This window comes from Vidua macroura, chromosome 1 (assembly GCF_024509145.1).
Source record: "Vidua macroura isolate BioBank_ID:100142 chromosome 1, ASM2450914v1, whole genome shotgun sequence".
Lineage (NCBI taxonomy): Eukaryota > Metazoa > Chordata > Aves > Passeriformes > Viduidae > Vidua > Vidua macroura.
This window is the reverse complement of record NC_071571.1, coordinates 133,585,987-133,655,716: the sequence shown is the minus strand read 5'-3', so window position 1 is coordinate 133,655,716 and position 69,730 is coordinate 133,585,987. Positions and strand designations below refer to the sequence as shown.

The 69,730-nt window shown below is 43.7% G+C and overlaps 1 protein-coding gene across 2 annotated transcripts; it reads left to right on the top strand.

The window, feature by feature from the left end:
- The first annotated feature begins 19,673 nt into the window (after positions 1 to 19,673).
- NCALD (neurocalcin delta) lies at positions 19,674 to 69,397 on the top strand. 2 transcript variants are annotated; one of them, XM_053974964.1, is made up of 4 exons: positions 19,674 to 19,773; positions 60,525 to 60,921; positions 67,160 to 67,265; positions 67,480 to 69,397. In XM_053974964.1, exons 2-4 carry the CDS (start codon positions 60,544 to 60,546, stop codon positions 67,575 to 67,577), a joined length of 582 nt encoding a protein of 193 aa, XP_053830939.1. In that variant the 5' UTR covers positions 19,674 to 19,773; positions 60,525 to 60,543; the 3' UTR covers positions 67,578 to 69,397. The 2 variants fall into 2 exon arrangements, with proteins under 2 accessions (XP_053830939.1, XP_053830942.1); XM_053974967.1 differs by lacking the exon at positions 19,674 to 19,773 and adding an exon at positions 26,743 to 26,777.
- Positions 69,398 to 69,730: the final 333 nt, after the last annotated feature.

Below are 69,730 nucleotides of genomic sequence, written 5' to 3'. Positions count from 1 at the left end.
AGAAGGAGTCTGGTTTGGATCATTGCTGTGACAAAGCCTACAGAAAAGGACTGATATTGTGCTTGAGGACAAAATACAATAAACCCCTGTTTGTCTGCCTCTGCAGAGCATGGAGAGGGAGTGGGAGCTGGGCTGCTGCCCAGGCCCAGCATGCCCCAGCATAGCCTTTATTCAGACCCAGATCATCCTGGAGAGGACAAGAACTTTCCCATCCACTCAGGGTGGTGCCCATGCCAATGCACCCCAAGGAACATAGCAGCCCTGGCAGGGCAATCAGGACAGTGGGGCAGTCATCCAGGGAAGAGAGCTTCTGGTTTTCTCAATTTTTGTGTAGGTTGTGAGGGACTATTAATGTCTATCCAACTTGTCCTTTCCATTGTGAGACCTCTGTTCCTTGCTGGAGGAGCACTCCTCCTGTGCCCTGCTGCCAGTGCACGCCAGGCACTGCAGCTTTGCAGTGGCAGCCTGACCCCAGCAGCAGCTGCACTCCCTGGCCAGGGGCCCCTTCTGCTAGCACAGGGTTGGTGCCCACGGGGCTGTGCAGGGACATTGTGCCCCTTCACTCAATATATGTTTTCCAGAGCAGCTTTATTTATAAGAGGAGATGCAGAAAGGAGGAAGATGAGCATTTCTGGTAGTATTGGGCTGGTGGTTGCCTGCTGAGACATTCTCCTATACTTTGGTGCTCATTTTTGTTTGATATATTGCCCTTCTGTGTTTATTTTACAGGTGTTTATTTTGGATAGGGCTCTGTTTACATTTCTGTTTTTACGTGGAGTCACATATGTTGATATTTGCTTTGCTGGGACTTGGCATTCCTCCTCCTCCCTTCCACTCAGCCCTCACTTTGGACAAGCCACCGGTCATGGCCAGTAACTTAAAGGCTCCTTTTGCTTTCAGCCCACTTTCCACTCACCAGCCCTTGGGCTCCTCACTGAGTCAGCTTTGACAAAGCACGTTCATGCTTTAAAATCCTTCAGAGCATGGCCAACATCAGCAGTCCCCATCCCCTCCACCTCTCGGTGCGCCAGAGGAGGACAGATGTGACATTCTTCACATGTAGGGCATCTGAATTACACCACTGCAAAAGGCCATTCTGCCTTTTCTCTCCTCGCAGTGACCTGGGCTCAGCGGGAACTTCACATCCCCCTGGGCAAAATCTGCACAAACCCCACTGCAGTTTTCCACTGATTTGTGCTGAGGTGGTGGAAAAGCTGATGAATCAGATCTTTCCTGTCCAACCCGTGAAGTTAGGTAGGTGGAGCTTAACTATTTCTTCAGAGGGAAGGAAGCCACTGAATACCTTGTACATGAGGTTTCCCCCTCTGTGCCAGCTAAAAAGGCAGAATGAGGATGTGCTACACACTAACCGAGCTCTCACTTACATTGTCTCTCTTACCAAAAACCACAGCTAAAGTTTCTAGGAGACAGGGAATAACATTCACTCAGCCTTCACTTGTGGATGAGCTCGCTCCTTTTCTCCAATTTCTTTTTGCAGCAAGCTCCTGTCACTGTTTTGCTGGCAGCTGCTTTGCCTCTCTTTTGTTAGAAGTTTTGGATTCTCGGCCTCTTGCCAGATGTGTGGGCTTTGCTCTGTGGTCCCCCTCTGGCACCATTCCTGCCATTTTACAGCAGCCCTTACCAGGTTCACTAGAGCTCCAATGATGGGAAATCCAGCCTGGTCGCTTGAGGGCATTGCAGACCTCTTCAGAGCAAGCCCTTGAAGTGATGCTGAGGAGGGGCTTTCTGAAGTTTGCAGCACAACAGATGAATACACTGTGACTCTTCTGGAAGAAAATCCATGACACTTTTATGACTCTTACAGGTGATTGCTGAAATGTGACAATTAAAAACTTGTGACCTCTTGCCTATTTTTGTGTTTTTATGTAATCCACGGGCAAGAGCTGTGTATGTGTTACATGCACTCAAAAAGTCATCCAACTGAACATGCATCTGTCCTACAAGTAGTGTTACATGCCTTTTACACCACCTGAGCTAGCAAAGTATTAATCCCATTTGAGCCTTTTCCTCTGTAACACAGCTGATTAACAAAAGAATGAAAATCTGATGGGAGAACTCTCTTCTGCCATGAACTGATGGCCAGACAGGACAGTGCCACAGACCTCAGATCTGTACTGACCCTACAGCTTCTCACAATGATGGTGGCAGGTGACATCACTTGCCTCCTAAGAGGTAACTCCTATGAGTGACTTCCTATCCTTCAGGTGCCACAGGAATAGCTCTGGTCAAAAAAATTGTGTTTCCAAGCAGAGTAAGACAGAGGAACAAATATAAACACTCTGGTCTGTCCTTGAGGATGACAGCACTGCTCTAGCTCTTCCAGAGACACCTTTCCTCAATTCTTTTCACATCTTTTGGATGCCTGCAAACAGGAGACTCATGAAAGGCAAGAGGTGAGGAGCCATTGTGGAGTTCTTGCAAGAGACAAGGATGAACCTGGGTGAGACTTTCTGGATATGGAAGTACCTATAGCATGAGGCCAAGGTTTGGGTTTTTGTGCTTTAGGGACATGCAGGAATGACAAACTGAGGACTGGTGGATTCACCCTGGGGACAGGGAGAGCCTTGGAGCATAGAGCAGGCAGCCTCAATCCCTGCCTCAGCAACATTATCTTCCTTACACTCTCTCTAAGGCAGAATCTCTTTTATTAAAACCAAGGTCCAAACCCATGAAAATAATTAGACATTTGAAGTAGTCCCTAGCTGGGAAGTGGGCACCTGAATCCACAGTTTAGGTTCTCCAGACTTCTCTTGGGCTGCCCCAGTCTGGAAGATGCTGGAGGTACACCAGCATCTGAGATTTTGCATTTACACTGCCAATTGTGCCAGGTGAACGTGCATTGCCAGAGGCCTCACAGACCCCTGGGGGCCCCACTGAACATCTGGCACTCAGAGAACATGGGCTCATCTCCATGAAAGGCTTCAGTCTTGTTCTTGTCCTGACAGCCACTCCATCGAGGTGGGCAGAGGCTGACTGCAGAAAAGTGGAGGTCCTGGAACTTCTGTCTGCCCAGTTTGGTCCATCTCTGTCTGAGAGCACACAGGTACTGGGACCTCCTGGCTCAGGAGCTGTCACACAAACCCTTCTTCTCTTCTGGGCCTGCTCCACTTTTCCTGGCTCTCTCAGAGCTCTGCTGGTACAGGAGCAGCTCAAAGGCCTGCAAAAACTGGTGGGTGGGGCTTGCACTTATGAACCTTCATCACCAATCCCAGGAAATGAATAAAATATATATTGACTAAACTATATATATAATTTATGTATTTTATGCCCAGTTGATCTTTAAATACTCCAGGGTCATAGAAATCCTTAGAATTGGCTATTTATAGAGATCTGACTGTTTGTTGGCCAGCACAATAAAATTCTTTGTTTAATTTTGCCACTGAGCTCATGAAAAAAAAAAAAAAAAAACAGGAGGAAATTTGTATTTATCTCCCTCCTGTCTTTGTCTGCTCAGAAGAAGTACAGGGATGCCTACTTCTAGGAAATACAAGAGTAACAAGTTTAGGATTTGAAAACTATGTGAGAGTTCATAGGGGAGAGTTCCTGATGTCCTCATGCAGCAGCTTCACACAGTGTTACAGTGGTCTCATTTTCTTGGGGAAGGCTCATAGGTCTCTGCTGCCTGGTGAGGCTGCCTGCTGCCTGCTGGTAACCTGATGCTGCAGGACTGCCCACAGTGTAAGTCAGAGCCCTAAAAATGGTCTCCAGAGTCCTTCAAACTGTAGTCAGTGCAGAAACAAAGCAGGGATTGCTCTCAAATACAGAAGACGTGGTGCCTGTTCAATCATAAAGACCCAGTGAAAACACAACCATGTTCTATGATGTTTTATGAAAACACATAGATTAGAAAAATTGCCATTTCCTTAGGAAGCATGAAGTCCAGTGCAAAGATATGTAGTCTGTTGCTCCTTCATGTGGTGCTGTGACATCCTGCTAGAGCAGGGGTTCCTCTGCCAAACCTGAAGCCCCTGCAGCCCCTGCAGCCCCAAGAGGAGCCCTCAGCTTCTGCTGGTCCAGCCACTGCCCTGCCACTCAGCACCAATGCCATTAGGGAGGACATCCCTGTCTCCTGGGAGACCCTGCATCTTGGGAATCCTGCCAGGCCTCAGCAATTCACGGATGACATCTCCTTTGTCACAGCCATCATCTCCCCTGCAGCCACCAGACCCTGGATTGGGTTCCCAGCAGCAGACAGATGGCTGTGCTCATTGCAGGGGACAGGGGGCATTCTGAAAGCCCTGGTGACCTCATATGGGTTTCCTTGTTTCTTGTGGCATACTTACTTAGGGCACCAATTAAGTCAAAATGCTTTTAACTTCACTGGAAAGGGACAAACCACTCCCTGCAGGCACCTTTCTCTCCTCTGTGACTGTACCAGGGGCTGAGGCACCTTGCTTCGCTGTGATTAAGCATATTGTATATAGTTACAGGGTTATATACTCATATAATTAAAACTAATTTCAGGCTATTATTGGGGAGCTCTGACACTTGAAGGTCTTGGAAAAAAATATCTAAGTTATGGTGGTTCTAGACTGAAGGGATTTCAAATTGAGGATTTTTAATAGGATTTCTCATTACACATTCTCTGACTTTGTACAGCCTCTCTTATGTTCACAACAATTGATTTCTTTTTATTTGAATGTATTTGCAGAAATGAGGCAGAAACTTCTTTCCTTTCCTCTGCATGCCTCACCTGCATTCAGATAAAATTTTCTGGCTCATAAATGGGACAGTTTTGGTTTTCTACTACAGACCCAGCATGTTTGCAAAACACTTAGTGACAATAGACATATTTTAAAGTTAATTACTGAATAGAGATTGAATAGGGGTTCTCTTCATATTGCTGCAAATATGCCCCACGCCTCTATTTCAAATATTGTACTTGTTAGTCACTTAGGCCCTTGTCCAACAACTTTTAATATCACTGGAAAGACTGACGCTGGTTGCAGGGATTGCCGGATTAGGCATCACAGTGCAACAGTTCTGACACTTGCAAGATTTTAAAGCTGTTTTTACTCATATTATTGTGAGGTGTGAGGCTGGTTGTGTTCCCAGCTCCATGGATAAGGGGGGAGGGGTAGGTCTGCGGGGAGCCCTGGCACCATGCTCCTCATTGCCATCCAGTTTCCTAGCTTCTCACTTTATGATAATTAAGAGGTTTGGTCCTCATTGCTCAATTAGGAGCTGTTCCCAGCCTGCTAAATGATATAAAATAAGCAGACAAGAGACTGGGCATCTTGCAGGGCAGCTGGCAGCAGCTGGAAAACCTTTGCAAAGACTCCTGCCACTCCCATCCCAAGCACTGCTGTAAGTCAGTGATTAAGTGCTCAGACAGCAGATTAAGGGAGGCTGCTGGGGACAGCTCTCCTGAGCCGCACTGGCAGCACCAGCAGAAGTGTGAACAGGCACAAGTAGCAGGATGTGTCTCTTGAAGGGCTGCAAATACGTGAAACCAGGTTCTCAAATCATGGTGTCAGTGCCTGCATGCACCAGAAGTGTTTTTGTGTGGCAACACAGGCTGAGTGAGAAGAAAAGTGCTTCCACATCTTGAGCCAGCTTTTGAAAACCACCCCCAACCAGGCACTGTCTCTGACACCACGATCCCTGCTGGAGCAGGACTTTCCTTAGCAAACTTGGATCACCCTCCTTCTTTGCTTTTTCCTCCTCCTGCTTCTTCTGGCTGCTCATCCTGGGCATCTCACCTTCCAGTTCTCTGCCACAGCCCAGCTCTCCATCCCCATCCTCACAGTCAGCTGATATTGGCAGTATGTGCCTGCTCCTGATAGGTATTAATCTGATATAAATTTATAAAATATTTCTAGAATTTAACCAAAATCTTGACATTTCATATTTAAAGAGGAAACACTGTACTGCAAAGCAGCTAAAGGTTGTGCAGGACCCTTTCACACAGAGGCTGATCCAGGATATAGGACCTCCCCAGGGTGCAGTAGGCCATTCTTCATATTTGAGTACTGGCCTCTGGGTGAAGGAATAGACTGGTCAGAGGTGTAGGCAGGGGGACTCACTCATTTCCCATCACTGATGCAATGAGGTTGAGTGCTGGGCCAGGCTGGGCACTCGTGTCCCACACACCCCTCGGCTGCACAGGCTCCAGGTGTGTGGGTTATTTGTCATCCTTCCTGCCCTCCTGCTCCTGTGACAGCTGCTGGCACCTTTTCTTCCTGGGATATATTGTTCAGGGCTTGCTTCTTGTTGGAAAGGATACAGGTCCACTTCTGATTTGTACTCAAAATAATAGCAAGGCAGTGTTTTAAAAGGTATGTTGGGATGATTAGAAATAGGAAAAAAAAGAGAAATAGAAATAGAAATAGAAATAGAAATAGAAATAGAAATAGAAATAGAAATAGAAAAAGAAGGAAATAGATATTCAGTGCTTTGCAGTGTAGGTAAACTTTCAGTAGGGCCAAGGCCACTGGGAGAGGGATGCCAGACCTGCCTGGCCCCGTATGTCTGTGATGTCTGCAGTGCTGGTCACACACCTGCTGAAAACAACTCCCAGTCTCCTGAGCTTGTTTAGTGTATCAGCACAGCGGAGTTGGCCTGAAACATTTGTAACAATCTGACTCTGGATACATTTCCACACTTCTCGGTCCAAAATCTGTCTCTAACTAGGATGAACTAAGCAGTATGTGTCTGAAAAAAACCAAATAGTTTCCAAATGTTTCAGGCTTGTTCATGTAAAGAAGTGTCTCATAAATATCGCTGAGACCTTACTACTAACCTCTGATATAATTCATTTTCTGAAATCAGGGTCTGACTTGTAGGATCTGTACTCTGAACCATCTCTTCCAGATGTCTTCATCTCTTGTCTCACTGTGACCCCAAGCAGCTTTTGAAACCACTGCCCAATTCCAGTCAGACTGGCAGAAGTGTCCTTCTGGGGAAATCTTCCCTGAAAATACAAGTTCCACTGTATTTTATGAAAACTAATAGCTTATTAAAATAAATCAAAATTAACAATCTTCCACTCAATGATATCTGGGGACATTTCAGGCCTTTATGCAGTTTAATCAGTTCAGACATCCTGCTAAACCAGCCGTGCAGCACGTGACAAAACCTACCCTTACTACCATTATCCATGTCCATGTCCAAAGCCACCAATGTGGAGTAGCAGGAGGCTAAGGCACAGCATGGCTGGCCTATGGACACTGGGGGTGAGCTGAGTGCCCCACAGAGGTAGCTCACAAACAAAGTGGAAGAACTGGAAGGATTCTGGAGCTGTCTGCAGATGTGAAGGAGGCTTGGGACCCTTGCAGTGAAGAATCATAGAGCAGGTCTGGGGTCACTGTGGTAGGGAGCATAGGGGCCATAAGCACAACTCTAGAGGAAACTAGTTATTCCCTTTTCTCCTTCACAGAAAAATAGATTTATTTCAACCAGTAGTAGGAATCAGTTCCTGCTTATCCTAGGAGCTTCCACTGTTGCCTTTCCTAGCATTATTTTAATTTTAGATGTATTTCTACTGGCTTATTTTGCTTGCTGTTTCAAAAATGAAAGGGAATGCTCATGATAAGACAAGGCAATAACTTTTCCACTTCATTTTGGCCTACTCCCTTTCTTTTGGTCAGCCACCTTGATCTAGTCCTGTCCTGTCAGTGTCATGGCAGTACTTTCTCTGTTGTGTAAATGCCATTTACTGTGCACCCTCAGTTTAACTGCTTTATGTTCATTGTTGCTAATCCACCAAAGACCTTAAAATCCTCTAAAAATTACCCTTTGGCAATGTGAAAATCTCCCTCATCCAATTCATTTTCCAACAGAGAATTTCCAAGAGATAAATCCAGGCTTGTTTTATATTGTTTTTGTTTTTGCATTGCCTAGTTATGAAAAGTTGTGTGACAACAGTTCAAAGCGGTGACTAACTACCAGCATAGTGGAAGTTGGGTTTTTTTGCCTTTTAGGAATGACTTGTGCCTTTTTTTCCAGAACAGATGTACCTTTTGGTAAAACAATTCAAAAGAGATGTAGACAAATATGCAGATAGCTAAAAGAAATAAAATGCTTGAACTGTGTCTCCCTTTTATTGTGGACTGTAGTTTCAAGGAGTCACTGCTCTTTGCCAAACACATATCTTGAAAAGGAACGTTTTGAGTCAAATCTAACCAACCCAGCAGTAGGGTAAAAGGGGAAATACATCATTGCCTCCCTTGTGTCCTCAGGGAAGTGTCCGTGGGATAAGCAGGATGTGCTTGGAAACAGTGATGGCCAGTGCTCCATACCCTCCATACCTTTTTACAAAATGTTTTTTAGCTCATCCAGTCTGACCAGAGCTGAAGGGATCAGAGCTGAGAACTAGCTTTGTTTCCTCTAGCCAGGTAGCTTCCCATTCCTCAAGCATCTCTGCCCCTTCCTAGTTTGAGTTTGTCTGTCCATCCTCTGCCACTGTGATCATCTTGCATCACCATATTTCATCACCATATTTCACCAGCAAAAACATTGCTTTTTATGCTATTATAAATTAGAGCACTCCCAGGCTCCGCCCTTGAGGAGCTCTGCCATCAGCCACCTGCCAGCCTGCTCCAGGTTCAGGAAGTTGTTGTCCACTAACCAGTTCCTCCTCACCTTGCAGTTCTTGCAGCTTGCATAATCTGTTTTCTCTAATACTTACCCATATTGTACCATGTTGGATGGTGTAGCAGAGTCTAGGTAAATAACATTTCCTTTGGCCAGTAAAATCCTTTTATCAAAAGCAGATATTGGCTAAGCTGAATGCATCTGCTCCATAAAGATATGGGCTTGTATTCTCTTCCTCTTTGTTCCTCCCTTAAAATCTGACTTTATGTTTTTTATGCTACATAGACCAGATAAAGGGACCCATATTTGTAAGCAGTCCTTTGATTAGAGACAGCCTGAACTCAAAATATGTTAGAAACACTTGCTGCCAGACTTACTGTTTAATTTACCAGCTCTTTCATTATTATTTGATTCTTAGATACAGATCATCTGGTCTTTTGATTCAAACAGATTAGAAGTCTTCAAATGTTATTCCATTGGTAATATTCATCCCCATCTTCTAAGTCTGATTAGCTACCCTATCTTTGCCCCTCTGTTCATTGTCCTGTTGTACCACAGATTGAGATGAAAGATTAAATTTCTTTTGGGACTATACCCAGATCATCTTTAACTTGGATGTCACCCTTTCTCCATTTAGTAACTCCTCTCTGTCTTTGTTCTTGTCTTGCTGGGCTGGCTTGCAGCACTTAAGTACTTGGGTGAGTTTCATTTGCAAAGTCAACATTGTTTTGGGGCAGTTCTTATTCAGTACATTTCAAAAATTTCAAAAATCTCTTTTTCACCAGTTTCAGGTAACATTTCATCAAGTTCACCATTAATAAAATTTCACTCTCCTGTTTGAAACTTCCTGAAGCAGATAAAACATGCAGCTGTAACAGCTTGCGCAGCCCTGGAGAGCACAGGGCTGTGCTCTCCAGCCCCATGATGAGTCTCCAGGGACCAGGCAGGGAAGAAGAAGGACTGTGAAGGAGCAAACAGGTACTACTTAATCCCTGGGAGGGTCTGTGACCACCTGGGAGAGGAGGCTGAGCAGGCCTGGATGATGGCAGTGCTCAGACTCAGTGAGTCAGGAGCAGAGATTCTTGCACCTACCTGTATTTGTCTTGTCTTTGCATCTTCTTAAAAAGTTAATGCATTTGTAGCCTAGAAGCCATCCTCAAACCTGGGTGGCATTCACCTCCCAAAGAAAAAAACAGGGTACACCAGCTGGAAAATGCTGCTCTTGACAACAGTGATGAGGGGATGAAGACAAGGCTGGATCTGCAGCATCCAGCCGTGGCTTGTCATCTGGCTTACTGGAGTTATGTCCTTCTCATGTCAGTGACAGCTTCACTTTTGCTCTGGTTTATTTTGTTTTGATGAGTTTAGTTGCTGGGATTTAACACAACTGGGCAACTGTCCCATTCAGAGATAATGTGGGAAAGCAGCCATAGTTTTCACTCTCTATGAGGAGTCCAGGGACATCTGTTGTGCCTTGATAGGGTCATCTCCACCAGGAACAGGAAGGTACTTCATGCAATGAGGTCTTTAACTCAAAGGACAACATAGTTCTTTGTTCCTGGTAAAGACACATAGGAGCCAAAAATGCAGCAGTATTGGTAACTGGATCTTACAGAGTTTGGCTGTTCCTAGGTTAGCTTTTTTTAATTATTGGGGTATTTCTACATGTTTCTGGCAGGCAGTTGTCAGCTCCGTCTTACTTGTGCTCTGCAACAACCAAATATTGTCTAAGTGTGGCTGACTTCTTTGCTTGGTTTTGGTGGATTTTTTTTCCATGTAAACCACACTCATGTGGTTTCCAGTCAATTGAAACCAGGGCAGAGTGAGCTCATACCTGCCTGCAAAAAACCATGTGTGCATGCATACCCATGGTGTCAACTAAGTCAATGGAAAGACTGATTGAGTTGATTTGTGGGAATGCCTTTAGATTCCAGTTCACATAAACCACTGTTGGTCTCAGAGCATGTCTGCCTGTTTGTCTGTGGGGTCCAGCCATGGAGCTGTCTTACACACAAGATTGCTTTTACATGGGGACATCAGGTCTGGTTTCAGGAGAGACACAAAACACCAACTGGAGACTGGAAAGGTCTCAAACATTTGGCTTAGTGTCCAGAGTCCTAATATGCTCCATGTTTGTCATCACCTGTGGGGAAGGAGTGGAAGATGATTAGAGAGAAGGTATTCTGCTATCGTCTGCCCAGAGACCGACAGCTTTTGGTTTTGTTGCTGCCACAGATGCCTGGCCATGGAGTAATCACTCCTGCTGCTCTGTGCCTTTTTCTTGTTGCAGTGCCAGGCTGCAGAACCTGTGGTATAAAAATTCATGTGTTTGCCTTTGGGCAATTGCTGTGACCTTCCACTGCAGATATGTACCTAACTGGTGTCCACACATCCATCCTGCTCACAGCAGGGCCAGGGACACAGGCAGGCACCAGCAGCAGGTGCTGGAAAAGGCAAAATTGAGAAATGGGATGTCAGAAGGATGGAGTTGGCCACTGCTGTTGGAGTTGTTGGTCATGCACGGCTAGGTCCTTCCTCTCAGCTTGGACAAAGTGGGTGCTGAAATGGTAGGGATGGTCTGTGTCCCAGCATGATAGCTTCTCTGGCTCCTACTCCTGTGTTTAGGAAATGTATAACAAATTTATCACCACTTACCTTTTGGATATCAAGAGGAGAAAGGGGAAATGTGTATGTGATCAAGGAAAGGGCAAAGACACTTGGCGTAAGCCAGAAAACAGATGCCAAAAATGTTTTCATTCCTATCTCTTCAGCAGCTACTGACACTAGGAAACCTTTCCATATTATCTGTGGAGGAAGAAGTCAAGGAAGCGCCTGCCAGAGACGCTGTATAACAATGTGTACAAGGACAGCGAGTTGCATTCCGAAGAGCAAAACTCCAGAGCATGCTGAACTGACCTTTTGTTCCATTCTGACCCTTGCCTGTCCACTGATAAAAAGCCAGGCAAAGCTGGCAACTTAGACTTTACCCATCTAGCACTGAGGAGTAGAGATTAGCTGCTGGGGAGGTGCTGGGTAACTGGGAGGGACACAGAAATGTCCCGGTCAGGACTGGCAGAGAATTGAAGCAGAATGAGTTGTTATTGTGTCCCAGTTCAACCCAGGGGAGATTTTCCTCGTGGCTAGATAGTGTCTGGGTGGCAGCTTGGGGCTGGATGAGGAAGAGGCTGGCAGTGACCAGCGCAGCCCAAAGGCCCTACATCCCCCAGGTTCTTCTGGGGAAGATGTGTGGGCAGAAGCCTTCTTTGCAAGGGTGTACACAGGCACCATCTGTGCTCCTGGGAGTGGGCTGCAAAACACCACCATCCTCTGGAGAGGAAAACAGCTTTCCAGTGCCAAGGGCTGATATGACCTTGAGGGCTTCAGAGCCATGGGAAGCGCTGGTACCACTGTGTCTCCATGAAGGAAGGATAACATACTGCTCTCAATTCTGAGGGTGGGCAGTGAAACATTGTGTCAAAGGTGTGCTGAAATTCACTGTTTTATAAACTGGGCTATTCACCAACGGGTATATTTAACAGAAGTGTGATACAGTATTTCCACGTGGAACTGCAGGCTGGTGCCTGGTGATTTGCTATTACAAATTAAATAGTAGCAGCTACTCAGATAAGATTACACAGAAATGGACATCAGCAACTCAGTGAAAGGGGAAGAAAGAGAGGGAGTGAAAGCACAGGAAAAGAAAACTAAGAAAAAACCAAAAACATTTGAAATTTGCCAGATGTGATTAACACTGCAAAGAATATTTTTAAAACTGGAGAGGTTCCTTTCAATATATGTGGGACTAAAATACATATGACTGAATTCCTGTTACTGATTTCTCTTCCATTCTCCTTGTTGGTGAAAGACTTGTTTGGGAGGAAAAGGGAATGTATATCTTGTTTCTTTGTTTTTCTGCACCACTATCACTGTGTGCACGGTTGGTTTCCACAATGCTGTCAGGCACTTGGGCTCCCATCCAGCAAATACTTAAGCACATGTGTAACATCCCAGCCGGCGTAAGGTTATCCATGTGCTTAGATGACTTGGGGTCAGGATCTTAATTTCTCTGCAGCTCAGATGTGACTTCCACACAGTAAGCAGGAGATGCAGAAGAGCCAGACAATTAGAAAATGTTTTTCTGAGACCACAGAGATCTTAGCAAGAGGGCTCAGGGGGTAATTTGCTACCTGAAATATTATTTCAGTCTGAATGAAAAATTGGTAAATCAGTTATTCTCCAGAAAGTGCTGCTTTGGGGTATTGCAAACAATCAGCAAATTCAGTTCAAATTATCTAGGCTAGGTTAGACCATACAAATACCAGAGTTTGAGAGGAGAGAGGTGGTCTGTGCTTCCCAGCCAAACAGGCTTCAAGGATGAAGGAGGGTGACCACCAGCAGGACAAGCAATGGTGGCCCCTCCTGCCAACACAGGTCTTTGTTGAAGTGCCAGTGTAGATGAAGACCTTTGTTTCCAAATATCCTTGGCTTGTTTTAAAATGCCCTAAATGCTTTCTTTGATCCAAAGTGCATTTTTTCCCCCCTGCATGTTGCCACGTAATCAATTCTTGATTAATCCAAATTACTTTTCCTTGTTTTCTTTTAGTCTGGCCCCTAGATAAGGACATGCAACTGAAGTGCATAAATTAATGGAAAGTATCCACATTCAGCAGCAAAATCAATCTTCTGGCTGGTCCCTTAGGAAGCACTGACTGTGATTGCTAAATGATGGGATTTTTTTTTTCCAGCTAAGAATATTTCATTTTTTTATCTAGTCTCTTAAGTTTTTGAGCTGGTCTCCTGATGTTTCTGTCCAGTGAGATGGGATTTCTACAAGGGTGATTTCAATTTGGCACACTTGCTACTGCTCAGAGGCTAAATGACTGTTGTGGTAGCCAACCTCAACTCCTCTCACTCTCCTGGCTCTGGTTTAGGGAAGAGCAGAGGCTTGAGGTCATTCACAACAAGAGGAAAGGGATGAGGCCACCCTCTTGGGGGAGAGGTTTGTCACTGCAGGCTCCAGTGGTGCTATGACATCTGATCTCTGGGCCAGGAATTGGGTCCTGGCTCCTTTTAGCTGCTGGAGTAGATGTTGTCCTGGAAGATGTGCAAGGTGGCTGAAAGTGAGTTTTGTCTTACTCATGATCAAGTAAGTTAATCATGGTTCAAGATGCTTTTCCCATCTAAAGTGAAGGTGAGGGAGTTTCCCAGAGTGGAGGTGAAGGCATTGCAAGGGAAATGCAGGAGAATAAGTCAAGAAAGGAGAGGATGTAGAGACACTGGCATAGGGGAGGAGATGCAGGAGGGATGCACAAGCCCCAAAAATGACCAGTTCCTATGAGGAAGCAGGTGCAAGCAAAACTTTTAAAAGAAGCTGTTGCATATCTCAGCAGTAGAAACAATCAGTGCAATACTGCATAAGAATAGATGATGGCATCATTTAGGCTCAAATGCCAGAAAAGTTGTTGCAGAGCAATTGATCCTTTCTACAGAATATGTCACAAAAAGGCAAATCACACTGCAAGAGCTTTTCCACCCCTCAGCAGCAGCCATCAGAAGCCTTTGCTGGGATCAGGTCCTTGCTGCTGATGCTTACACCCTCGCAGAGTCTCCCTTCAGTCTGGGGGCTCTTCTCACCCTTAGGAAGGGTGCTGGGGGCCTCCCCAAAGCCACTGGTGCACTACACGAAACAAAAGTTACTGCTTTGGAAAGCAGAATCTTTCACCCTCCCTGGGAACAGGAATTAGTGGCAGCAAAGAGTCATGACAGATATATGGAGAGTGTAGGATCTTCTTACAGGGCTGCATTCCTGGGAAACCATCTTCCACCTGATTTGACTCAAACAATAACTCTTTCACTGAGTCACCATCAGTGAACAGGGTGGGCTGAACCACTTTCTCTTGTTTTTGTTTCAAAACCTCCTGTGCTAGTAGTGCCATGACAGCTGTATCAAAACTAAAATGTCTTTTCCTGTGGGTTTTTTCCATGCTGTTTTTCTACAAGAGCAAAAGTCAACATGACAAGTTTGCTGAGCCCTGTTTCTGTCTCTTTTTTATCTATGTAACCAATGCCAATGGAAACATTAGCCACTCTTTCAAACACCAAGCTGCAGAGGCCAGCAAAACACATGTGGCTTGTTCTTTATATTTATTACATCAAAATGATGCCTACTTGCCTTTTTCCTTCCTTTTATTTTTAAAAACAGTAAAAAGTAGTGGATGTTTGAGGGAAGATTCCAAGATGAAACACTTTCTAAGTGTTGTTTTGATAAGAGGAAAGCCAAGAGTAGATTCTCAGCTGCTTGCATGGATGCGGCTCCTTCCTGAGTGCGGGGATTGACGCCAGGGTAGATCTAGTCTTTTGGGTTCAAAGAGCAACCCATATAGAGTTTCTGCTCCCTGCGTGTCTTACACTTAATGGGCAAACAAGTGTTATCTATTGTTAGCTCTGTAGAGACAAAAGTGCAGGCGGGGAAGCTGGATGGTGCCCTACCTTGTAGTACTGCACTTGTGTGTAAGCTACTACACAGGTCCTGATACATGTGTGTTCTAGGTTTAGGTGCTTGAGATATCAACGTGTGTATTATGATGTATACAACACACTTTGCTGCAGTCAGTGAAATTCTGGCAGACTGTCCATCATCTAAAGATGAAGGAGCCAGCCCCTGTTCCCTCGTACTGCCCTCCATGCGCCCCAGACTCGAGGGCTGGGAGGGATGGGGATGCTCCCAAATGCATGACAGAAATCTCTCCCCAGGAGGCATCATGTTCTTGTAGCAGGAGGAGTGCCTGTGTATCATGGTCCCAGATGAATGCAATGTATTTGTTTCTCAGTAGGCTTCAGATTTTAATTTGTAGAATGTTAAGGGTAGGAAGGAACCCCAAACATCATCCAGTGCTGACTCATATTCAACCTTCTGTTGACCAGGACCCCCAGGCCCCTTTCTGTGATGCTTCTTTCCAGCCTCTCTTTCCCCAGTTTGTCTCTACATCCTCTCTACACCCCATCCCAGGTGCAAAATCCTACACTTTCCCTTGTTGCACTTCAAGTTGGTGACTGTTCAATCCCCTTATTTCTCTTCTAATTTGATGCAGTCCTGGATTCAGTTGGCTTTCTGGGCTGCCAGCTAAAACTAAACTTACTAAACTAAACTAAAAAAAAAAAAATTAAAAAACCCTAAGCTTTCTAAATGAAACAAAACAAAACTAAACTAAACTACTCTAAGCTTTCTAGACTGCCAGCTCATGTTGAGTTCTTTTATCAGCCATCACTCACATGTCCTTCTCTGCATAAAATATCTGTTCTGTATTTTTTCTGTCCATGTCTCATTGCTTTGAGCTTACTTGGTTGATTGAAACTATAGAGGAAGCTGTTTTTATGTTGGGGGTTTTATCATGAAAAGGTTAAGTTAATTCAGGGAGTATAGGTTTTTCTGATGCTTCTTGCAGGATACTTCAGCTCTCTGAGGGACAGATGCTGCTGTTTTCATTTCTGCATCTGTCTGCATGGTGTAAGTCTTCCTTGACCCTAGTCCTGGGAAGCTTTGACAGTTACATCGAGAAGTAGGGATTCAGTCAGCAATTCGGAAAATATCCCTGTGGAGGAGCCAAATCACTGGGGGAGGTGCAGGAAAACTTCAGCCAAGCCTTAGGAACTGGGAACATCCAAACTTACACTGCCATTATATGTTCTTCAGAGCATTGGTCTCTTTTTTTTCACTTAGTATCTTTCAGCTGGCTGAAAATTATAACCCTTTCAACATATAATTAGTAGCCCCCTATAAACACTGTGTATGGTTTAAAATCTCCTCCAGGCTCTTGTACTGCAGCAGAAATATCCTGTAAAGGTGAGTGAAAGGGCTATTTTTGTGCTGGAGGATGAAGGTGCTCTGCATACACACTTGTCTGCAGGTGTGGAGGACCAGATTTACACAGGAGCAGAGCAGGTGCAGGTCCTTGAGGGTCTGTGAGAGTTGGGGTTCTTCAGCCTGGAGAAGAGAAGGATCTGGGGAGACTGTAGAGCAGCCTTCCAGTACACAAAGGGGTTTACAAAAAGGATGGAGAGGGACTTTTTACAAGGACATGTAGTGAAAGGACAAGGAGTAGTGGCTTTAAACTGAAAGAGTGCAGACTGAGATTAGATATTAGGAAGAAATTATTCTCTGTTAGGGTGGTGAGACACTGAAACAGGTTGCCCTGTGAAGAAGAAGTGGTGGATGTCCCATTCCTGGAAGTGTTCAAGGCTAGGCTGGATAGGGCTTTGGGCAACCTGATCTAGTGAAAGGTGTCCCTGCCCATGGCAGAGGGATTGAAATTAGGTGATCTTTAAGGTCCCTTTGAACCAGAACTATTCTATGATTCTATGATCCTGCCTGGCTGTCTCTGCCAGCTCTTTAGGGAATCAGCAAAATGGTTTTTTTTTAATGTTTTGTGACTATCCAAATGCATGTGTTGTATCATCCCCTTTTGCAAAAAGCCTTTTGTAAGAATTAAGAACCATTAAGATCTCTCAGGTGCATGAATTTTTGTCAGACCAATAGAAAGGAATGCACATCACAGTGTTGAGAGATATATTTTTAAACTGCAAACCCAAATTTTATGTAGTATTGTACAAACATTGCCATTAAGTGAAAGAATACATCTGTAAGTTATGATACAATTTTATTGGTGGGTGTTGACATGAAGTGTCAGCCTTCTATATTGGATTAATATGTGGGATTATGTGCAACACATGTAGTAATCAGTGGGTTTTTAAAATTCATCACATTATTCTTGTTTTGTTAAACAGTCACAGGTTTCCTAGCTAATTGTTAATATCTTCTTTTTATGGCATGAGTTTTAGACAGTGGAGGCTGCCTTATTCTATTGTAATAACTTTGAGCCCTCTTCACTGCTTTGCACTGAAGCCCAGGGGGCAGCTCAGGATCTCAGAGGGCTTTGCCCCCAAATACCACCTGCCCAAGAAAGCTCCAGTGCAGTGCCGGTGCTGGAGAGGTTGTTGGTAAACTGTGCTGGAGATGCCCTACTCACTAAATGTGTGTAAACCAGCGCTGGCTGCTGTTGATCCCAGGCACACAGAATGGTTAGAAGGGACCACTGAAGGTCACCTAGTTCAACTTCCCTGCTCAAGCAGGGCTCCCAGAACACATTACTCAGGATTGTGTCCAAAAAGCTTTTGAATAACTGCAGAGAAGGACACTCCACAATCTTTCTGGGCAGCCTGTTGCAGTTCTCTGTCACCCTCAGAGTAAAGAAGCTTTTCCTTATGTTCAGGTGGAACTTTCTATGCACCAATTTCTGCCATTGCCTCTTGTCCTATTACCTGGCACCACTGGAAAGAGCCTGGCTGCATCCTTTTGATACCCTCCCTTCAGATACTGATACACATTGATAAAGTTCCCTCTCAGTCTTCCTTTCTTCAAGCTATACAGGCCCAGCCCCCTCAGCCATTCCTCAAAACTGAGGTGTTCCAGTCTCCTAATCATCTTTATATCCCTTCATTGGACCCACTCCAGGAGTTCCATGTCTCTCTTGCACTGAAGAGCCCAGAACTGGACAGAGAACTCCAGATGTGGCCTCACTAGAGCTGAGCACAGGGGCAGAATCACCTCACTTGACCTGCTGGCCACACTCTTCCTATCACCCCAGGACCTCAGGATACCTTTGGCCTTCTTGGCCTTCTTGGGCACACTGCTGGCTCATGGCCATTTTGTTGTCCACCAGGACCCTCTCTGCAGAGCTGCTTCCCAGCAGGTCAGCCCCCAGCCTGTACTGGTGTTCCTCCATCCTGGGGTTCCTCAACAGGTGCAGGATCTGCATTTGCCTTTGTTGGTTTCAGATGGTTCCCTGCCCATCTCTCCAGCCTGCCCAGGTCCTTCTGAAAGGCTGCATGACCCTCTGGGGTATCAGCTGCTCCTCCCAGCTTTGTGCCACCAGTGAACTTGCTGAGGAGGCCTCTGCCCCTTCGTCTGAGTTATTGATGGATAAGTTAGATGACACTGGACACAGTATTGATCCTTGGGGAACACCATGAACTAGAGGACTCCAACTAGACTCTGTGTTGCTGACCACAACCTTCTGAGATCTGCTGTTCAGACAGTTTTCTTTGCACCTCGCTGTTCACTCATCCAGACCTGATGAGCTCAGAAGCATTTTCTTGTTGCTGACACTTTGTCTTTCCTCCCTGCTTCTCACAGGTGAAAGTCTTTTCCTTCTCCAGCATCTTCTGTGTCCTGCTCCTGGTGCATGCATGTGTTGTGGGGCTCTGGTAAGGTGGAGAGAGAGAGAGCAAAAAAGGAAATTTGGAGGAAGGAGTGGATTGTAGCTAGAGTTACAAGGAAATTTGAGACACTGGTGTTGTGTCTCTTCCTGCAGAAGAAGGCTGCACAGGTGAGTCAGAATCAGATGGAAGCATGCGCTGCTTTGTCCCCCTTCCCCTGACGTTTTGCTGGGAGCAGCTGGAGAAGCATCACATGCAGGCTAGCAGAGCAGATACCGAGGCTAAGGGGCTGAGCTGGCCAGGCAGCTCTGGGGGCCAGCCCTCAGCCCTGCACGGCTGCTGCCCCTCATCACTACAGCAGGACCACTGCTGCCTCGCCCCGAGTCTGGGCAGAGTGTGGGTGACCAAGCATGTGTCACTGTGGCTATGAATGAAAACTTCAGCTATGTGTCATTTAGAAAGACCCTAATTTTAGCTAGCCAGCATGTCACTGAGGTGCCCCAGCACCCTCGGAGGGCAGCTTTTGCGCCCCTTTGCTTGAGCAAACCAGGTGTACAATGTCTTTTTTTCTGCCGGAGGTTGGGGATGCAGGAGGAAGAGGAAGAGCGGCGCGTTTTCCTACAGGGACAGGGTTAAGAGCGAGCCGGCGATGGGACCAGCCCCCGGCGCAGCCAGCTCCAGCCAGCCCGCGGTGTTTGGGTTGTCCGGGCGCCCGCGATGGCTCCAGTGTGCGCGCAGTATGACAGATGACCTATTGAAATAATTTCGGAGCAGTGCTGCGTTGCCAGGACAACCAGCGCTCCCCGGGCCGGCGCCTGGCCATGTGACGGCCGCCTTGACGTCAGCCGGAGGCTGAGCCTGCGGTCCCGGCCGCGCAGTCAAAGCCGTGTGAGAACCCGGTGGATGCTGGAGTCATCCCCGCCGCCACCGCCGCCGCTGCTGCTGAATCCCAGGGGCTGCCAGAGCATGGACTATTAAAAACTTGCATTTCTGCAGTGTGAGGTAACCATTTGCTTTATATTCTCATCAGGTTTGGATTATTTTCCCTAAAAAAAAAAAAAAAAAAAAAAAGAGTAGAAAGCAGCTTGTATCAGTGACTGATATTTTTTTTTTTTTCACTTGTTTGTTTTGGCTGGAAGTTTGCCTTGATGAACAAGCCCAGCACTATCAGATAAATGCAAAGCAGCTTCCAGTTACTAATTCTGTGTGTAGACGGCAAAACGGAGTTAAATATAGATTAATGATCCATGAAAGGAGAATAAAATGCTCTCATTTGACACTTTAGGAATATAAATGAACGTGAGTAATCCTAGGCTAATGCATTCGGGAGTTAAAAGAAATTATATTTAGGCATTGTGTTTTTTATACCTCTGTTGGAATTTGTTGGTTTTTAATTCTGCCCGGTTCAGGCGGGTTTGTACCTAGTGTGTCCAGTGAGGGGGAAGCTAGCAGTCAATGCAGCCAGGAACAGCTTAAAATCCAACTCTCAAAGTTCGAGCATTTAAATCATCTTTGTTCACGCGGAGTCCCTGCACCCTGCGCGCTCCCCGGGCTTTCTGCCCCTCTCCTGGGGCACGCGGCGCTTTTGACTGTATGGTATTTACAGAGGAAAGAATCAAAACCTTCCTGAAAAATTATCTGAAATATGCCAAGAGAGCAGCACTGCTGTAACACAGGCTTTTACCTTTTTTTCTCACAAGCACACATACACAGGGCTTGTTTTTTCTCTCTCCCTTTTCCTTTTTTTTTTTTTCTGTTATGCACTGAGATCAGTTAGTCTAGCTAAAAAAAGAACTGCAGCATGAGCAGCATGATTTTTTCAATCAGTGATTTCACAGTGATTGAAAAATGAAATGCTATTTGAGTCTTTTTGTAAAAACAAGAGGGAGTTTGAGTCTGTTTCTGTATTGCGCTTACTCCGAGGTGGCTGTTGTGGGGAAGGATATCCCAGAGCTCCTGAAGTTCAGTGCCACAGGCGGAGTTTGTTTGTGTGGGAACATATAGATTTGTTTTAAGAACAGATTACAGCTGAAGCACCATGTGCGTTGTTTCCTGGAAAAGTATGTTAGATCTTTCTTATCTTCTCTAATTATATACTCCTGTTCCCTTCCTCCCAAAGTTCAAAGGGTTTATCAATAATGGTAATGATTCTCTAAAGCAGCTGCTGGTCTAAAACGATGTGGAGCTACAAAACAATTTAAACCACAGAGCAGTAAAATATTAAAAAAATTCTATAAAAATTATTCTAATATTATCAAATGCAGCATAAGTAATTGTTTCAGAAAGAGAGCCAAGACAGACATTAAAACTGAAGGCACTTCTCTAAGGAAGTTATGGCTTAGTGTTCTGGATTTCACTGTATTTGGCATTCTTAGCAGAGAACAAGGATAAATGTTGAAATGTCTAAACCGCCTGAAATGTCTGAAACACCTAAACCATTTCACTTGGTGGTATCTCATCAGTCCTTTCCAATTCAGCTGATGCCCTAAGACATTATTGTTGGGGGGGCTGAAATATTTCAAATTATCTTTATTAAATTCTTCACTTGATGCCACTGCACGAGTGCTAGGGAATCTTGCCTGGCTCCTCACAGGTGAGTTTTACCCAGGTTTGCAGGAGCCTCGCAGCACTGGAGGTGTTGGCACCCATGCACAGCCTTGCCACGGGGAGTGAGCGGGCTCTCGGTGTCCCTGCCCGGTGACCTGCCTGGGCTGAGCTGGGCACAGCTGCTGTGGGGAGCTGTGTTTCAGCCCATGGCATTCATCCCCCTCCATCTGCATGTGAGTTCCCCAGACTGTAGAGGTGGGCTAGGAGGGGAGGACAGGGAGGTGCTTTATACAGCCCACCACCCTCTGAGGTCTGCTTGTTCACCAGCTTACTCTGCTGTGGTAAGTCTGCAGAGGGACCAAGGCATGGAGTATGGGGACAGATTTGAGCTGAGTGGCACCTGCCATTCAAGAGAAGTCACTCACCCTCACGTCTGCAGGATTTGATTCCATGTGTAGCTGCCATCACCTCCCAGGTTGGACTTGGGTGATAATGCTTAGTGTGGGCTGAGGCTTATGCTCATTCATTTAGGCTTGAATATAGTGTCCTGTAGCATTTGATGCCTTGAAACCACCTGTAAGGGGAAAAATAATTGGTGCAACTTTTGCTCAAGAGCTATTCATTAGAAATGTCTTAAAAATACCTTCCTCATCTCCAGATGGAATAGAGATATCTTTCTTTAGTGATACTGAGGTAGTCTTGAAAAGGCTCTAACTTGACCTTAGAGCAAAGGATGGTAAAATGTGTCACATTTTAGCAGAGGGGTCCTGTACATGCTGTTGCAAGAGGTCTTAGAGGCAATGTTACGGGGGAAGCCAGTAAGTGCCACTGAGATTGCACAGGGATGCATCCTGCCTGGCAGAGTGACAGCTCTGTCCCCTCTTGATGAGTCTTTGGGGGCTTTGCAGGCAGTGCTAGAGTCTGCAACTGGAGGTGACACAGATCCCTGCTCAGGAGGGAAGGGAATGGTGTGTGAGAGTCATCCTGGGGCTGTGTGCTTCTGCTAGATGATTTCATGCTCTTGTTGTGACTGGTCAGCTCTGTAGCAAACCCTTTGGACAAGCACTCGTCAGTGTGTGAAGCTGCCAGGCAATGTAATGATAAACATCCCACCATCTCTGAGCTGCCATGCTTCCCACACCATGAGAAAAGAGCAAACAGCCTGTAGGTTCCTTCCCACCACCGGGAGGGGAAGGGGCTGCAGCCCATCCTTCACCTTCTGCCCGACGCCACAACTGACACTGCCAGCTAACCTGGGCTTGAAATCCTCTGACATAAAGATTAAAATTGTGAGATGCACATGGGCTTGGCAACACTCCACCTTCTTTTAGGGAGTCTAGACTGACCCTCCTACTTCCCATCAGCCTTCATGTCATTTGCAAATGTCACCCCTTTGCACACACACGATGAAGGGATGATCTCTTCCTGCAGTCTCCTTGTCCATGGCGAAGGGCGAGCAGACCAGCAATTCCCGAATTGGAGCACTTCACCTTAGGAAAGACCTTGGCTAAAGTCACCTCTGAGATCTCCTCAAGTCACTTCTCACACAACTGCATACAGCAGGGAAATCAAAAACAGATGTGAGTTGTTGATGCCTCTGGCCTCATAATAATAACACACTCAGTGTGCTCTACCTTGATCTGGCTGAGTTGATGGGCAATGACAATCTAAATTTAGGCCAGAATCATAATAAAACCTAAAAACCTCTTGCAGTGCGGAACACTACTCTCGAATTTTTTCAAACAGAATGCAATTTCTGCTGTCTTTTTAAAGGTCCAAGCTACTGCTGAGGCAATATTCATGGGGGGAATAAAATCCTCTGTAGAGGGTGGCAGTTGTCAGTAGGAACTGATGCTTCAGGATGGAGTTTCAGCATCTTAAATTACTTATTGCAGAAGTTGGTTCCCACTCTGCTAAAAATCATTACATTGTGCTAATTTAATGTCTGCATCAACATTAGGAACAACTGGTTTAAATGATAGCTGATCTGCAGTAGAGATTTGGCATTTTAACTTACTTACAGTTGTTTTCCCAATTAAACACAGATGCCATGTGTAGGGTACTCTGAATGCAAAATAAAAGTTGACCTGGCTGTTGCTTCCAAGCTAAAGCAACAAAAATCCTAACTCTGGAATGTTTTTGGTGGTCAACTTTTAGAAATAATCTTCAGTGGTGAGCCAAAATCTGTACAGCCAGATAACAGTTTAAAAAATAGACTATGTTTTGGCTGTACTTTTGCTGCTGTTAAATTTATCTTCTTAAATATCAGGGAGTGTAAGTTGAGGGTTGAGAAACAGTAATTTTGTAATTATTTTATATGGATTGAATTATTCTGTCATCAAATTTGCATTTCAGACAGCATTACAGTATGAAAATATAATTAGAAACTGTAATTCAGGAATTGCTGAATGTGATATTTCCCAAAGGGAGCACTGTGAAGAAGCTGCCCTTACTACAACTGTAGCAAATGTTGAAATCCTATAGGTGGAAAATGTGAAGGCTGAGTTGTAAAGTTCCTCTCCCTTCTGTGGTCTTCACATACTGTCAGCTTTCTGCTTAACTTCATTTTTTATAAGATTCATTTCCACAGAATCATCTAATCATTACAAGCTGAAGGGCTCAGATCCCGTTCTGCTGAATTTCAGGCTGGCTGTGCTGATAGCTGCTGAATTGCTTTCAGCCACAAATGACACTGAGATAATGTAAGGATCTGATTTACATGCAGAAAAACCAAGGAACTTGTCATTCGGTCTGAAATGCTGGTTTCAATTTGCCCAGCACCTGAAATTCCCAGCCACACCTCCTTTCACAGAAGATAGCTGAGGATGGGTCTTGGTTTAGCTCTGTTTATCTTCTTTTGTAGTTCACTATTTTTTGCAGTACGTGTTCACAGTGTTGTGCAAAGTTTTAGCTGTATAAAACCCACTCATGTCAATCCTTATGCTTTTTATTCTTGTGACAATCTATGGTTTATCATAGACATACTAGCTGGAAAAAACGTGCCTTGTGTTTTTTAGCTGGGCCTGTATTGATAAATCCCATGTCCCATGTGTCTGAAACATGCACTTTTTAGAAGAGCATCTCCACAGCCAATTTTCCTCACCACCTTGTTGGGGCATTGGTCAGGTCCTTATGTGAAAGCAAGCCTGTGATGCACAAAGCAAGGATGGCACTGGGAGGAGACAGAAGCTGAGTGTGGGGCATGCTTGATGCCTTGGTGTCCCCATACACCTGTCACAGTCCTGCTGAGTGACAGTCACAGTGCTACTGCAGAGGGAATGTCAGGACAGGAAAAGGAGAAGTGTGGACCTGTGACCCCAAGGATGGCATGGATACATGGGCTGGCTGGTGACATGGTTCCTAGTGACCCAGAGATGCTGTCACCCCCAGAGTGCTCTGAGGATCAAGACCTTTTCCCATGGCTGCCCAGGGCCACCTTCCTGCACCCAGCCCTGTCATTTTGCCTGGGTGCTGGGGAAGATGTCTGTCCCATCACTCACATTTTGGGTGATGCACAGCCTGCCCCCCATGTCTGGTATTTGCAATGTGAGCATAGGACAGGAGCTTCAGGGTGTCACTGCAGATGAACATTTCTGTAAGGGAGGGTGCACTAGGCCAGGTTGGCTCTTTAGGGACAGGTGGCCTTGCTTGAGGAGCAAGTGCTGGTTTACAGGTGGGACACGAGCAGTTCCTGAACATCACAACTGCATTTTTGCACATTTTCTTAGGAACTGCAAAGGAGCAGGAGGCAGCATTTCAACTGACTGTGTCTGCACATGGGAGCTGAAAGGCTTTGAGACAGGTTTATACCTGCCACATGTGTCACAAAGCCTCTTAGCTGTGTGCTGAATTTCTTGTCAAGAGAATGGGCTTTGGGAGCAGGCCAGAGCCAGGCTGTCCAGCCACAGGGGCATGGTGGACCCAGGAGGGAAGGAATGAGGGGGGAAGGAGAGCCCTTGGCAGGGCTGAGTGTGTGCTGGCAGGATGTGTCCAGGGCAGGCTGATGTTCTTGCACTGCTGCATCTGCCCATGCAGGGAGCTCTGGCCGTGCTGCCTCGTGTCCCTGGGCATCTGCAGAACAGGCCAGACAACTTTTTGCTCTGTGAAATGGAGCTGTCTGAAGGAGTTGGGAGAGTGAAATACTCTGCCAGTGTTAGCAATGATGCAGTGATGTTGTTTAGCTGCCATGTGATGTAGCTGTGGCTAACAGGGCTGCTCTCTCTTCTGGGCACTGGGTTCAAATTAGGGCTGCAGGAACACTGCACAGTCAACCCTTGTGCAGTGCCTGCTACTTGACAATAGTTTAATGCTTGTTCTACTATAATAATAGAAGAGATCAGTTTTTGGAGACATCCAACATTACTTGTAGAGAGGTTTTATTAGACAAGCAGATCAGGTAGTTTACAGGCTATCACCAAGAGAAGAAAAATTAAAACTGAAGAAGGTCAAAGTTGGCTTCTTTCCTTAGCAAATCCCCTCACTCCTAGAGCAGCAAGATTTCCTGATTATGCCTCATGCGATCTTTCTGCGTCTCCTCCAGGACTGCAAAACCACAATGGATCCAGCACATATGAAGTGTCTTACTTCAGCTGAATAACACTCAAAGAGATCTCATGAAGCAATTCAGCCCTGAGAACCTTTAAAAAAAAATATTCTGCTCATGTTGTGCTCTCAAATGCCAGGGGGACACAAGCACAAAGCTGTTGATTATTTCCACAACCGCTATGTGCTTCCTATCACAACAGTATTCTTTTGTGCAGAATGGCAGCAAGATTGCAGAGTCCTCTTTAACTTTACCATCTTCACAAGCCCAGGTCCAATTAGAGCAATTATATCTCAGCAGAAGCACTGTCTGTTGTCCGCTGGACCTGTCTGTCAAGCATCCTATTCATTGCTGTTTATCATGTATGAGGCTTTTCATATAAAATTGTTCTGACCCTACTGAAACAGTCCCACCAGAAGGGTAGCCTGCATTTTTATTTCACAGGCTGATGTGGATGAGAAGAGTGCAAATTTATAGCTGGCCAAGGATATATCTTTCAGTCTAAGCATGATCTCCTCTCACTTGAGTATTATTGCTGGTTTGACACAGCACACAGTTTTCATGTTCAATTATTTCACTTCACCTTTCATTTTCAATTACTTTACTGCTAAAAATTGAGAACATTATCAGAATTCACAGTTCTTCCTTGCCATGTTCAAGGGTTTCCTTAATCAAAATCCCCAATGTGAATTGCAAGGCATGTAATGGTTGATGGCACATGATATTAAACCACTTAAAGCTCTGATGTCTGTATAGACTCTCTGGTCTCTGAGTTATTGAAGTAGTGGGAACTACTAGCTGAGTAGTGGGAACTTCTGCAGAAAGACCACTTGTGTTTTGCTTTGACTCTCCTGACAGGGCCTGGTGAAGGAGCTGAGTGACTCCTGCCAAGGAAGTCCCCCTTGTCACCACTAAGGTAAAAGCTGAAAAGCAGAACTCATTGAAAGGCAGAAGTGCTGGGACTTAGGAAGGTCAGAGGCAATGCAAAGAGGAACTCTTTCTGAACAAAAAATAGAAATTTATTTGCTCATACTGCTCTTGGAAAGGAAAATCCAGGGAGCAGTGTTTAGAGTCATCTTTATGAAGCAAAGAGAATTCTTTTCTGACAATTCAGAAATGAAATTGCCTGTGAGAGAGCATCCCCTGTCCCAGCTGCTAGCTCCATGGTATCCATGGGAGTCCTGGCCAACATGCATAGCAGCATCTGGGCAGAACAGGATTGCTTTAGGAACTGAAAACATGAGCTCAGACTTTGGTTGATCTTCCTCCAGTATCATCAGGGCAGTGATTCCCCCACATTTGTTTCCTATTTTGCCTCTTCTGCTAGGTTTTAGCCCAGAAGGGCTGCTTTTGTCAGGAGGAACTGCAAGGCCATCTGCAGTAGTGGTCCAGATGTCACCTGTGCCTTCCCTTGGCACGGGATGCTGCAGGCAGGAGAGCTTTGCCACCCTGGCCAGGGCTGCAAGGACACCTGGCCAATTTGGCCACACCAGTGGCAAGAAAAAGTGAGAGCTGATGAAACAGCAGTATAACATGCTCCACATCAGCTCCATGGGGGTCTTGGTGAATTTGTTAAAGATGAGTTTATACTGCTTAACTGGATCTGCAGCCTTGGCAGATTCAGTTTATTTTCTTGCAGCGATGGCATTTTGCTGAGAACCTGGGACAGGGTTCTCTGCTGCTGTGCAGAGTCAGACCCCTCCACACACCACAGACACAATGTTTGTGATGCTTCAATTAGAAAAATACCTTTCAGAGATGGCAAAAGGTGGCAGAAGCACTAGCAGGGTGACTGCTTGCCTGACTTTTACTCTTTTTGTTAGACCTGGGACCTTTGCAGAAACCTTCACCTCAATTCAAGGAATCTGATTAGAAATTGATGAGTATTTCACTATTAGTTCACCATGTGCCAGCTATTAGTAAGCTGTGGTGTTGTTCCAAAAGCATGTAGTAAGACACACCCTTCCTGCATGCCACTCCCACCATACTTGCAGATGGCGCTGCAAACAGGGTGTTGGGGAGGCAGCTGGGAGAGAAGGAGTTAAAACAAGCCACAATTACTAGTCTGAGACATTCTTAAAAATAGCAACTTTTCTTTTGTTTGCTGAATTCCCCATGCTTTTACAGTGTTATTTCCATTATTCATTTATTTCCCAAAATAACATTTTTAAGCAGAAGAATGACTTGAGTGGGGAGAAGAGGGGATCTGCAGGCTGAATGGGACAGCTGCATGCTCCTGTGTCTGCAGTGAGGGGTATTGCAGTATTTCAGGCAATTTTCCTTCCTCACTGGAAGCCCAGTAATTCCTCCCTGACAGTCCTTGCTTCCCAGGGGCAAGCATTGTGCAGTGTGCTCATGCTGTCCACTGTTTTTATGGCCCAACTTGAAAAGGAGCTGATGGCCACTCATTTGAAGTGGAAGGAAAGGATGCTTTTGGAAAAATAAGCCCAAAGGAGCCTGGCTCCAGGACTAGTGATGCAGGTGGATCCCACTGAGCTGGGATGCAGTTCCATCCCTCAAAGCACCTTGTGTGTCCCATCCTTGAATGCTGGCCCAGGAAGGCATTGCTCTGGAGGGGCTCCCTGACAGCACCCACCAGGGCTGGCCGGGGATCCTGCTCCTTTATCCCTCGCAGTCAGGCATGCAGCCAAACACAAGCAATGTCAGCTCCAGAAACAGGTGCCAGCAGCCTTCCCCTAGGGTTACAGGGAGGGATGGTAGAAAAGAAGCCCTGAGAGGAATTAAAAATTAGGTGCTCATGGCAGTGGCTTCTGTCACCACATCTCAGCAGCTCACCTTCACAGTGGCTGGCTGGCTGCCCAAGCACTGGAGCAGAGAGAGGAGCATCCCATTCTCACTGCTTTTGCTGGACATCAGCCAGCTCTCCTGTGGCCCTGGTGGGTGGATGAAGAGGAACTGCTTCACTGCTGCAGGCACACAGAACTGACCAGAACCAGCAACATGTGCCTCTTTGTGGAAATCCCCTGAGTCCTAGTGAAAGGCATCACACCCAGAGGTGGCCAGACCCACATGAGTCACATGCCTCTTGAACAGGCGCAGCTGTCCAAGTGTGGGGTGCTGAGAAGCTGAACTGGCCATACCACAGCCCTCTCTGTAGTCTGGACTCTGCAATAACCCCAGCAACAGGTGTGCTTAGTGTAGGTGGAGGCAGAGCCCACAAAGACTGGCATTTGGGCTGCAAGGGTCAAGCCAGCCAAGGCTGGTATTTGGAAGTAGGAGGTCTGAGCTCCATGGGGACATTTGGTCCTCCTTGGCATCCAGTTCAGCTCCTTGGAGTGCACATGCCCTGAAACCCCTTCAGAGCCCCAGCAGATTCATCACTGAGCCCAAGGCCCTTTTCAGAGCATGTCCCAAATGATGTGAACTTTGGGTCCAGTTCATAATCCCCTCTTAATATCCCACACTAGGTAAGCATTTGCTTCCCCCAAGCCTTGATATTTCTTGTTTTGACACTAACATTCAAGTAGATGACAAGCTACCCAATTTCCTGAGATAATGGCTGTGTCTGTACTATGGCCACTGGCTGTGTCCATAATAAATGAAATCGTGGGCAACCCCGCACCAGAGCTCAGTAGTCAAAATTGCTCTCTCTGCAGAGCAGTCCCTATCCCAGTCTAGCTCTCAGTCAGTTCCCAGCCTGTCCACTGGGCCCGTTCCAGGGGACAAATGGCACACAGTCACTTTTCAGGAGGGTGCAGAGTTCAAGAGCACGGACAAAGGAACTTCTATGCCAGTTGGCCCCATGCTGGGGAATGCACCCAGATGTATTTGCTTCACAGTTACAGGTGATGTGGTAAATGTCATCATGCATAACTGGGTGAGAATCCTCGGGGGGGAAAAAAGAGCCTTAAAAATAGAAAAGTGTTTTTTCTGAAGCCAGGTCTAGGTAGAGCTCTTGAGCTGCCACAGCCAGGAAATCAGCCCATTGGAGCATATCAAAAAGGCTGGCAACTCCAGTCTGTCAAAAAAAGCAGTGGGGTTCTAATAGGACCAAAGTGAAGGAAATGATGAACAGGGCTAGAAGAAAGGATATAAAAAAGCCTTTGGTCCACAGAGCACCAGGCTCTTTACTCCCCTGTTTGTACAGGGGAACATTATCGTGTACACTGCTGACCCGACTCTTTACAGAGTGTGGGTTTGATGCTGATTTCATATTGTTTATCGGTGTATACACTTTCCCCTGTGAGGCTCAGTTTTAATCCTTTTCTAGTTTACAATCAATTTGTTTTTAAGATGTGAAAAATGCATAGGTCAGTATCCACTACTGTTCTACCATTTCTCCAGAATAAGTAAATTGTTATTATCTGTATTAGCCTTCTCAGTGAGAGACCAACATGTTCCACTTTTTTAATGCTGTCTTATGCCTAAAATCTGTTTTCCAAATCCTCCTCTGCCTGAAGTAAGCACTGTGCACTGCACAATGCATCCTCCAGCTCCCTGGGGACTGCCCAGCCCCACGTACAGCACTGCCTTTGCCACACAGCACGGTCAGGAATTTCACATTTCACTCTGCAAAGAGAGAAGTGATGTCCAGGTGCTGTCCTCGTAAAACTTCAGGGTTGAAAGAGGTCAGAACAAAGGACACTTCTGAATGCAGTTTTCTCCCAGTACTTCTGGTTTTGTTGAATTCAACCTTTATGTTACTGATCTTGGAGCATAATGGCAGTGGGGTTTGAGAGAGCCAGGGGAGCATTTGCCTATCTCTTTGCCTATGGCTCTTCAGGTAGGTTTGATTATTTTAATCACTTCCTCTGTTAGACATGCAGCATCTTCCACTTTCCCTGAATTTCCCAGTCATGTCTGGTCACAGATCACTTAGTGCTACATGAAAGCCATCATATGAAACTCTGATATTATTTGCAGATTTACATCAAAGTCCTGCAAAGTATGAGGATCCTGGCTGAAAATTTTTGAAAAGCGGGGTTTAGTAAAGCAGGACTTGGGCATGACTGTGTGAAAGCGTAAAGTTTTCCCTTTTCACTTGCAAACAGGAGTTGCTGTGCTTGTATTGCTCCAAATAATACAGGGGATTTCGGAAGACTAGCATTAGGACAGTTTTTCAGAGTCATTGAATATGTTTTAATCCTTATTAGCCTTGAGCAACTGGCTCCCAGTGAACTCATGGAAGGAGAGATATAATTAAAGATCTGTCTTGCATGGCCTGCTGTGCATTTATAGCTCTGCAACTGCTCTCAGTAGTGAAACAGAAATATGTCTCTCAAAGGAAAGCTCAACAACAGGAAATATTTCTTTCAGAAATATGAACACAAGTGTTTCTTGCAAGAATCATCAGATAAAAGCAAAAATGTTCTTAAATTTCTACTTCCACTAAGCACCTGGCTCTAATCTACAGTTCCTTGACTTTGTTCATTTTTAACCCAAATGGGATCCTATTTTAAGGCATTGTTATTTCATCTGATAATAAAAGTCTATTCAACCATTTGTGTGTTTCATCAGTGTTTGCATTTCTTGTTCCGTACCATATTTTGCATTTTTCTTCAATCTTTCCACTGAAGAACCAGTGTTGTCCAAATTGCTGCTACTCAACTGGACATAACTCACTGTCCCTTGCTATTTGAAGTTGGTTACCTAATTCTGCTGGTGGGTAATTTTGATAAAGATTTCACAATGTGCTAAATTTGTCTGCACAGATGATAGAATGACAGGTTTTTCTCCCAGCCATTGCAGAGGTTTATGATTGCTGCTTCTCAGGTGTCTGGCACAAATGGAAATGGCACCGTTGTGGGACGTGCTTGTTATTCAGGCATTAGCCTTGAAAAACCCTGGATTATTGCATGGTTTGTCATGTCTGTTTAAGCACACTATTTCTGAAACTGCTCCTCCTCCAATCAATTAGAAACTCCATTAAATTGGATAAACCTATTTTAAAAAGTAAGCGATTTACTCAAGGAATCTTTATTGCATTTCATTATAAACCACTGAATCTAATATACAAAGAAAATTGCTTTAATTATAAGTGGACAAAAGAAAGATCTACTCTATGTTCCCACTAGGCAACTATCAGCAACATGCACCTTCTTCATCTAATGCAGTCATGACAAGTAATTAGGTTTGGTAGTTCTCCTGGGAACAGCAGTTAACTGTATTACAGAACCCCCCAGAGACAGTGACATCAGGTGGATTTGTTAGGTTTTGTGGTACCTGTTCTCAGCTGTTTTTTCTTGCCCTGAGGAAACTCATGACACAACCATAATGTAGGCAGAGGGTTCAGATGATGAGCTGTTGATCCCCATCTCATCTCCAGCCAGTTTCACTGCACTCAGTGCTGCCCTCTGGAAGCTCAGCAGATGGCAGAGAACTCTGGTGGCCCTCTGTGCTTGCAGACACATGCATGGCTAGTTTTTGTTACGCAGAGTGAAGTGCCTTGGTGCCATTCACTGTTTTGTACTTCATTACTATTTCAAATCCCAAGCAAACAATTTTCAGAGGAGAAGAAGAGGTGAGTCCAAGGTGGTGTGCTAGAACAAGAGCTCCCTGCTGCCTGTGTTCTTCCCTGTTAGGTGGACATTTGAAAACTGAGTGAAGGTCTAATAAGCAGAGGAATTCCTCCATATCTGTCATGGTGTGGCTTGGAAGGGAACATGAGGCAACATGGTGCCTTCCCACTGTCACAATCGAGACAGTGCTGGGCATGCCTTGAGGCAGAAGGATGGCTGTCAGGAGGTTTAGGTGCCTACAGCCTCTGAGCCCACGTAGGGTCAAGAAGTGCCTGATGAGAGTCTGTTCTGTGCCATCCTCCTGTGAGTCTCTGCCAACCCAGGAATCTTGAAAACTCACCCCAGCTAGTCCAGGAGCACATGACCAGCTGATAAAAAAGTCACACAGACAAAAAAAATCCTTTCCTCACTCTTCTTGTGCCTCTGTTCAGTCAACACTGTAGTGCAGCTGTCACCCAGTAATTTTAGTGAAGTCATCAAAACTCTTCAGAAGAAAAGAATGGTATTATTAAATTATTGTGTTCCTTAGAGGAGACAAAAGGATGACAATAAAGAGGTGAAATTTTGTAGAAAGCTTGAATTGCTCAATACTGAATAGAGACCAGACACGTCTGTAATTCACTTTCGAAGAAAATGCAAAACTTACTATTTCATGATTTGGACAACAGTCTGCTAATCCTCTTGACTCCAAGGTTAAGCCCAACCACCTGTGAATTTTATTGAGATTACTTGCAAATCTTAATTTCAGTTAAATTTTTTCCAATAATGTATTGCTGCTCTCATTGCTGGTCTGATGCTTGAAGTGACAGAGCTGGTCAGCTTTCCTGACCTGTCTGTTGCATCCTGGCAATTGTTCCTCTGCTTGCCTAAACCTCTCCTCACATTCCTGCCACTGCCCATCACTGACATGTGGTGGGGGGTGATTACATAGTGCAGAGGAAGATAAAGATATTGCAAACTTGTTTACTTAACATCACTGCCTTTGGCTCTCCTCATGGTGATCCTCTGTGCCAGAAAAACTGCCCTCTGTAAGAAGCATGCTTGTTTTTTTGGATGCTGTTTCCCTTCCAGAAGTGAGGACAGTAGGGGACCTCCTGACTCCCCCAGTCCACTGCAGGTATCCATGTCATATAGACTCTATTTGTGGAGTTTTAAAATTGCATTTTCCCATGACTTTGGCTCTTTGTCTTGCGATCTTTGAAGAAGGCTGTTCCACAGACTTTGCTGCTCTAGTGGTTTGAGATTTGCTTCTCATTCCCAGCCAAAATTTATTATGGCTAGTTTATACCCATTTGTTCTTTTGCCAGCATTGTCCTTCGGTTTAAACAGCTTTTCTCCTTCCCTGGTGTTTACCCCCTCTGATGTATTTATAGACTTCAACCATATCCCCTCTTGGCCTTTCTTTAGCAAGGCTAAACATCCAAGTGCCTCTGGTCTCCTCTGAGAGCACAGGCTTTCCATTCCCTTATTTGGCTTAATAGCCCTGCTCTGCAGCCACTGCAGGCCAAAATCCCTTTTCCTCGTGTTTTCCTGGCCATGTACTACTTCAATCCAGGTGATTGAAGTAGTATATATTTCCATATATATATTTCCAAAACCTGCTCATTTAAGAGCATTACTATTTCACCCTCCCTGAACTCAACAGATCGGTCTCAGCAGGTTCATTAGAAAGCATCACTTGTGTTCTGCAGGACACATCATATTGGTATTTTCCTGTTATCTTATGGCTATATAAGTCCTCCAGCTCTTCCTCCTGCTCCATCATCTCTAGTTAAGAACATCAGTTCTTTCCACTTGTCCCTCACATGCTGCATTTTGCAATAAGGAATTTCATCCCTTTGCACTCTTCCAGTGCTAAGATTGTCCCATTCTTCTGGTGGGGTAGTCTGGTGTCCACCTGATGGTGCCTGTCACCTTGGTGTCATCAGTAACTGCACTGCCTTGAGATTATACATCCTGGTTATTAATGAAAATGTACAACTACATCCATCCCGAGACTCAGCTTGGAAGAACCCTACTGTAACCATCTTCCACCTGAGATTTCACCTCTGATTTCAATTCATGATCCTGAAAGAGGAAACATCTGCCTTACTTTGTCCAGCACATCCCCAGAGGAATGATATGCTTTGATTTTACCCAAGTGGTTTTGAATTAGCCTTTCTATATACATCCACGTGTCTATTAGAAATGAATGCTTACGTACAGGTTGGAAAGCCAGTGCAGGCAGACTTCCTACAGAGTTTCCATATAAGGTCAGTTCTGCCAAGAAACTTCAGTTTTAACCTCTAACATTTCTACAGCTACAGTCTGAGGTCTCTCTTCCGCAGCACTTGCCAACTGTGGTGCTCAAGTTGGGGTGTTAGCAGATGTGTTTTGCTCTGCTTCAGTCTCCCAGTGGGTTACAAAGCCAAATTCGTGATTCAAATGACTACACTTATTTTTCAGACTTAGTACACTTTTTTTTTAATGGGAATTTGGAATGGGGTGAAAATTCTTTTGTGTTCTGGCAAGTGTCCCTCATATCTTGGCCTGCAGAGGAAGAGCAAAAATGATATTTGTACCCTTTACATTCAAAATATGTGAGATTAAAAATATCTTGTAGTCTTAAAACATTTCTGCTTGTTCTTCAATTAAGACTGTGAGATTTCTCCCTGAACATCTCCCTGTGAAGTCTGACAACCATCTGATTGTCTTCTTCTTTGTGCTAAAGGGCTTAGTGACTTTTGGAGGAGTTGGTGGTGACATCTCACAAAACAGATAACAGCTACTTCTCTTTTGGGCTCAAATAGACCTACAGAAGAGAAATTACAGAATATTTAGCTGCCCTTTTGATGACAGGAAAATCAGTCCTTGTCCTCCTTCCCATGAGGAGTTCGGGTTTTGTATATCTCTCAATGTTATCACCTACTTCTTCTGAATATGTTGTATAAATGAGAACTGAATGAACAGAATGAGAACTAGTTCCTTTAAAAAGAAGAGGAAAAAGAAGAGGAAAAAGAAGAGGGAAAAAAAAGAAGAGGAAAAAGAAGAGGAAAGGGCCTTCAGAAATAACAAGTCAGTCTAGTTAAGTTTGTTCCCTGCTTATAATTTAACTTTTTTATATGAACATTAGAGCATTCTCTGATCTGAACAATAAGCTTTCACCTTTTCATATTCTGGGCCTGCTGAAAAGCCTTTGCCTAGTGCCTACATCTGAGATGTTGTAAAGCCAAAGACCAGATACTCCTGTGACATTCCAGACTTCATCTTACTTGTTTGGTGGACCAGTTGTCCTGGATGCTGCTCAAAGAATAATTGATTTGAGGATTTGTCAGCTGAGCAGTCAGGTAGAAAAGTCTATATTTTGTCATGAGGTTTCATTTTCCAGCTATTTTTGCTAAAATCAAGGAACTTCACATCAAGAAGGAATTATATAACTCAATCTGACACTCCATGTTGAGCAAACTGAGACTGTGGTCTGCTCAAGCAATTTTGTGAAACTAGACTCCCATATTTCTGTTTCTGCCTACCATAAATTTGGAATTTGCTCACTCACTCTCTAGATTCCATTTAGAGACGGTATTGACTAGATTTCTATAGCTCATATAGAGACAGTGAAATTTAGATTTCTGAATCTAGAGTTTTCTGTATGTAAGTAATGTGGACAGTTTGATATTAAAACAATCCCCTCCTGAGCTGTTGTCAAAGGATGTATCTTGTTAAAGGTTGATTCTAGATTCAAAGCACTCAGTGGGTACCTGCACACATTCTCTGAGCCAGTCCAGTCCCCTTGCTCTGTTCAGGCAGAACTGGGGGCTGTGGCTGTGAGTGCCCAGTGGTGGATCCCTTCCACCAAAGAAGCTCCCTGCTGATCTGAATCCTTCAGAGGGAAGATGAAGATGAGCAGAACTGGACAGCTGGGTCCCAGCAGCTGCAGAGCTCATGGTATCAGTCAGAGAAGTCCCTGGGGGCTACAGCCCCCGTGCCACCCCACAGGCTGGTGCAGAGTCACAGTGTGCAGCCAGGTGCCTGGAACCAAATTTCTGCCCCCTTTCCTCCCTTCCCATGGCATCATCACTTGCTGAGAAACTTGAATACAGGAAACATCCAAACCAGAAGCATAGGCAGGGGAGTGTGCCAGTCTGCAGCTGCTTAGCATCTCAAAAGGAAGACTGAATTCCTTGTATCTGATGATCGAGATGTAGGGAGTCACTTTATTGACAGAATTAGTTCATATTCCAATTAATCTACAGATAATGCACTGTGGGATTGAGCTACTGTAGCAATAAATTTCCTAACCTAATTTTAAAAAATAAAAGCTCCAGTGAAGTGAGGCTTCATGGCACACTCCACTCCATTCAGTTTCCAGTCCTTCAGAAGAGCAGGCAAGAACGGCCTCCCTCAGGTTGCTGCTCTGTGTCTCTGACCTCCTACAAAAGCAAATTTTCCAGGGAAGGAAATAGAGCAGCACTAAATCTTCCCTCCCTCTGGCTACCAGCATCTGCTGTCACTCTTCACAGCTCACGTGAAAGGTCATATGGAGCAGGGCTCTGAGAAGCCCTGCAAGTAAAATAGGGAATGCTGTCTGGCCCCAGACCTGCCTCCCCCTGTCTGCTTCCTCCCCTCTTCTGCAGCAGTTCCTGACCACCCTACTCTTCCAATGAATTCCAGATAGCCACAAGCACTGCCAGTCCACAGCACCTTTGATCTGGAAACAGGAGTGGCTTCTGAGTACTGGTGGCACATGAGATGCTGACTCCCACTGGCTGTTGCAGCTCAGCAGCAGGAGGAGGAGGGAGAGAGCAACCTGTGGCACAGTGATGCTGGGTAGACATCTCAGGCTTTTGTTCATATTTTGGGCTCAGGGAGGGCTGAATGCACTGGGCATTGCACAAGGTCTGATGGTGTCTGGGGGTTGCTCAATACCCCCAGGCCTCCTGTGGCAGCAACTGAGGGACAGATATTGCAGCCCCAAGAGCTGAGCATTTTAGGCTGGATGGCAGCTTACACCTCAGCAGTGCAACTGCTGAACTTGTCCATCTCTGCAGCCTCAGAGATGGGAATGGCTCTGCTACAGTGTGATCAAGCCCCAGGGAACGAGGTGGCTGCATGTGCATGGAGCAGCTGTGCAGAGAAACAGACAGGTGCCCCTCAAGGCACCACAAGTCAAAATCAGCAAATAGTTGAGGCTGAGAAGGGTCCTTAAAAGGTCATCTGGTCTGAACCCTAAGTCTTAACAGGTCATTGATTTCCATTCATGATGGAGCTGCCTTGCACTGCTAGTGAGACCAGAGTTTCTTGGAACTTCACTGAATTAAATTTTCATCTGGCCATGCAGTTAGGATGGTATTCTTAGAAACCACAGGCATGAAGCCCATGTAATGCTGGTGGCAGTAGCTTTATTTCTCTTGGCCATGCTAGAGGAGTTCTCAAGCTCCACCAGACTTCTCTGAGAAATTGGTTGTCTTCACATTTGAAAAGGCATCATTTACATTGCAGGCTCCAGCAATGTGCTTGGTATGTGCAAGTTTAATATAATTTTAAGCCGTTGATCAGGACAAAAAGGAAGAATCCCTGTTTTGATGTGTTTTCTTCCTTTATGAAGGCCAAAATGTTTGACGTTCCAAAAGTGGGCTAAAAGCATCTGCAATAAGGAGACAGTGGCATGTTGTTCACTTGGAAACTCCTGGAAAAAAGTATTCATGGCTTCTATATTAACAAAATCCAAATAAATTAGTACTGTTTGTGCTGTTTGAGTGCACAAACAGAGTACAGTTCAAAAGGAAAGTTACACCAAAAAATATAACAATTTCAGGTACTCATACCTTGACCATAATTATTGCCTGCACAGAAGACTGCTACAACCTATTTACTTGCACCAGCTTCACAGCTGGCCTCCAGCCAGCAGCTGAGGTTCACCCCAGTTCTAGATGTGAACCTCAGACAAGGTTTACAGGAAGCCTTCAAAAAATACAAGTTGGTGGTTTCAGTAGGGCTCAGCAGCATCCACTTCACGGGTCTTCTTTGCCTGCTTATTTTAGTATCATATTTTACCATCTGCATTTCAAAGAGAAGCATTTGCAATTTTTTATGAACCAAGGTTGATAATAGACACTAAAGTGGACAAATGCTTTTTGCTTGGATTCTTTGGCCAATATGCACACTGCTTACAAGTTCCCATTTGAAACAGTTGTCACACAGGTGTGTAAAGCCCTGGAAAGGCTCTGAAAAGCCCTTTCCTCCACTGCTGGCTCTTGCTGCAAGCAGCTCCAGTCATCATGCAGAGCTCCAGGAGCTGCTTATCATCTCTGTGCACAGCACACCCATGTTACCCACCTCCACCTCTGTCTCAGCTTATCTTCCCTGTCTCTGCTGCAATTCTTATTTTATTGGGCTTTGTTTGATTAATGGCCTTGTTCTTCTCCACTTGTACGTGTCTGAGGAACTGCAGTGCCTAGTGGGATGCAAGGTGGAATGGACTGTGGCCACAGACAGGACAGAGTTTGGGGAGGCACCAGAGGCAGTAGGCCAGGTAGTAGGGTGTGACAAGGTCAGGTGATTTTGAGGAATCTAATCAGTTCTGTCAGTTCTCTCCCAGCCAAGCCAAGGAGTTCTCTAGGCTCAGTTCTGCAGGATGTTCCAGAAATGCTGCTGGTAGCTGCTGGACATCACTCTGATGTAAGCAGTGATTACTTTGCTGATCTGAGGGAGGGAGACATGTTGCATGAAACAGCTGTTACATGTTAGGGAGGTCTGGCCCGTTTCCATGATGTTGTATTGTTATTTTCCACAAAAGTATTTACCAGCAGTTGCTCCAGCCACTTACCAAAAAAAAAAGAGCAGTTTTTCTTCCTTCAAGTAAGAGTGAATGGAGCATTGGAGCTACATATACATATTTTTATACTTGGTAGTTTCTCACAATAAGTGCGCCACATGGCATAGGATGAAATTGTATTAGAGGAACCAGCACACACATCAAAGCTTTGATTGTAAACTTCCAGCTCAGAGAAGGAGATGAGCAATCTCTATGTTCAATTATAACTGCAGATACTTCCTTTTTCCTAAGCTGGTGTCTGTTACCATGGCCACAACCTTCAGAGTTTTCTGGCTGTTTTAAAGTCATCACTAGGAGTGAAAAAGCAGATGTTAAATTACATTCTTTTTATTCCATTCACTATGTACAGCTGACCTTTTAGAAGTCCTCAGTAAAAAAATAAGTCCTTTTTATTATCATTTTCCTAGAGGAAAATAGCAGACGTTAATTAATATAAGCCAATATGCACTTTGTCTACAACTTCTAAGTACTGGTGAAGAAAGCAGTGTCCTGACATCTTAAGGACTGGGTATTAGATTGGTGTTAGCAGTAATCAGAGGCAAGTGAAAACCATGCTGTAGAAAATACAGCAGTTGTTGTCCTGGTCACTGACAGCCCCAAAGGATTGAGAATGTCCTTTGAACACTCTGGTTTCCACCCAAAGAAACACTGTTAAGCCAGAGCCATGTATCTGTACATCACCAGCAGGGTCCTGCACAGGCCCTGCTGCCCAGGTGTTGTGGCTGTCACTATCCCCACTGTGTGTACAATCCTCTGGGATTTATCAAAACACGAGGCTTCACCAGAAACTTCTTCTCCACCATATTGTGGCATTTCTGGTTTGTGGATAGAGACAATAGTTATTCAGGAGATTGCTCAGACAACAGACTGCAGGGAACGTGGTCCCCTAGATGTCTCATGGATTGTTCATGGTATGTTCCTCTTTACTTAGACAACATTACCACTTGTGTCACAGAATAGAAGAGTTGTTCATTAAAGCTTCCTGTACTCACGGTTGCCTAAGTTTAGCATTTTGTCTGTAATGTTGGTGACTCCAGTATATGATGAAAGCTTTGTCATCTCCCTGTGCACACCCCTCCCCGCCCAGACTCTTCTCAGGTCCTGAATCCTACTGAGACTGGTATGTAACTTGGTTTAAACAGAGAAATGTCACAAAAAGGCAGTCTCTGATGTCTGCCCACTTCCAGGGCTGCTGAGCAGGGACTTTGGGGTGTTTGGCTTGAGCACATTTCAATAGAGCAACCCTACTTCTCATCCCACTCTTATCTTCAGTGTCTAAACTTATTTGGATCTATGTTTTGTTGCTCTGTGCCTGAGCTGTTCAACAAAGACTTCCTTGATGTACTGAAGTGTTGGGAAGGTGAATGCACTAGAGAAGTGAGAGATGTGAATTCAATATCTCCATATTCAGGCTGCTCTCTCATTTCCTTCTACAGATGGGTGTTCTAGACCAATGCTGTTAAACACCCTCCTAGTTTTCTTATATTGGAGCTCCTAGGTATCAGCTTCGTGATGAGTTATGAGATCTCATTGTTTAGCTGTTTTTGCATAGCTCCTCTTGGTGGTGGAGCTTGCTCTAGCTAGGACTGCTACTAACTTGAAGCTATTAGTGTATTAAGATGACCATAATCTCATCAAGAATTATGCTGATGAACACTGATTTAAAGATTTTGCAAACTGGAGCAGACAATGCTATCTCCCCCTCAAAAGCAGAGCTCGCACTATGGAGGGAGACCAGAATGGGACTGGAACCCCAAATGGAAACAGAGATGCCAAAAGAGGGAGTTTAGTTCAAGGTCAATGGCTGCAGAAAATCCCATTATGGGAAATGTGTTCAGTGTCCAGCAGCTTCTCAGCATCCCTGCTGCTGTGTGATGCTTACAGAATGTCCACACACAGCTGCTGCTGGGCAGGCAGGAAGAGCTGGCCAGCAATGGACCTGCCTCTCAGCCACTGTGGAGAGAGTGTTGGCTGCCCAACAGTCCCTTCTCTGACCATGTGAAGCTTGGCTGTCATGTTTTTGCCTTTATTTTTGGTTATGCAATTATTTTGCTAAGTTGCAGTCTCATGTGTTGCTGTAAAAGCTGCTCTTGCCTGTGCAGAGTCTGTAATTAAATACGACCCCTCTCATATTGTGCCTACAGTACACACACCATGCACTATCCAAAACTCTCAGTACCTTACACTTTTTCCCATTCATTTGTTTCTCAGAGATGTCAGTGTCATTTCCATGGTTGCAGTGAGTCCAGCAATAGAAGGTTGATCTTCGGGCTTTAGGAACTCATTCCTTCTAGAATAGTAATATAATGCTGCAGACTTAACCTAAGTAATCCAGCCACCAAGTGCGGCTGAGCCAGTGTAGGACAGAAACAGTCTTCTGCCTACATAGAGGCATAATCACCCTTGAGCAGGAAAGGAGACAGGAGACCATCCATGGAGAGGACAGCACATTTTTAGGCAATCCCTTCCTTAAGGCATGTTTTTAGTTTGCAGTGCTGGAAGAAAAGTAAGTGCCTTGCTTACAACATCTGCTTCACGCTCCATGCATGACTGATCATATCCCTCGCTGCAGCAGCTCAGCAGAGCTGCGGTGCCAAGGTCATGTGAAGGTGCAGGGGGTTCTGTGCAAAGCAGCTGTGACAGCTGACCTCAGATCTGTCCCACCTACCAGTTCTGAAGGACCCATTTGGTTCTCTCTTCAGGGCACTCACAGTTCAGTGTGGCATCCACCTCTGCACGCTGCTCCCCACTTTGGGTTGTACTAACCCACATGGTAACCTAACCAGGGGGTGTGTTGTCTTCTCCTCTTGAAAGTGTGTCCCTCTAATTAATGCTGTATATATTCACATATATCGTATATATAGTTCATATATGTACATATCCATATATTACATGAAAAGATGAAGGTGAATTTTCAAATTCAAGTAGTTGGAAAAGTTGAAATTTGGGTGATCTGTGCTTTCTCTCTCAACTCTTCTAGCATGCATCTCTCATATAATAGGAGCGTATATATTAGTGCAGTCAGTTTCCAATGTGCTTTCCAATATGCTTCATTTTTGTGGCACTCCTTGGAAAGTAGTTGCAGAAATCCAAGAGTGGGGTCTCTGTGAATAAGGAAGATGGCTTCAAAGAGGGGGAATTTACTTACAATTCAAAAACTGCACACCCCAGAGTCTTTTATTCAGTGCATCCTCAAGTAGAGAGGGTCCTGCAAATCAGTGGAATCTGTCCAGCATCACACCACAACTCTCCCCACAAATAATTTGAGTGTACGAGGGGCTTACATGCGTTACTGTCCTTGAAAGTGTAACTTTGCACATTTGGTCGAGTCCTATTACTATTTCAAAGTGTCTGGGGAGTTTTCCATTTTGAACAGTCCTGTCTACGTGTCTTTCTCAGAATGAAGATGCATCTGTGTTCTGTAGTCATTACAATGCACCTTTCAGTGGTGTCTCAGTATTTCTAGATCATCTCATCAAGGACCTGCAGTTTCTTCTGTGAATGTGCTATTCTAGACATTTTTGGTCAAATTTTAGTTAAATATGTTTCTGTTATCAGCTAACTTTGTAAATGAAAGGGATCAGAATATATAAAAGCTTCAGAGTTCCCCGATAAAAAAGTTAATCTCTCACATGGCCATTGAATAGATACAGGAGTGATAATCTGCTGAGATAGACTCCTGCAGGAAAAAAAAAATCAACAGAATAATTCTTTTTTGTTTGTGACTACTTTCAAAGTTCACATACAGAGGCTTCTTTCCTTTCTTTTAGCATCTCACACATATTCTGTAGGAAGAATATTTTAATGATAAACCTGAGCTGTCTGATCTTCCCTGAGCACCCTTGTTTACTTTGGGCCCACTTCAAAGCTGTGCTTAAAAGATCTGGTATTTTTTTAATAAAGAGTAAAACTAGCTTCTAGGTGAAATGTGTAAAATACTTTCCATGCTTGTGACTGTGCAAGGGGAGCTGGACAGCACATTCTGTGTTCAGTGTAAGGCCCCATTGCTGCCTGGTGCAGAGGGCATGCAGAGGTATGTCCCCACGTTTTTGGAAGATGTTTGGACTAGGCAGGTGAGTTCTGCCTTCTGCCTTGGGGCAGAAGGAAATGAATCCCCTGCATGTGTTCATAGATGAACAACCTAAAGTTGAACATGAGTCAGCAGAGCCCTGGCAGCCAGGAGGGCCAAGAGTGTCCTGGGCACATCAGGCACAGCATGGCCAGCTGGGCAAGAGGGGAGGATTGTCCTGCTCTGCTCTGCCCTGGGGCAGCCCCACCTCGAGTTCTGGGGGCAGTTTTGGGCACCACAAAATAAGAAAGCTATAAAGGCATGAGAGGGCACCCAAACAATGACAAAAAAGACAGTGAAGGGCCTTGAGGGGAAGCTGTATGAAGAGCAGATGAGATCACTTGTTGTGTTCAACCTGGAGAAGAGGACACTGAGAAGAGACCTCAACTTCCTCATGAAGGGAAGAGGAGGGGCAGACCCTGTTCTGTGGTCCCTGTGACAGGACGTGAGGGAATGCCCTGAAGTTGTATCAGGAAAGGTTTAGGTTGGATTATTAGAAAAAGGCTTTCACCCAGAGGCTGTGGTTGGGCACTGGAACAGCTCCCCAGGGAAGTGATCACAGCACCAAGGCTGACTGCGTTCAAGAAGCATTTGGACAATGTTCTTGGGCACATGGTGTGACTCCTGGGGATGGTGCTGAGCAGGGCCTGGAGTTGGATTTGATGTTTGTTGTGGGTCCCTTCCAACTCAGCTTATTCCGTGATTCTCTGACTTACATCTCCTAGTTGTTAAGATGATGCCAAAATCTGCTCGTCTGCAAGGTGAGTGCTCCCATTCAGGGTTGCCTTCTGCCTTTTCTTCATGCTATATTTCATTGTCATCAGTGAAGAACTAGAGAAATGATCAAATGGTGCATGGACACTTGTGCTCATACAGTGTGAAACAGGTGCTGTCATCAGGGTGGTTTAACAGTACAAGAGACTTGTAAGGGAGATGATATATTTTTATTACATGAGTTTATATGCTGTGAAACAGCAGAATGTACCTTTGGCATCCACTATTGAGTGTTGCAGGCTGGCATCTACATGAAGAGATCATTATAGAATTTCTGCCTGAGCTGGAATGAGGTCACACCTGGAAATGAGTTTTTTCCTGAGGTCTCCCACTTGGTTTCAAATAGCCCCCCTCCTTTCCCAGTTCATCAGCTGAATTCAATTGTCCCAAGAACCGTCAGGTGAGATCAGGCCTTGCCAAAGCCCCCACAGTCTTCAAAACCAGTGGATTCCAGATGTATTTGTCAGTAGATATGATACAGATCTTCTAATGCACCATCTGCCTCCTTTAATGACAACCTCCTTCTCCACCAATATCCCTCTCTGCTCTAAATGTGCTAATTACCCTTTTCTGCCATGATTATAGTGCATTAACAATGATAAATTTGCAGGCCACCTGTTTCTCTCCTATGTTTATCTCAGGGCATACTGCTTTGTTTGACCTGCTAAGGCACTTGAGAGAGTCCATTTATTTTTACCTCATTAGGGGGTCAAATAAAAGATTTGTTATGACCCTCCTTCACAAACACAGCTTCTTAGCAGCAGTATTTAACCCATCTCATCCACTTGTGCAGTATTTAGCCTTTTCACATGCAGAAGTTGGTGAGGACACCCAAGCTCTGTGCTGGTGAGGATTGTCTCCTGGTACTCTGCCAAGGAGCAGCACGTGCAGCCTCTTGGGAGCACTAATACAGATCTTTGGTCAGAAGACAGCCCCATTACTGGATTCTCATGTGCGTAACTAAGCAGTGAGTGGAGAAGGGTGCACAGAACTTGTTTAGAAATACCTTTTTTTTTCCCTGCATAAGGAACAGGAAAAATCTAAGTGGTGAGATGTGCATTATTTCACTACAGCTTTCCATTTTGTGCTTGAGGTAGCAACAGCTGTTGTGCCAGGACTCCATCAGACCATATCACTGCCAGCACGTATCCTCAACCCTTGGCCCATTCAGGTTTGTTACCACTTGCTGGCCACACGCAATACTTTGTTGTGGCTAGCCAGCATCATGGGGCAAGTCTTGTCCTCCTGACAAGGAGGAGGAGAGAGACATTTAAAATATGAGACCTTTACTTTTATAAGGCATGACACTGTGAGTGCAAGAGGTTATTACTGTAGTAAGAATGGGTCATACAGGGTATACAGAGCAAGAAAAGAAACTGGAACAAATATCAGATACAGAACTCTGTTGGTGAGATTATGACATTGTATAAGAGCATATGTCACTGAAAGAATCTGAAATATTGGCCATCAGGTAACTGGTAAATCTTTCATTAGCCACAGGCAAAATATTCTCATCAGAGTCAGCATCTCTCATGCCAGTAGTCCCTGCTAGGGGTCCTAGCATGTCCATGTCCTCAACTCCTTTGGAAGGATCTATGGATATGTGGCATGAAGGCTGCTGCTAGGTATCTCTGAGATAAATCAGGACTTACTCAGGAACTGGGAATTGAGGGCTCAGCATGGGACACCCTTGCCCACACAGCAGTGGTGCACACTTGATTCTGTGCACATATAAAACTCAGAGTAGAGAGATCCCATCATTTAAGTGAAGTACATGTAGTCGAACTTTGGCCTCCATTGCTTTGACTACAGAAGAAAACAAGGGTCTAAAAATAAGGAAATGTTTGCCTCTTGGAAATTTTCTAAGCAATTGATCTAAGAATTATTGATGTTTCTAATTTTGTCAGAAGAGGGAGGACCATCAGTCACACTCAAAAATACCAGCTCTTTGCTGATAACTCACAAAGTGGAATGGCTTTTTAATTAAGTTGCCAGAAGAAAGGTTTGCTGCCAAAACCAAGGATATTTCTCTGTCCCACTCATACTACTTCATCAAGGAAACTTCCAAGAAAATTTTGACTTTCTCCCAAAGTTGTTGTGTGGGATTTTTTTTTTTGAGTGCCTGAAAACCAACTCCAAGGCCAACTTTGCTGCCAACCTTTTAAAAGAAGTAATGGCAATATATGCTAATAGGAGGTTTCACAAATCAGTATGAGATCACTGAAACCAGTTCCCATCTGATCACACATGAATGAACAATGTGTGGGTTTGAACTGTGTTCATGATATGATGATATCTCCATCTTTCATTCAGATTGAGATCAAATGACTATTACCAAGTGCTGGGTGGTAAACTGTTGATAAGTCAGTTTTATCATCCTGTGGAGACTAATTTGAAAACATCCTGGTTTTAATGTAACCAAGACATAGATTTTAAAGCACCTATCAATGAAATAGCTACTGTTGCTTAATGTGGCTCCCTTTCCTAGCAAATTCATTTATAAGCACTGAGCCTCATAGGGTACATCCTTATTTTAATAAAGAAAAAAAAAACCAAGTAGAAAATCAGAGGTTTTCTGCATATATTTGCATAGTTATCCATTTTTAAATCTTTTTTTTTTTTTTTGAGGATTCCTTTGGTAATTCACAGGATCCCTGTGTTGCTCACTGACTTAAGTAACTTCCCAGTGAATTCATGAGAAGATCAAGATCTGAGAGTTATTTGGTGGAACAGGATGTGCTTTTCTATTTAATAAGTGATTTGTATGGTGATTTTATATGACACTTTACAAACAGTGGGCTGATTCTTCAGTGTTCATCCTGTTTCTAGGCTGTGGAGCTTCACTGGTTTTCATAACATGGGTAGCAGAGGAGAGAATTAGGAAATACTTGATGCATGAAGTGAGAGAAGCATGGAATGTCTGAGGAGTGGGTTGGGACAGACATTATTGGTGAAGGTGATGTGGAAGGGAGAATTGTCAGTTGAGGATAATATAAGGGCATCTTAAAAGCTATAGTTAGCAAGCAGGAGGAGAGAGAAATTTAAAATATGAGACCTTTACTTTTATAAGGCATGATACTGAGAGTTATTACTGTAGTAAGAATGGGTCATACGGGGCATACAGAACAAGAAAAGAAACTGGAACAAATGTCAGAGACAGAACTGTGTTGGTGAGATTATGACATTATATAAGAGCATATGTCACTGAAAGAATCTGAAATATTGGCCATCAGATAACTGGTAAATCTTTCATTAGCCACAGGCAAAATATTCTCATCAGAGTCAGCATCTCTTATGCTTACATACATTTTCACTCCTCTCCATGTTGAAAAGTAATGTTTACCAGGGAAAGGAATCAGATCATCAAAATCTGAATTTGTAGTTGACATTGGTAATGATCCTGTTCAGAGTTCAGAAACCGCTCTTAAAAACAGCAGTACTAGTACTCTACCATTATGGCAAAAGTAGCAAGGCAAATCATTGTAGATGAAATGGTATTAGTTTTCTATTAATTAGATACCAACTACATCTTTGCTACATATTTCTTTTGGATGATTTAACCAGAGAAAGACACAGAGATTAAGCCATAGATGGTCCTCTTCCAAGGTTTCCAAACCCTGCTGTTTCAGAGATTATATATTTCATTGTTAGGATATTGTTTTGATGGTACATGGCATCAAAAATGCCATTATTTGCAAATGCTAGAAGTAGGAATGAACATGCATAGGAAATGCAGAAAAACTTAAGAGAAATTATGTGACAGACTTTTTCAAAGATAGAAAGAAAAGTAAGAAAGATTATGTTTGTTTTAGAGAGCTAAGGAATACTAGTGGACAGTAAGAGGTAGGGGGAAAAGAAAAATATAAGAAAGAAAGGACAAAGTTTTATACACTAACACAATAAATAAAAGTCCTAGAAAATGAAAAATGGGGAGAGGCACTAAAACTCACATACAAGAAATCTCAGAGAAGCTGACATCTTGAGAACAGCAAAGAGGCAAAAGTACACTGGCCTAAAATGTAACAGGATCAGCTTTTCTGTTTATTTACAGTCACTAGGAAGTGGTGAATAGTGACATTTTGTTTCATGTTGGATAGAATCTGGTTTTCCTAAAGTTAAACTTTGGAAAGAAGCTTTCTGGTACTGGCACTTCTTCTTTTCTACAAGAGTGATAGAAATTGTTTGTTTTTCACATGAGAAAAAACTGTTCGTTTGTTTGAAGACAGTTATCTGATGGACTTTGTTTACTTCCTCAAAGGATGTTAGTAGTGAAGGAAGAAATGTTGTTAACCCTTTCTTTTGTGAAGTTCATCTTATGAACATTTTCAGTGATAGCAGAAAAGTTTTCGATCTCATAATTCATATTTCTCCATTTAGACTTTGGCCTGGGTTTTATACATTATTTATTGTTGTAATTTGTGCATTGCTATAAACTTGTAAAAAAATCTGTTGAATTCATGCAAACAATTTTTTACTTCACCCTGTTTAATGACTATATGATACATGGCATTTCAAAAGTTCCTTTGTAAACCAGTGCTGTATATGAGTGTCTACTACCTAACTTAATATTGAGAACTGCTATGGTTTTGTTTATTGATAACAAGCAATAGTAACAACGTCAAGATTATACAAGCATTTGTTTACACGTGTGTGAGAGACAGACAGAGAAGCATGGCAAATTATTTTTGCACTTAATTTGTCAAATGTTTTTCTATGCCTCTTAAGGGAGTTTGCTTACCGACCTTTACCATGTTGTTCAAACTCCCAAATTCATTCCTGTTGAGTAATTTCTAAAATCAGGCAGCACACTGTGTTATGCATGAAATAGCAGTTGGGTAAGACACAGCTCTGTGTTTTTCACAGTGGGCTGTCAGGACTAGATGTCATTCTGATTTTCAAAGTGAATACAAATGAAAATCTTCTTCCAGTAACTTTATAGATTATATCCAAGCTAAGTTTCCTAAGCTAAGTTTTTTTTTTTAGGTTTGTGTACAAATGGTGCTGAGAGGGAGCAGAATCTCCACATTAAATGCCTGTTGTGCACCCTCAGATCCATCCCTCCCAGGTCAGCTGTCCATGTAGAGTGTGGAGGAGGAGGTGCTATGAGGTGGCTTGAGTAATCATCAGATTGTCAGGAAAAAGAAGAAATACTGTAATCACCAATGGTAACCACATCCTTGTCCATGGAAACTTTTCAGGGGGCGCAGCAAAGCACCTGAACTGGGATCCATGGCTGAGCTTCATAAGCTGACTGTATTGCTGGACCAGCTCGGGGACAGTGATATGGTTTTCCTTATACCTTATCTGCAGCACTAAGGTTGTATGTGGAGGCAGAGAAGAGGTCTTAGGAAAAAAAATATTGTCTTAAAACAAAATTAAAATACTACTTTCTTTCATTTGTGCTAAAATCCTTCATGTCAGCATATCTTCTCAAATAGAATTCATATTATGACTCATCTGGATGAAATTAACTTTTGAAATAAAATATATTTATTTAACTGTTAATGTTTTAAAATGGGCATTTGTCACAGAGCAAATATTCTATTTAAATTATCAGTTTAAAACCTTTGTTAAATGGAAGTAGCTTACTGCACTGCAATTTGAGAATTACGAGTTTCTTTCAAATGTAGGAGCTGTAGGCTGTGCCATATGTCACTGGGAGGATGTTTTCTCATATATTCACAGGAAAATCTTGGATTTGCAAGATGAATTCTGTGAACTTGGCAACAGAACATGAGGAATAAAATAGAAGTGGCTAGCCTCAAACTTCCCTAGACAAATAGAAGCTAGAAACTTGCCATATGTCATTGAGTTCCATGAGCAATGCTGAGCAAGAGAATATCACCCTCTCTTGCAAGATTAAATACTGCCCTAAGTCATTAATACAAAGCAGATGGCTTTGTTGTTGATTAGAGCTGGTTAGAATCTGAAATTCCCATTCCAAAGGAAATTTTGACATTTGTATTTATTTTCACTGCATATTGGAACAAAACATAAAAATTTCCCAGTGGGATGGATATTAAAACTGCTCTGGAAACACCAAGTTATTTCACTTCATTGGTATTGAATTGTTTTCTCAATAATATCAAACCAGTGTAATTCTAAAATTAATCAAATATAAATGCCAAAACAAAATTAATAAACACATATAGTAACATTGAAACATTTTACCATTTTAAAAGGAAAAGATTAAATTGAAATTATAAATTCTGACATTTTTACGGAATTCATTTTCTTGAATGTGACAAAACATTTTGATTTCAGCTAAGCTGCATTATCCTAATGGAAATGGGCTCTCTATATTTTCACTGGGTGAAAATATGTTCACCCAGTGCTGTTTGTCCAGGGCCAGTAATGTACAGGATCATCTTGCAAGTTCAAGGATGTAAAAATTCTGAGAAATAAGACATGCACAAAGAGAAAATTAACACAATATATGCAGTTTGGAAATACCTTTGAAGACTGCCTTAAAAATTCCTACAACTCCCACAAAATTCCTGTAGTCATCTAGATCTCTCTCTTACATTAGCTCTCTTTTGTTCAGGCACACTTGAGAGTGTTAAATGCTGGACAAATCATCCCTGATATGGATCTTCATATTTATGAACTTGTAAACTGTGACATTATCTTAGTGCATCTTTTTTCCATCTCCTTAGCAAAATTCTGGTCCTGACTGCCAGAACCTCCCACTCCCAGTCCCCAGTTGCCTACTTTCCTGGAGAAAGTTCCAATAACTCTCTTCAGTATGGAACAAAAACTCACAGTTGCTGTCCAGGTAGGAACCTTCACAATCATTCCTTTCCCTATCATAAGAACATCTTAAAAAATATCTACTTTGCCAGCTAATGGCTCCATTTTTTCCAGTATCACGATTTCATTTTTTTTCTGTCAACACCGCGTCTCTGCTGTGGGATAGGAGACCATCTGTTAGCAACTTTTTTAAGGATAGTCTAACCACAAATGTCAGTCTTTTGGAGTCACGTGCTATTTATTTACAAAGATAAAAAAAATCAGTATCATGAATTCACATCAGCTTCTCGTCTTACTTTGTGCAACAGTAGCTTTCTGCTTTAGTTTCCACTACCCTCCACCAAGGTATTGCATATAAGATTACATAAAAGGACCAAACAAGATGTAGGACAGATTAGAAACCTGATGAAGTAGCTGCTGGATGAGTTTGATGACTGGTGTGCTCAGGTGCACTGGGGAAGATTATGTTACTACTGGTGAGTGCCCTGCACAAAGGAGAGAAGCCCTGTAGAAAAAAAGGAGAATAAACTGGGTTTGACGTGGCTGGGCATGTGAGTATCAGGATAAAGACAAACAGCAGTGACGCAGGTGTGTAGGAAGGGTGGCTTTTCTAAAGCACTCAGGCCCTTAGTAGGTACTAAAATCAGTGGTGCTACTTTCTGGCAGGTCTCAGTTTACTGGATACAGATGCTTTTTGAGAAACTACCTAGTGCACAGATGCCCAAAGGGAAGGTGTGTTTTGTTTGAGAAGTTTAATTGTGGGTACTGAGAACTTGGAAAAATGTGACCTTGAGCATTTTAGGAAATGTGGCCCAGAAAGGTATTGTTAACCAAAGAGACTTTAGGCTCACAAGTTGCTTAATAGGAGACACAGTAAGTGCAGAAAATTTCCATCATTTGGATCTTGATATATGGTGTTCTGAAAGAATGTTGATAGATAAAGTCACCTCCAGATGGAACAGGTGAGAGATTCTGCCAACTCCCCTGCTGTCAGCTTAACACCCATGTTTATAAATACTACAGATGTCCTGTGCTTAGTGAAACAGCTGAATGCAGTAAAATCTGGAAAGGCAGCCTCCTGAGGGTGGGTGTTCTAATGTACTGTTAGCAAAGTCTCTCTTGCCCTTTGCCATACAAAATTAGGCAAAGGCAAACATACTTTTACAAAAATACTATTTCTGTAGAGTTTTAAGAAATCGAATATATAAATATATATCTAATTCCCAAAAGAGTCATCTGAAGACTGCCAAGACAAAGAGTTAGTTATTTTAAAGACCTTAGATCGTTCTACCCAGGGTTAATGAACAAAATGTTATGTTTTTTTCTTATACACCATATGGTAAAGTGTTGTTTCTCAGCTTCACAAATGAATGATTATGAACCAAAAAAGTATGTGAATACTGGCATGGTTTTTATTGTTGTGAGTTCAAAAGAATTAGGAAGAAATTAAATTAAATAGCAATACCTTTTCTGAGTGTAAGAGGAGAGGTAAACAAATCTGTATGAGCTCTCCCTCTTTTGTCTGGTTTCTCTTTTTTTTTTTTTTTTTTTTCCTCATTTCTCATTAAGGAAGAAAGATTACTTTCAAGCCATTCTAGATGGCTGAAGGCTTTGCTGACCCTGGGGAATGACTATTCAACACTTACTGCATCATTTTCTGTCCTGCTCATGCAGTGGTGGCAGCACTTCCAAGGGACTCCAGACAAAGCCCAGGACACTGAAAAAGGCTGAGGTGCTAGATACCCCACCGTGTGCACAGAGGAGCCCACATTTACACCCTCTCACACTTTGGAGGGTCACTGTAGGATCTGGGAACATGGATTGCTTTATATGTATCTCCAGCAGCCCCTTTTCCGTGTGTCTGCCCTGCCTGATGTTAAGTGAGCAGACAACCTTCCTAAAGATGCCTGGGTGTGCTCAGTCTAAGCAGCAGAGACTTTGTATAAAGTGAGAGAGCTTCATCTCCCCTCTGTGACAGCCAGGCTGTTGATGCAGCAGCAGCAAGTACCTGACTGCCAAAAGGATAATGACAGACGTGATTGCCCCATGCAATCAAAATCTAATGGGTAGAGTTAGCCCATTACAGACACTCCTCTTTGGTGGATAGAGGTACACCAAATTTTAGTCAGGAGCAGCTTCAGAAACAAGCTCTGTGTCCTAAATGCAGGGCTTTAAGATGGAAAGAGTAAGCAGCCATGAATGAGAGAGGAATCACTGCACAGTGTGACATGCTGTACAAATGCACATAACATGCTCTCTTCTCCAGCTCCCAATATTAGAAATGCTTATGTGCCTAGACATCCTTTTTGTACCACATGCTCCACCTTTCAGGAAATGCTTTGGAAGCAGAGACCTTTTCTGGCAGCCCCAGCCATGCTGAAGGTGATGCAAAGGTGAGGGGTGTGCACATCAGCCCTTTCACTGCTTGAGACTGAAACACTGCGTATTGGTCTCTAAACAGCTCCAGCCAAGACGGTGGGCATTGCTGAGAGTAACATGACAAGCACTGGGCCGTTGTCTAGTTAACCCACTGGTGCTGAAGATCCCAGCATTTATTGATGGGACACTGCCTTTCTGCTGCATCCCCCTCCTAAACCCTCACACCAGCTCTCATTGCTAAAATGCACTAAAGAATTATGATAAAGAGAAATAGGAGACAAAGTCCAGCAGCTGTAGCATTCTCTGCCAGAGCAAATCTGAAGGGAGAAGAGCCTGGGCTTTTGATGTTACCCATGGGCACCTCCAAGTTTGAAATGTGAACTCTGTGCAGCTGCTCCTGCTTGGACTGCCCGCCTCAACCAAAACACAGAGCTATAAAGGATTTGCTTTTATTTCTTGTTTTGAGTTTCCCCTGGGGTAGAGGAAAGCACAAATTCTGTCAGGAAAGAACAAATACTGTTAAAGGAGAAGTTAGGGGCACCTTTGGTAGGGGAAGGATTCCCGGTAAGGGGCTGGAGAAACAGGAAGGTGACACTAAACAAAACAGGAACTTAGAGTAGTGAAAATGTCAGGATCCTGGAATTGAACTAAGATCCTTATACAAAAAGATGAGTGAATATTGTGATGAACATATTTGGAAGTACCGGTGGGCAACTGGATGACCCCTCTTCCTTCTGTTGATAAATAAAGCATAAATACTGAATGATGATCCCATCCACACCTCTTCCTTGGGTTTTTTCCTCTTAATTTCTTCATTAGTCTTCATTCCTCTTCTTTGATGTCAGCTATAGGTTTAGCCAGATATATTTGGGTACTTGTTTTACTCCACTGCAAATCTGTTTACTGCTGTTCCTTCTGAATATTGTAAGAGAATGTCAGATTTATTTTTTTTTTAAATCTTTCATTCAGTTTTTGCCCTTTGCCAATAGAAAAAGATAAATGGAGGGTGGCAAGGCTCAAATTTTTTTTCTGCATGTATTTATTTTTTTGTTAAGTCCTTGTGTGGTTTTTAATAAATTTGGTTTTCTTTCAAAAATATGTTCCAAGATGCTGTTAAAAAAATTAAACAAAAGCCTTTCTTGGCAAGCATCTCCACACTGGTTACTCAAATGAATGTGTGAAAACAAACTAGAAATGGCCAGAAGGAAGTAAAGTGGCTGCTTCCAAGAGCCTGAAGGGTTGTTTTCTGTGGGATGGAAATTAAAAAAAATCTCTTGACCAGGTAGTCCTTACACATATTGGCAGGAGACTAAAACCAGAGAAGTTACTCTTCCCAGCACAGCTGCTGCTGCTGCTGTCACGATGCAGTGTCCCACCAGTGGGATCCTGCACTGCCACTGGAATTTCCAGTGGGACAGTGGAGAGCCGTGCTGGAGGTGGCTCTGAGGCAGTGAATTGGGAGCTCAGGGACTGATCACAGAGTCTCCTGGGCTGGAGCACACCAGAGATCAACGAGTGCATCCCTGCCTTACTCGAGTCTCACTGGAGAGCTCCAAGACCACAAGGCAGTGCTTTGCCCACATTTACTGCTGGGTTTGCATTCATGATGAGACCATGGCCAGGGAAGCAGCCTACACAGATGGGGAGGGACTGTGTCACTTGAGGTAGCTGTTGCTCTGAACTGTCTCGTTACGTAGCTCGTACTGCAGTTAGCAGTATTACAGCCCACAGGAATAACTGACCTTATGAAAGAAACTTGGCTTTTATATCAGATTGTGTTCACCAAGCCTTGACTTTTGTAACTGCACATAACTTCCTCCTTTCTGTAAGGACATGGACATAGATGAACCAGAGCTGCATTTGGAAGCATGTGTACACTGTATGTGTACAAATAACAACAGAGTTTGCAGAGACTGACACATTGTGGTGAACTGGTACTTGGCATCTGAAGCATTACCAAGCAATGAGAACAGCTGGAAGAGGGGAATGAAGAGGGTAGTTCTAATGCAGTGAAGTTTGATAACAGGGCAAAATTTTGGCTGGGAAGCCCTGGGGACACATTCCCAGACAAAGTCTCACACTCTTGAGATGCACCTCAGTCTCCCCTCGATATCCCTCCACTTATTGCAGGGTAAGGGGATGCCATACTGCAAGGTTTGGTCAACCAGGACAGAGCAGCACCCCTCCTCTGAGCTTGTGACAGCGCTGAGTTGCACAGTGGCAGCAGAGAAAGAACTGGTAGGGGTGCCAGAAAGTGATGGCAGAGGAATTTAGCTTGCCAGAGCCCTATCTGCTGTGCTGTGGAGGCTGGTATGCAGTGACAGACGACTGCTGGTGGGTAGGACATAAAAGAAGGTGACATCCCTGCCATTTCCAGATGTACAGACAGCTTAAGAGATAGATGGTATATATGAGTCCACTTGTCACACATCCAAGTTTTCAGTAATGATCTGACAGGAGGAAAAACCACAGCAGTGATGGTGAGTGGAGAATCACACTCATACCTCAGAGTGGCATTGCCACACGGGATTGACTCATGCTGGAGCACTGCTTTCTCACCATTGTCAGGTAGCAGAGCTGGCTCAGAGTGATGCTGTTGTCCTGCTCATACTTTAGTTCATTCCAGCAGTCATCAGGATCTTGTGCAGCTGCTTGGCAGAGATTGAAATCCCATGATTGCTAGTCTCGGGAAAATTCTCAAATTATGTGTTAGAAATATATTAAAGACATTGCACCCATAAGTGGATTATTTCTTGGAAACAGGTCAAACTGTGTGTTAGAAACCAAGAAACAGAAGTTTCTGAAGACAAAAATCACAAAATGGAACTTTCATTGCTCCTTTCTGAAAAGTTTTCTGCTTTCATTTTTACAGAATAGGTGTCTGTAGCCAAGCCTATGGTGTGATTCACCTTGCTGTTCCCACCAGAAACAGATCAGGCAGGACCTGTTTTCAAATTGGTTCTTTAGACCTTTGAGGTCCTTTGTGCCCTGTTAGCTGTGAAGTACCCAATCACCTAAAACTTCCATTTTTAGAACAAGGCTTCCCTGCACAAATGTCCCCTTCTCATAATACTTTTTCCCAGCAGGGGACTTCCCCTCAAATTTAATCCTAAATGAAAATTAAGAAGTCTTAGATGTTTGCATTGCATGTTTGTTTGCATTGCACTGCACTTGTTGCAGTGGGTTGGCTGCATGCTTCTGGTTGCTGCATCTTTCCAGCTCCTGCAAGGTTGTTGCTTAAGCAGGCAGTGTTTGCCTTACTCTGAGGTCTGATTGAGGTAACAAGTGCGTGTGAGCAGCAGCAAGCTGCTGGCAAAGAGACGTGGCAGCAGAGGTGTTCACTGCCCTTCTGCCCAGTCAGAGCTCCCTGTGTGAGGAGAAGGCTGAAACTGCACACAGCTGATCTGCTGCGCTGCAGGGAAAGCCGTCGGTCATGGCAGTGGCACTCTCGGCTTATGCTGAATCGTCACAGGCCAGCTGTCTGTCAAACAGCTCTGTCATCTTCATCTTAAAAACTCCACACGTGCACCTGAACAGAGGAACTTTAAGTATTTCCTTTCAGGAGCATCACCTATGACATTTCCTCTCATAATCAGTGAGCAGGGATTCCTTCCATAGCACCTGCACAGCAGTGACGCTTTACTTCTTGATATTCTGTAGTTGTTGGCTGAAATGGTATCAGCTTTTCAAGCCATAAGCACATCACATTCTTTTACCAAAAAATATCACCTTAAGAATTAAGACCTTAATATTTTGATATGTTGGTCTATGTAGCAAGTCATTCATACATATTATGTCTAACACCATTGTATCAGAGGAAGAAATTGCAGAATTAATTTGTTTTTCTTTTTGTACTCCTACATCATCCATTTCTCAGTATTGTCAATATTTTAGTTTGCCATTGTGACTGCTGTTCACTATTTACTTGTTGTATTTAGAACTTCTAATCATTTATTAGAAATTTGAAAGATCTACAGGAATGATAAAGTGTGAAGAGGTGTGAAAATCAGTTTCAATTTCATTTTGTTCTGTGCATTTATTGCTGTCATTGTTAGCTAACATCCTCCTAGCTTACTGCACTCTGCCTACAATCTAATCTATCTTGAAGAGTCAGCAGTCTATGAAGTGATTGTAAGGATCTTCAAGTGCCTTCAATGATTTTCTGTACTTGGACTGCAAAAGCATTTTGTTGTTGATAGATAGAATAGGCACAATAAATCCTATTGTTGTGGTTCCTAGAACACTATTAAAACTTCCTATTATTTGTTCCTATTAAAAAGGAACAATCTGGAGGGCAAAGAACATGATAAAAATTCATCACAAGTGGACACAGAAATAATGCTACTAGGTTTGACTGCGTCACCTGGCATCACAACACCTGTGGATTTCAACCTCATACTGCAAGTCACATATGGTTAGCTCTCCCTTTCTCCCTGGAGAACACAGGATTTTCTGGTTGTGATGCTCTGCAAGGCAGTGCCCTCTACTCTTCTGTGGTTTTTATTATTTGGTGAAAATATGCTGCACTTACAACACTGTGCAGCTATGGGGCATTTACTTTTAGAGTGAAATACAGTCTTATTGGCCACCTCTTGAAGGACGCTGCCTGCATCTTACCTCACTATTTCATTTTTCAGAAGACTCTGGACTAGAAATGTGCAAGCTGAGTTTCCAATTTTCAAATGTTTAAGTTTTTAAAAAGCAGGAGGGGATTATATGGCTAATTCTAGCTCATTCCTACCCCAGCTGGCTTGCACCTTAGTCAGCAATCTTCCCTCCCTACTCTCTGCTCTGGAAAGTGTGCTGCCCCTGGCACTGCGGAGGAGCTGCCGTCCGGGGACGTGGGCAGCTGCTGCCTACACTGGGGATTTTACTGCGGGGTTTGTGTTAAACTGGGGCCACTATAAACTGACCCTGGCCACTTCCCTTGTCCAGTCGCTCTTCTATCCCACTGGTAGACCCTGATCATGTTGTTTGCCTTACATAAAGCCCTCTGGCTGCCCTAATGTAATCCATTCCCTCAGCTAATTCCCAGATTATTTATTATGGGCCCCATCCAACGCCTGTGGAAGGCAACACAACGTTCAGCTGCCTTGGCAGCTGTTGGACCAGGCCTATGAAACAAGGACTTTTTTGCTGTTTTCAGGGCATTAAGAGCTTGGATTGCTTAAAAACTGTACAGCACCTTTTGATCAGGATGAAAAGACAGAAGGCAGTAGAAAAAAATTACCTTTGAAGTGGCATCTTCTACTCTTCAAGTACTTTGGAGATGCCTTAGAGGAAAAGATATTGCTTGGTCAAGATAGTCAACCAAGCCCCTGAAACTGTCAGGAGATGGATAGGCCCTCATGGGGCAGCATTCTTCACCCTTCCCGTCCTCTTGTCTGTGAACAGGGAAGCCTGTTCTCCATGAACTCTGTAGGCAATGGGTTTATACAGACATATAGTTACCCAACTGTGATGCTGTTTGGTTTTTACCTTTTTTCTTTTGTATGTTCTCTGTATTCTTCGCACATATATTTGTAACCCTGTGGCCTATTGTATTAGTGACTAGTTTTCCCAGTACTTTTCCATAGCCTTTCCCTGGGCAAAAAGAACAAATTCCAGAACTCCAAGGCCCCGGGGTACAAGGCCCCAGTGCTATCTTGGTTCTTCCTGGGAACCAAGGCTGAGAGTACAGAGGAGAAAACTCCAAAGAAAGGGCTCGAACTGAAGGAAAATTGCATCATTACTTGTCCTCCTAATTGGTGCTTTTTATCAATTATGTTAATTTCCTAAAACCTAAAATAAAAACGTATTCACCCCTAGAGGAGTAGGCTTTTGTGGACATCTTTCCATAACTGCTCCTGAAGGCCTTCAAATAAATATCTGCTCTTACATTACCTCCTTACTAAAATTATCTTGAGTTTCATTTCCAGGTTGGGAAAAAGGCAACAACTATATGCTACCAGACAGCCGTCAGTGAATCCTGGAGACACAGATGGATCTAGGATGGATCCCGTAGTTCTACATTTGAGAAATACAGCTTTTTGGTCATTATGGTCCAAGAACATAGGAAATTAAGGAATCAATCTTCTAGCTGCCTTGGGGAGTTCAAAGTCCTTGGGGAGAAAGGGATCTTCTCACAAGAAAAGGAAGTAGCATCAACCTAGGGGAACCTCAGTTTCTTCTTCCAAATGCCAAACAGAAGAGACAGTAGATTAGCTTCAAATGGTGGTACATTTCTCAGTAGCTGCTTCTGTGATGCATTGATACTGTATTATTCTTCATCTGTTAAAAGTAATATCTTGGTTAAGTAAGGACATTTTATTGAATGCTCATTAACCATTCCAGTCATCATTATTAAATTCATCTCTGGGCCAGAGACTCCATTCTGAGAACAGTGTAAGTCACTCGCAAATTACAAATTATTTTGCAATTCCACTTTAGTTATCCATACATTATATCTTAGTTGTGACTGTCATTTGCATGACAAATTCTCAGGCAGGTTTCTGTCAATAGAGAAGGGCTTCCCACAAATCAGCATAGTTAAGCTTCCAGTAAAACTGATGTTGCCTTTTGGAGTCAACACATTCAGGCTCCAAAATTTAAAACCCAAAGGCATCCATCATTAGTAAATGTGCTGCACAATGTGATATGTACCAACTTGCCTCAAATGAAATATAATTAAGGTGATTTAATAGAGACTGTATCCAATAATACTTCTTAATGTTTAATTTAAGGGAAATGAATTTGCAATTTCATTGCCTGAGTATAAAACACAGTAATAGTTTGAGTGAAGGAATCCACTGTTGATAAAATCTCTTCCGATTTTATCTTAATTTTGAAGTAAAATGGGAATTGATCTATGCCAAACAAAAGAGGCAGTTTCTGGGTTGCTTTTTGGTTATAAAGATAGGTGTGGAAGGGCTTTGGAGCTGCTGGTTTCAGCATACACTGCAGTCGCTCCTTGATCCCATTTTGGAACAAGACCAAGGGAACATAGGCCTTTGTACCAGTCTGGCTTCCACCAGAGATACAAAAATTGTGTCTCACTAGGCCAGGTCCTCAGGACAGTTGGGTGATTGGGATGGAGGGTGTGCTGCAGCACACAGCTACTGTTAGCTGTACTTTGCAACATCCATTGCGTACCTCATGATTTCAAGGATGGCAATGAATTCAGTGTAATTTCTGTTCTCCAGACTGTCAAATGACAATGTAATCGACATGTAGATTACATTTATTAATTTTTCCAGAGTATACATGTAGTTCTGGACATTGTCCAAGGTTTCAGTTGATACCCAAGACTGAACTATCATCAGAAAATTCAGAATACAGCATACTGTTCTTCTACAGCCTCCAAGCTAATCAGTATCAATAATTAATAATAATTCATATGTGTTTGTTTTTGCTTTACAGGTAATACTTTAACTCCAATATGGGAAAGCAAAACAGCAAACTACGCCCTGAAGTCATGCAAGATTTGCTAGAAAGTACAGACTTTACAGAACATGAAATCCAGGAGTGGTACAAAGGCTTCTTGAGAGACTGTCCAAGTGGACATTTATCTATGGAGGAGTTTAAAAAAATATATGGAAACTTTTTTCCTTACGGGGACGCTTCTAAGTTTGCAGAGCACGTATTCCGCACTTTCGACGCCAATGGAGACGGAACAATAGATTTCAGAGAATTCATCATAGCCTTGAGTGTAACGTCGAGAGGAAAACTGGAGCAAAAGCTGAAGTGGGCATTCAGCATGTACGACCTTGACGGGAATGGCTACATCAGTAAGTCAGAGATGCTGGAAATCGTGCAGGTAGGTGCTGCTCAGAGGCACCCCTGGGCTCCCTCCTTGAGAGCAAATTATGAAGCAATGTTACACTGAATGAAAAACTGGCAACACTTGTTTACAATATTCAATAACTGCTGGGATATAAAATGCTATTTCATTTGGCAAAGTTTGTGTCACAATTCAGACTACAGCTTAATATCCACTGCAAGTTCTTCCTGAGCAACAGGCTGCATGGATATTTCTTCCCTGAGAGCTCTGTTGGGCTTGAGCACAGCAACTGCTGATAAATGTGATTCCCTAACCCTGTCAATTAATTATGATTAATTGCAGTTGAACCAAGTAGGTATACTAGAACAACCAGGCAGTGTACTTTTAAGGAAGGCAGGCTCCCTCCACAATAAGAAGCAAATCTTTGAAATCATGTTATTATGAAGAACCAGCTCAGCTCACATATTATGAAGGTGTTTTGTCCACCTAATTCCAGTGAGGTCTGCATTATTAGAATCATACTAGCTGTCTTCATATTAAATTGACAGTATAGATAAACCTTATCTGAATAGCTTCTTTGGTTGTGTTTGCTTGTGGTGTTAGTAAGAGTCCCATGTCACTGGCTTTCTCCAACGTTTTTGCCCTTGAGGCACATCACTCTACTGAAAGATTTGAAACATTTTTTTTATTTGGCAGTGTATTTACACAGCTTGAATCTGTATAATGCAGCACTGTTAAAAAAAGAAAAAAAAAAAAAAAAAAAAAAAAAAGCCTGTTATCAAGATCCTTTCCTTTCCCTGGAAATTTTGAAGTGCTAACAATGTACTGTATTATTCAGACTTGTATTTGCACTGAAAATCAAGGGAAAGTAATGCACACAAATTACAGGCTGTGATGGCCAGCTGCATGTAGGGAGTCAGACTAACGGGTGGTGCTCCTGTCTTTCTACCAGGGCCCTTCTCACATTCTCCAAGCAGTGGCCAATACCAGCACTTGCACAGCTTCAGCAAGACCATATCCAGAACTAAGCTGCAAATCTAGAATTTGTTTCTTTCACTTGGTTTGTTTTGTGCTCCTGTGTCTGAGTTGAGGAGCAGGACCTCCCTGTCTGCGCCGTGACAAACCCCATGGAATATTTGCATTAGAAGATCCTCTGGTCCTTACAAATCTTCCTCTCCCCCAGGCAGGGTAAACAGACTGTCAATTATTGTTTTTATGTCTGTAATCCTCCTCATGAAAAAACAGAAAGAATCCCCAAAGAACTAACATAGTACACAGGAAACACAGGAACCAAAGCTGGGTGACCGCCCACTTCTCTGGAGGAGGAGACACCCCGGAGGCTGCAGGACTCCTCACTGCAGTCGAGGAGCCCGGGAAGGCACCATGCTGACAGGCAGCACAAACCCCCCGGGCAAGGAGAGCTACAAACAGGCAGAACTTGGCCACAAATTTGTTCATGTCAAATGAAATTAAAATATCAGTGGTTCAGTTTTCTGTAGTGGGCCAAACAAGGACCAGCAAAGCTGGAAGCTTTTTCCAGATTTGCTTGCCAGCAAGTCTAGAGGCTGAAATGCTCTGCCTCCTCTTCATATTTATGTCAGTACCAAATCATAGCATTGTCTTTTACAGCCATGATGCCATCATCAAACAAAATTGCAGCTGAGGGGTCAGTGTAGGGCGGCATTCTGTCAACATGTGCATCCAACACCGAGCAGCACTTTGGCTGGGCACAGCCCTCAGCCTGGCACTCCAGCGGTCCCTCTGCACTTCTTGGGAGCTTTGGCTCTCTCTCCTTTCAGACTGAATGTGAAACTCAACTGCATGATGCTTATAATCTCACCTCATTTTGAGGGACCCAATTTTGAGGGGCCACATAAAAAGCAATTACGGAAGTGAACAGCGTGAAAACCAGTTATTTCTGTACTGTGGACTATCAGCAATTTTTAAACCATGAAAGCTGCCCTTTCTGTGATGGAGCTCCCCATAAGGCAATGTCCTTGTAGATCTCACCCTGTTCTCTTCTTTCAGGTTTTTTTGAATACATTGGTCTCCTTGTATTGCACTGGTCACCAGGAACTCCTCCCAGTGGGATGGGATTTGTTGTGTAGTCTCTGGAAACATGTTCAGCTGATATCTGAAACTGAAGTAGATGATCATATTTTCTTGCTTTGATGAGAAGTTCCTTTGATGTAGAGTGATTAGATACAAAAAGCCAGCAAACAACTATCACTTTCATTTATGAAAGATTATTATTTTTTCATATGGAATGACAAGATTCTGTATCAAATGTCTTCCTGGGGGCGCTCAGCCATCACAATTTTTCTGAGAGTGACAATCAGAACTCTGACATATCTCTATGTCTCAAAGGAACCTATTGCAAGTCCCTTATCTAGCATACATTTGCAAATTGATAGAGTAGAATTATGTTTTCATTGGGATTTTTGCCTGAGACAATACATCAAAATGAACACTAAAAGAAACACCTTTAGTCTAAAAGTCTTAGTTTAACAGAAAAATACTGTCCCTGTTACTGTGGGATTACTGTATTTTAAATAGCATAGGGGCAATGCACACTTTTCTTCTTTTTTAGTCTGCTTTTTTTTTTTTTGTGTGCTTTGAAATCCCTCACTCTGCAGTGATTTTCACTGTTATGCTGATGCTTCCTTGCATTTTCTTTCCATTGCTCTGGCCTAATCTAACAGCACTGCAGGCAATGCAGGCATTGCACGCTTGCCCAGCATTGCATTAAGGATATTGAGGTGACAGTGGTACAGTAGCACTGGAACAGCAGAGCTGCTGGTCAAGATGTCCCACAGGAGCCCTTGTGACTGGCCAGCTGCCAAGGAGATGAAGGTGGATGGTCCATAACAGCTTTCTCAGGCCTGTTTTCCTTGCTAGATGGCAAAGCATCTGCATTCCTTTAAGCTCTGTGCACCATCATGTCCTTAACCACGCAGGCACAGCCCAGTGCACTCACCATGCCTGTCCATGAGCATCCCTAGGCCAGTCTCCAAAAAACCCTGCTTAGAGATCACCTGGAGTCACCTGCACAGTTTGGAAGCTGAAGGACTTTAGTGGTGGGCTGACAATTGTAGAACCTCAAAAAAGAAGGTCCACGGGATACTGCTGCACTCACCAGGCATAGCACATCTGCAGACTACTGTGGGAAGAGGCTTCACAGTCTGCCCTCTTGACAGACCTTGTCACAGCTCCTCTCAGATTCATGTCTCAGGCTTTTCATGTCTCCCATATGTTTACCTATAATCTAAATAGCCCAGTCCACTCAAAAATAGCTGCAAACCAGTTAGAAGATTTGTTCCCCTTGCTGAAGCAGGACATATTTGGCTAGTCTCTTAAAATAAGAGTTCAAATGAGAGATGGAAACCTTGCTCTAAGGATACATTTTTTCACTGTATGGACTCAAAAGGCATTTTAAGAATACTGAGCAGAGACAAGAATAACACTTTCAGTTTAATAAAAACAGATCACACACGTTTCACTTGCTGGGATAGCTTATTTGCAAGCTAGGAAGAAACAGAAGCTGGTATGGTAAGAAGCAAAAGCTGATATGACTCTGTAAAGACAGTGTCAAAAATCTCCATGAGACTGAGAGGAAAACAATTTTTTTCAGGCCAGTCATTCACTTCATGAGGCCTCTAGCCATTAGAGCTTATTTCAACAGAGTAAAAAGGATCAACTGAAAATTTGTGCTGTCATTGCTGCTGCCATCACCATAATGAGCTTTTTGACAGTTTGCCAAGCATACCAGGAAGATGCAGCCCTCACCAAAGCTTCTGGCCTGAGTGCAGCAGTGGCAGCCAGCAACTGGGAGCAAAACCTGTGTGAATGAGCAAAGGGATGAGATTTGCCCTAAAATCACCCATTGCTGCTCATCCACATTGAGCTGGAAAACCAAAGGAGAGAGTCCAGCAGATGAAGCTGGAGCCTGTGCTTGCTCCAGTGACGTACACAGGGCTCTGGAGGCACAACTTCCTGGTGGCATTCAGGGGTGCCAAGGAGCTGTAAGGAGCACTCCTGACAGAAGTTCACTTATTAAAGCTGCCCTGACTCAGGAGACTGCTGACAGGTATCAACTTCCAGTGCAGAATGCCACTGATGGTGTTCAGCCCAGGTTCTGGGAGGCTGAGAAGTTGCACTCCATGTCCCAGGTCCTAGCCCAGGGTTAGCACAGCCCAGTTCTATGTAATTATTGCATGAAACCAAATTCCTTTCAGAGCTTGCTCTTTCAAACATACAATAAAGAGTTTTGTGTAGCTGCACTGAATTAATATGGGGTAAGTCTCAAGATTCTTAATCAGCTTTAGCTGGCTTTTACTTTGGGAAAACTTCCCAATGAACTTCTGAGTAAGGACATAAGAATTTGTCCAGAGTAACCATTTTCAGCATGAAAAGAACGCTCACTATGTTATTCCCATCTGGCTTTCCTAGAATATCTCATCTGTTATTCCCTTCACACGCCTCTGTGAAAAGGACCCTGTAGGATGAAGTCATCCTGAAGTGCTTTTTTTGTCCTAAAAATCTGCATATTCTTACTATGGTTACTTTGATCAGGGTAAACATGCCCTCACTCCCAGTCTGGGGCATTCCTCCCACACTTTCAATGCAGATTCTCTGCTTTGCCATCCTCTCACCCAAGAGAGAGGGAGTGACCCCTCCACCTCTCTTCCTACCCCAGACAAAAGCCAGACAGCTTCAAATGCTTAAACACTGGCAGATTTATAAGCCTCATCTCTGCTCTGACCCTTGCAAGCCTTGCATGCTGATGAGGATGAGCAAGGTCTAAATTCTTACTGTCCACCCTCTCCATTTTTTTCCTTCCCTATTGCCTCCTTCCCCCAATTCCCTCATCCCTGTGTTTACATGCTTGCATGTTCATCCTTTCTTCTGTGCTCCTGGTATCAGAGTATTATGGTTGTGTGGACAGCATCCCTGCCTCTACTGAGGCTCTGCCCAGTACTCTGGAACAATAATTCTCCTGGGAGATGTGAAGGGTGAGCTGTTGGCAGAGGAGAAGCCAGCAAGACGGCCAAGGAAGAGGCTGCTCCTTAGTCTGAGTGCAAAATGTCTGTGCTGCTTAGTGGCATCCTACATCTGTGCTGTTACATTCCTGGAGCCAGATGATCTGAGCTGCTAGGCAGAGTGACTTAATGAAGGGAAAGAGGGGAGAGGGGTAACCCAATGAGAAATCTTGGCTTGCACAAAGGACCCCCCCTCCCAAAGCAGGATGAAAGGAAGAAGAAATAACTAAAGCAGTCAGGTGACAGCAGGTGACAGCCAGTGAGTTGCAGTGGGCAGCAGAAGGGGCCAGTTGGACCAGGGCAATGCTGCCTTGGACTCGGATGTGCTGCCCCTCCACATGGCTGGGAGGAACCCTCAAGGCCACCACCCTGCAGCCCTCTGAGTGCTGCTGCTCTCCCAGGTGTGGCACTGCAGAGACACCTAACACAAAGCCCTGGTGCTACATGCTTATGTTTGCCAGCAATGTTTGGATAACCAGTGCAGAGACAGATCTTCATTCTTATTTCAAAATTAATATTACCCCTCTTTCAGGGGCAGCTAGTACCAAAGGTGGCTAATGCATTTGTCTGTGCAGGGACTAGATATCAGTGGTAGTGGTGCTCTGCAGGACCAGAACATCTGGTCTCTGTGGAGAAAATTGTGGAAGGGATTTTGAGCTGTGCACACACAACAACCCCCAATGAAAAGGCCACCTCCTTGATGGTCTAGTCTTTGTTATCTGTGCCATGCATGCAAATGCTCTCCCCACAGACAGGATGCTTACAGGGAGGGAGACAAAGGAGATGGGGGAGAAGCAAAGGCAGGGTGAGGAGACAGGTGTGATGAGAATGAAGCCTGTGTGCCAAAAGCATGGAGATTCATTACAGCACACGACAAGACCTTGGTGGTCTGGCTGTTCCTCCAGGGTCTGGGAGCTGCCATTGCCCAACGTCTTGTACAAATGATAAATTTGTCCAAAGACTGCTTTAATAAGGAAAAATGTAACCTTAGTCCAGACCCAGATGGTGTTTGATCATAACTAAATAAAGAAACACAGTATTCCATAAATGAGTGTCTTACTGAAGAGGGAAGCTGCATGTACTGGTGCCACCCAATGCCCTTCAGCATCCAAAGAGCAGGTCTTGCTGGTGCTCCGAGGATATTTTCTGCCTGTTTCTGTCACGAGAAGATCACCGTACCTTTGCATCAAGATAATGTGCTTCTTACCAACTTCTTGCTCCTGTCTGTCATGCAGGCAATCTATAAGATGGTTTCTTCTGTAATGAAGATGCCAGAAGACGAGTCAACCCCAGAGAAGAGGACTGAGAAGATCTTCCGCCAGATGGACACCAACCGTGACGGTAGGCACCGTGCAGGTGGGGTGGCTGGGGTGTCCCAACACATGGGAGGATCTGCAAGGTCAACAGGGTGTAGGCAGGCAGGTCTTCACCTTCAGGGTTGCTTTCCCAGGAATTTTCCTGGCTTCCCCAGCTTCCTTCTGTCATGCTTGTCCAGAGGTTTAACAGGTGTGCTGCAACCCACCACGTGGTCTAAGTAAACGTGTTTCTTTTCTAGGAAAGCTCTCTCTAGAAGAGTTCATCCGAGGCGCCAAGAGTGATCCGTCCATCGTCCGTCTCCTGCAGTGTGATCCCAGCAGTGCCGGGCAGTTCTGAACCTGTACTTTGGATTAATTATGTATCTGCTTTTTTTTTTTTTTTTTTTTCCTTGCCAAACAACATTCATGGTAGTGTTGCCTCTGTATGGCCAATTATGCCTTCATTTGTGGCATTTTATAGCTTATTTTGTTGTGGATTAATTATAAGAATGCTGAATTGCTCTTAACAATTTGTCCAGAGCATGGGCAGTACTGTTCTAAACAGATATTGTGGTGTTATCATTGTTTTTAAATTTTTTGTTTGTTTGTTTGTTTGTTTGTATCTGTTTTGGAAAGTAATGTGTTGAGGAGGAGTAAACCAACAACAAACCCCTTGGCAGCAAGACACACTGACAGATTTTAGATTGCTGCTTTAGTTGTTAGGTATTCACCTGCAGGACCTGAAAGTGTAGTAAGGCTGAACCAAAGGGTTTGTGATGCGTGGGGTAGGATTCACCTGGAACCTCCTCTCCTGTCCAGGAGGCACCAGTTAAGATCAAAGACAGGACTGGGAAGAAGTATGAAAATGCAAAACATGTGTGGGGCGTATCATCCATTCCTATGCCTCGTTGTTTCAATGCTGTGAACACTTTCCAGGTTGTGAAGAAGGGACAAAATGAAGGTTGACATTTTTTTACTAGGTTTACAGTGGTTGAAGTCATATGGCTTTATCTGAAAATTCAGCAATTTGCAATCCTGATCTCCAAATCCACAACTGACAATACCTCTTGCCATTTGGGATCAGCAAAAGCAGACACAGATATGAAAAGCTGGGTCTTGACAATGAATTTAAGGGAGATACGTGTTGAATGTGAAATTTTCAGGTTAGTAATAAAGCAGTTGCTACTAGGGAGAGTGGGCATTCACGTGAGGAACTCACAGACACCTGCAAGCAGCTCCAGCTAAGGCACATCTGCTGTTCTCAATGCTCTTGCATAGCAGGAAGTTTTGGGGGTGTTTTTGTCTCTCTCCAGGTAGCTACCAGAGTTTCTGGGCCTGCTCTTAGGGGAAGGCTGTCATCAAAACTTGTTTTAAACATAAAATTGTAGCATTTATATTTCACTTATTTTAGTAAAGTTCAAAAAATCTGTACTGAAATGAGGAAATGGTACGCTTTATGATATATTTATATATATAAAAATTAAAACAAAAAAAGATCAGCTCTTGAGAGAAATGTTGAATGTTTATCTTTCCGCCTAGGTGCAGGAGTTCTGAAATTTGCTGCTGCAAAATTTTATCTTTTGGTCAAAGTTGCTGTATGCAAAGCTAGTACACACATGTGGGATTTTTTAGGGACTTTACAAGTGCTGTTGCAAAAGAAAAGCTGGAAAAGCTTTAGCAACAGGAGGCATTATGCTGACTAAATTGGCATTAATCACTTATTAGCTGAAGTCTGCTTTGTGATCCTGCTGGAGAGCTACCCATGCAGGCAGCAGCACGGTGTTGGGAATTCATGAGCTCGTTAGAGTAACCTTTGTCTGACAGACAAAGTTGGCATTTTGTCAAGTGACCTTGTAGATGCTAATCCCCAGTAGCCTTAATTTAAAATAAACCAAGTAAAAGAAGTCTGCTTTGCAGATGATGATTAGCTAAGTACTAATTAGAAGTCACGAATAAGTAGTTGAGCATAAATAATCTTCTGTGGAACACTAGCTAGCATGTACAATAACTGACAGAAGCAATCCTATACTTAGTTTTTCCATACCATTTGCTTTGCTAGGTGTTGGGGGCAAAGCATTTTAAGAGAAAATAAAAATAAATTGAAAATAACATTGTTAATTAGTAGTACTAAAATTTTTATGAGTGGCTAATAACACTCAATAAATGTCTTCAAGCACACATCTTTGTCTCAAACAATCACAAAAATCCAATTGACTATAATATTTCCATTACATTCATCAAAATACTGAGCCGAGATGAGTGTGGGAAAAAAAAAAAGCAAAGAGGGCCCAACCACAGGCACAAACAGATTTTAATACCCAGCACTTTCAGGTGTTATGAGCAACACTAGCAAGTTTTGCACCAATTCTTCTGGCTGATGAAAATACTCCGTCTCCTTCTCCCAATTCCTAATTAGACACCATGTGCACAAATCTAACCCTTCAAAGGATAGTCTGTGCTTACCTTCTTCAAGGTCATTTTCTGCTTTACCTAGAGAGGTTTTGGCCCTCT

What these genes read in the sequence shown, in the direction of transcription:
- NCALD (XM_053974964.1), top strand. Translation starts at nt 60,544, where the DNA reads ATGGGAAAGCAAAACAGCAAACTACGCCCTGAAGTCATGCAAGATTTG. An exon ending in AGATGCTGGAAATCGTGCAG is followed by an intron (nt 60,922 to 67,159) that starts GTAGGTGCTGCT and finishes TCTGTCATGCAG; the next exon opens with GCAATCTATAAGATGGTTTC. An exon ending in GATGGACACCAACCGTGACG is followed by an intron (nt 67,266 to 67,479) that starts GTAGGCACCGTG and finishes TTTCTTTTCTAG; the next exon opens with GAAAGCTCTCTCTAGAAGAG.